This window comes from Panicum virgatum, chromosome 2K (assembly GCF_016808335.1).
Source record: "Panicum virgatum strain AP13 chromosome 2K, P.virgatum_v5, whole genome shotgun sequence".
Taxonomy (NCBI): domain Eukaryota; kingdom Viridiplantae; phylum Streptophyta; class Magnoliopsida; order Poales; family Poaceae; genus Panicum; species Panicum virgatum.
In genome coordinates this window covers 4,125,822-4,196,840 of record NC_053137.1, presented here as the reverse complement: position 1 = coordinate 4,196,840, position 71,019 = coordinate 4,125,822, and the positions used below count along the sequence as shown (strand labels likewise).

The 71,019-nt window shown below is 45.5% G+C and overlaps 6 protein-coding genes across 9 annotated transcripts in view; 2 read left to right on the top strand and 4 right to left on the bottom strand.

Moving 5' to 3' along the window:
- The window catches only part of LOC120661911 (probable inositol transporter 2), a 2,810-nt gene extending 2,766 nt beyond the window's left edge, over window positions 1-44 (bottom strand). The window contains exon 1 of the mRNA XM_039940924.1: window positions 1-44. This exon is cut by the window's left edge and continues 513 nt beyond it. The gene's annotated coding sequence lies outside the window, so the exon portion shown is untranslated.
- A 9,949-nt stretch (window positions 45-9,993) lies between these two features.
- Window positions 9,994-11,265, bottom strand: LOC120694964 (leucine-rich repeat receptor-like serine/threonine-protein kinase At1g17230). Its single transcript, XM_039978301.1, has one exon. The coding sequence runs from the start codon at window positions 11,263-11,265 to the stop codon at window positions 9,994-9,996; it is 1,272 nt and encodes a 423-aa protein (XP_039834235.1).
- A 6,725-nt stretch (window positions 11,266-17,990) lies between these two features.
- On the bottom strand, window positions 17,991-18,870 carry LOC120695854 (glutaredoxin-C9-like). The gene has a single exon (XM_039979073.1). It carries the CDS (start codon window positions 18,705-18,707, stop codon window positions 18,297-18,299), a length of 411 nt encoding a protein of 136 aa, XP_039835007.1. The 5' UTR covers window positions 18,708-18,870; the 3' UTR covers window positions 17,991-18,296.
- Window positions 18,871-19,623: 753 nt separating this feature from the next.
- On the bottom strand, window positions 19,624-20,178 carry LOC120694963 (glycine-rich protein DOT1-like). The gene has a single exon (XM_039978300.1). The coding sequence runs from the start codon at window positions 20,176-20,178 to the stop codon at window positions 19,624-19,626; it is 555 nt and encodes a 184-aa protein (XP_039834234.1).
- Window positions 20,179-51,504: 31,326 nt separating this feature from the next.
- On the top strand, window positions 51,505-66,522 carry LOC120694961. The gene is made up of 23 exons (XM_039978299.1): window positions 51,505-52,015; window positions 53,276-53,338; window positions 53,636-53,707; window positions 53,794-53,901; window positions 53,988-54,068; window positions 54,211-54,264; window positions 54,356-54,481; window positions 54,568-54,657; window positions 54,754-54,873; window positions 54,959-55,075; window positions 55,183-55,299; window positions 55,399-55,455; window positions 55,548-55,718; window positions 55,834-55,907; window positions 56,131-56,456; window positions 59,897-60,014; window positions 60,107-60,313; window positions 61,017-61,236; window positions 62,057-62,180; window positions 63,298-63,641; window positions 63,749-65,480; window positions 65,778-66,019; window positions 66,161-66,522. The coding sequence occupies exons 1-23, from the start codon at window positions 51,845-51,847 to the stop codon at window positions 66,218-66,220; spliced, it is 4,794 nt and encodes a 1,597-aa protein (XP_039834233.1). The 5' UTR covers window positions 51,505-51,844; the 3' UTR covers window positions 66,221-66,522.
- On the top strand, window positions 55,718-59,109 carry LOC120661891. Of its 4 annotated transcripts, none has more exons than XM_039940912.1 (4): window positions 55,718-56,546; window positions 57,073-57,273; window positions 57,792-57,851; window positions 58,604-59,109. In XM_039940912.1, exons 1-4 carry the CDS (start codon window positions 56,295-56,297, stop codon window positions 58,628-58,630), a joined length of 540 nt encoding a protein of 179 aa, XP_039796846.1. In that variant the 5' UTR covers window positions 55,718-56,294; the 3' UTR covers window positions 58,631-59,109. The 4 variants fall into 4 exon arrangements, with proteins under 4 accessions (XP_039796846.1, XP_039796830.1, XP_039796839.1 ...); XM_039940896.1 differs by having other exon boundaries at window positions 58,590-59,109; XM_039940905.1 differs by having other exon boundaries at window positions 58,468-59,109.
- Window positions 66,523-71,019: the final 4,497 nt, after the last annotated feature.

Genomic DNA, 71,019 nt, shown 5'->3' with positions numbered 1-71,019 from the left:
CGTCTTGCTTGCTGCCTGGCTGTGCTGGTGCCGAGGGTGTGCGCAGGACAAGTGGCACTGGCACAGGCACAGGCACTGCACAGCACAGCACAGCAGGTTTTTTTTTTGAAGGTCACCGGGAGGGGAGAGAATCCCCCACCTGAATTTCAATCATTAGCCCTGGAATGGCCCATCAAATGGTTTAAGAAATTTTACAGCATTTTGATCTTGTGGTTACATTGCGGATTCAAAGGTAGCACACCAGGACACGCCAACAGCAAGATCACGTTGCGGTAGGCGAAAACTCCATGTTCTTGCCTCCTCCTTTGCAGCTCTCAGTACCGCACCAACTGGGTCACTTTGCTGGCGGAAGATGACATTGTTTCTGCGCTTCCACAGCTGCCAGCAGCATAACAGGAGAAAGGTGTCGAAGTGCTTGCCTGGGATGTGCGCAGGTGGCTGCAGCTGGGGGAGCTTCATCGGCGTCATGTTGGTAGGCAGCTCAACGTGGATTGCTTCCCAGAAGGAGGCCGCAAAGGCACAGTGAAATATGATGTGTGCGGTCGTTTCCTCTGCGTGATTGCAGACTTCACAGACCGCATCTGTCACCACATGTTTCCGCTTCAGGTGTTCCCGGCTCTGGATCCGCTCCTGTACTAGGAGCCAGGAGAAGAATTGCACTCTGGGAGGAGCCCGGTTGTGCCAAATGAAGGTGGCGAGAGGACTCCTGGTGTTCTGAGTTGAGCGCATCATCTTGTAGAGCGCCGATGTGTGTAGTTTGCCACTGGAGTCTGCAAACGGACTCGATCGCTGGTCAGGTGTGTCTGCTAGCTCCCAGGCTGCCATGATGGAAGTAAGCTGCTCTAGTTCTCCCAGCGCGACATCGGATAGCCTTGCTGTGAGCACATGGTGTAGTCCGGACCTGAAGATCTCTGCTACCGTCTGATCATCTTTCTTGCAGTGGCTGAGCAGCGCCGGGAAACGATCAGCTAAGGGGTCCTCACCGTGCCAAACATCAAACCAGAAGGATGTGGTGCGCCCATCCCCGAGTTGCACAGTAGTGATGGCCCGGTAGACAGGCAAAAGTTCCCGAAGCGCCGTCCAGTGTTGCCCGGTGATCTCTCCCTGCATACTGGCAATGCAAGAGTGGCGGCGCACCCAAGATGCCCAGGATGAACCTGCATTTTGGTGTAGCCGGTGTAGTAACTTGAGCAACAGACAGGTGTTCTGCAGAGGCAGATCTCGTACACCAAGGCCTCCATTATCCCTGTCAGCGCAAACCTGTTCCCAAGCCACCAGACAGCTTGCTCCCTTTGCCGTCTCCTCTCCTGTCCAGAGGAAAGCTCGTCGCCGCTGGTCCAGTTGCGCCAATGTCCCTGATGGAACCGGTAGCGCACACATCAGGTAAACAAGCTGGGAGTCCAGGACAGAGTTGATCAACACCGTGCGCCCCATTGGGTTGAGCAGACTTGCTTGCCAGCCTGCTAGGTATCGGTCAGCTTTTGCAACAAATGGGGCGAAGGCCGTCAGCTTCAGCTTGGTGTTTGATAGTGGCAGTCCAAGGTACGTTTGGGGGAAGCCGTCTTCTCGGCAACCCAGTGTGGCAATGCATTCAAGCAGGGTGGCCACCGGTACGTGCATGGGCACTGCTGTGCTTTTGGAGTAGTTGATCTTTAGCCCGGTCGCTTCTGCAAACTGATCAAGTAGCAATCGGAGGCGTACCACATCAGCAACCTCGCCGCGGCAAACCACCAGCGTGTCGTCGGCATACTGAAGCACGGCACAGGTGCCATCTTCAAGAACAGGGTGACGGACTCCACCGTCAGACTTGATCAGAGTTTGTAACACATCTGCAACCAGGAGAAACAGGTACGGTGACATTGGGTCACCCTGACGAAGTCCACGCTTGCACTCGATCCATGGGCCAGGGCACCCATTAACCAGCACAGCAGATTTGGACGAAGCTAGCAGGTCGAACACCCAGCGGCACCATAGCTGACTAAACCCCCGCGCTGACAGAATGTCCATCAACGCCTCCCAGTTGACGGTGTCGAATGCTTTGGCAAAGTCCAATTTCAGCACAATCGTTGGGACTTTCCTTTTGTAGCACACCTGCACTAGCTCCATTGCATAGACAAAGTTTTCTGAGATGGACCGCCCCTTGAGGAAGCCTGTTTGGTCAAGGTCAATCATGGCTGAGATCTCCGCCTGCAGCCTGGTAGTTAGTGACTTCGCTGCGATTTTGACGCTACAGTTTTGCAAGCAAATTGGTCTGAAAGCATCGATTGTTGCTGCACCTAGCTTTTTTGGTAGTAACACCATGTACAACCGGTTGATACGTTCCAGCTGTGCAGTGCCTTGGTGAAATGCTGACAGGAACTGCATTACTTGTGGCTTGACAGTATTCTAGGCGGCCCTATAGAAACTGGGCCCAAAGCCATCAGGTCCTGGGGCACTCCCTCCATTCATCCCCTGCACTGCACGCCAAGCTTCTTCTTCAGTGAACTCAGCAGTCAGTGCCGGGGAAGCTCTCACGCGCCCCCTGTAGAGTTCAGTGACATCAAAGTGCCAAATGGGGTCCGTAGCAGTGCCAAGCATGTTCTTGTAGTATGCTGTCAACGCATCCACTTTCTGCTTGTGTGAGGTGATCATTAGGCCGTCCACCTTGATGCCGCGGATGGCGTTGCGGCGGAGGCGTTGGGTTGCATGAGCATGGAAGAAGGCCGTGTTGGAGTCGCCTTCACGGACTGCACGGCGCTTGCCACGCTGACGCCAGACCGCTGCCCGCTCCTTGATGGCCAGGCAAAGCCGTTCCTGGCACATCAGACGCACCTGCCTTTCAACCAGAGAGAGCACACGATCTTCTTCCAAGGTGTCAAAAAGAAGAACAAGGAACTTGCAATTTGGGATTAGAGCTGGAGGCGCCCTGGTACGCCGCGCCCATACCTTGGCCGCAGCACGCGTTGACTTGAGGCAGCCAGCGAGGAAACCGGCCGCGTCGCCGTTAGCCGGGGCATCAAGCCAGGCCGGGAGAACGCTCGGGAGGAAATGCTTGTTGTGAAGCCAGGCGTTTTCAAAGCGGAACAGTGAAGCTTTGGGGATTTCGGTGGACATGTGAACAACAATGGGGGTGTGATCGGAAGTCTGCCGGACCAGGGAGGAAAGCGATGTTTGCGGGAAGGCAGCGCACTGTGCATTGTTAACGAACATGCGATCAAGACGAGCTAGAGTGGGAGACGCACGCATGTTGGACCACGTGAACATGCAGTCCAAGAGTGGGAGCTCATTGACGCCCAACTCGTCAATAGCTTGGTTGAAAGCAGCAATGCGAGCAGTGTTTACAGTCCCAGTGTTCTTCTCGGCTGCACAGCGGATGAGGTTAAAATCTCCGGCCAGAAGCCAGGGACCGTGAACTTGAGGCATTATCTCACGCAGACCGTCCAGGAAGATGTGTGTGTCCCGGTGGTCGGCGGGTGCAAAAACATTGGTGACGGTGAGGCGCAGGTCCGTCATCGTGGAGGCAAGCACAGTGGTCAGCACAGTGGCCAGGCAAGCACAGCAGGTTCGTAGCTGTTTCTGCACTGCGTTCTTGCGCAAGCAAATCTGGGGAAAAAAGTGTCAGCGGCGAATTAGTACGGAGTACTTTGGAATCCCTGTCTTGAGAAAATTGGGGTTATACGGTAAGTGGCCGTCTCTTTCATGGTGCCAAAAGTATCAAGCAGAGAGAGAGAGAGAGAGAGAGAGAACGTTTCAAACTCTGAAACCTGCACATTTGAAATTTTAGACATCTCAGTCTCTGTGGAACTGTGCAAGCAGACAAGCAGTAACAATTAGAATTCAAGGTTCCCCGAATACACTGGTCCAGTAGGAACATGTTAATTGTACACACAACAGTTTAGTTTATGTAGCATTCAGAAAGAAAAATACCGTATGGAAAACGATTTATCTTCTCTCACATAAGCTTGCTCACCTAAAACAATAAAGATTCACTTGCTCACTTAGTAAGACAATAAAGATTCATTCATTCTCCTTTTTTATGTCCAAGAGTATGAACAAAGATTTCTTTTCCTATTTTTAGGGAAGCCAAAGTTATATATCTTTTTCAGCCAGTTGAGTGTTCTTTGCCCATGGCTAACTCGTACTGTGGTCTGTGGACATGCCTAAAAAAAACTCGTACTGTGGACATGGAACCCAAAATGCGATCCAAACCTCTGAAAGCAGGGTCATGGAAAAGCCCAACAATGCACATCAAACTAGCTCTTGAGAAGCTAGGCGAACAGTGTAAAGCGTGCACCGTGTCCTGTGTCTAGCTAGTGTGACCACTTGTACTCGTTGCTCGACGACACGACACCGTGTGAACTTTAGGACACCTATTCCTTTTGTGCCGGCCTGGCCGCCTGCCAGCACAAAAGAAATGGTTTTTGCGACTCAGCTTAGTTTGATGATTATCAGCCAAATTTGTATTACCAACATTCTGCCTAAAATATAGATCTCTCTCTCTCTCTCTCTCTCTCTCTCTCTCTCTCTCTCTCTCTCTCTCTCTCTCTCTCTCTCTCTCTCTCTCTCTCTCTCTCTCTCTCTCTCTCTCCACATGGGGTTAAACTTACTTAACCCAATCCTTACCCGTCTCATACTCCCAGTATCTCTAGTACGCCTTATAACTAAGCAGGATCATCCCAACAGTTAGAAAATAACCTGAAGTTAAATGCCCCTAAAGTTTGTAGTCATGTTGTTTTAGGCTTTTAGCAATTGGGCACAAGCCTCCTGTTACCTCTTTCCGAGACTCAGGTTCTAGAGACCTCAACACACAGCAAGCTTAAAGTGTTAGGAATTAAGGTGAATAAATCAATGTTTTCCTACTCGTGTGGTTGTGGTCTGAGCGACTACCTTTTCGTCTGAGTGGACGGCAGGAGATACAAAAGACGGACGGAAAAGCTATGGATGGATGCCTGCCACTTCCTGCCTACCAATTTTCTCCCCATGGTGGACGCAAATTTCATGCAAAAAAAGGAGGTTTCCAAATCCATGCCGTTCACATCATCAGAGACAAGAAGACCTTTCAAGACAAACAAGTTAGTCTTCCAAACAGCTAGCAGGAATGCACATGCTAATCGAGCGCATTACCGCAATGTGTTGTGCGTGAAAGAAGGGTCTGCTTTAACTATTCAGCTGCTCTACTTTTTTGCTTTTTGAAAAATGAATGGCCGGCATAATAACTTAGGTCTGAATAGTTTTAGTAGTGGCATATATTAACGATAAAAAATGCAAAAAAAAGTCAGTTTGCTGTCAGGAGTTTAATTTGGGTAAATGCAGTGGCGGAACCAGGATTGAGTCGAACCCCGGGCCGAGTTTTAAGTATAGACGTCCACAAACTCACAGTTCAAAAAATACATGAAAATATAAACGGAAAGATAGATAACATACAAAAAGCGTCATCACGAAGTAATATATTTATTCTTCTTCAGCAATTAATCCAAGTCATTCTTTAGCAATTGATCCAAATCCAGAGGTAGAAGCTACTGCAAAATGAAAAAAATTTGGGCCGAACCCCGGGCCATGGCACGGGTGGCCCCGGGTGTGCATCCGCCCCTGGGTAAATGCATGCCTGAATGAAATTTCAAACAAGAATGTGCTAGAACCTTGTCCGGGAGATCTCATCATTTCAAGCATATCATGGGCAAATTCCCCCCTGACATTTGAAGACTACTTTCTGTGGGAATAAAGGCACATGCCGTTGAATTTGTCTTGGGGCACAATCGCTACAAAATCCGGCATATAAAATCCCAAATGATTAGCCCAATAATGCCATGGTTCTCCTCCATATCTAAGCATATGTTCCAAAGTTCAATGGACCCAAGAAGTTGGTATTCTTCCTTGGAATTTGATGGGAAACCATTGCATGGCACCCCCGTCCGTTTAGCACGGGAAGAAATTCTCAAGCACCATGTCGCATGCAGAGTTAACAAATACAACAAAACCACTAGAGAACACCAGATGAATCGATGCGCCATCTTTTTTCGTTAGAACCTGCTAGCTTTTGCTTTATGGCTTCCGGGTCACGTACTCACATGTGTGCCGTCCCTGTAAAATACGTAGAGAATTTTTCTTATATGTTTCTCCTCGCTTAGATCTTGTTACGCCTTTTTTCTTAAAAAAAAATTTCCATACTACTCTAGGCTGCAAAGTGGATGAAGCTACTACTGTTCATGGAGTCCGATCTCGAGAGCGACAAGGCAAGGCTAGCTCACTTGCTAGTGCCCTGCATCTGCATCAAGTAAGCGATGGGACTGAGAACGAGCACTAGTTCGGTTGGTAGCGCTGCTGGTGTGCAGCCTGCCCACCAGTGTTGGAACTCTGGGTTCGACGCTGGTATTTTTCATCGGGGTTCTTTCCCATTTAAACTAGGAAAAAGTCAAAATTACTCTCTTCAACTATAGACAAAGTCTGGATAACCCCTTAAACTATTGTTTTGTTCATTTTAGCTCCCAAACTATACCATTTGGCCCAAATTACCTCCTAATATAATTTATCTTTTTCATTTCTCCATGTATAGGTGGAATTTTAAGTTGAAATTTCACAACATAATAGTACACACCATAACACATGGTAGAAAAATAAATCATAATTTTTTATCATTATTTTGATAGATTAGGATATTTAATAAGAAATTAATCATCAGTGTTCAAAATTATATGAAAACTATTGGGGAAAAATATAAAACTTTTTCTAAATATTCATTGTGATGTCCACTTCTACCTTACAAAATTTGAAATTAAAATCCAACTTGTGTATGGAGAAACAAAAAAAAAGATAAATTGTGTTATGGAGTAAAATAAATTAAATGACATAGTTTAGAGGGTGAATTGAACTAAGTTATAGTTTAGGGGGTTATCAAGATTTTGGCTATAGTTGAGGGGAGTAAATTGAACTTTTTCCTTTAAACTATGCAGCCTCACTGCTCTTATTTGGGCTATTTAGTGTATACGTAATGATTTAATTTTTGAGAAAAAATAGGTTACCTCTTTTATGCAGATTATTTTCAGATGAGCATATTGGCTGCGATTTTGGTCCCTACTGTAGCCTGAGGAATCAAGGGAGACTGCCCGTTTGGCAAGCAAAGCGTTAGAGGTCATCGCTTTGGATATCTTCGCCAAAAATGGATGAAGAATCAATAAGAGAATTTGCTTTTAATTACTTCCCTACTGCAGCTTGAGGAATCAAGGGAGACTGTCCGTTTGGCAAGCAAAACGTTAGAGGTCATCGCTTTTGGATATCTTCGCCAAAAATGGATGGAGAAGCAATAAGAGAATTTGCTTTTAATTACTTCCTTTAGTTGGTGTACACTTTTATTTATTATTTGTGATCATCTTTGAAGCTAAGATCGATGTAAGAATTGGATGTGTGTGGTTGCAGAGGTCGAAAACTTTCCTTTTTCTAAGAAAAAACTATGCAGTCTCTCACGCATGGAGCCACAAAGGGAATGCGACGCGCCCGTCGCCTACGGAGTCATCCGATGATCTCAAGATGGATATGCAGTTTGTTGGTCTAAGTGTGATTGTTGGTTTGTTTGTACATGTGCGGTGTGAGTGAGGTGTGGTGTGCGACACGCCCGTCGCCTACGGAGTCATCCCGTGATCTCAAGATGGACGCAATTTGTTGGTCCGAGTGTAGTTGTAGGTTTGTTTGTACATGTGGAGTGTGAGTGAGCTGTGCGTGTGCGTGTAGGGTGTGCATGCGTGCATGTATGAACAGATACTTTTTTTAAAAAAATAGGACAGGAGCACTGTCGTGTCATGTAAGACTTTGGCATTTTCCTCTTCTTGTACGAACAGATACTAAAGCTGTACCAGATACTAAAGCTGTACCAGATGAGAGGCTTAAAAACAAAGAGTAAGCCATGGGACTTGTGGCCCATGCATGGTTGAAGCAAACAATACCATAGGATGGGGAAGAAGAAGGGCCTTGGCCTTTCATGGAAGACTGCTCCGTCGTCCATTAGCGGCATGTTTGGCAGCCAGCTACGGCTTGCCACGCCACGTCTGCGTTCGTCGCCAAAAAACGGAGCTCCCGTCTCCATTTCTTTTCTGAAAAAGGGAATAAAACCTGGCCGGTGTGTATATTACTACAGAGCATACACGAGGGGTCCCCTGTCCCGGTCGCGAGAAAAAAAAGGGGGTCCCTTGTCCAATTTCTCCTGATCATACTATCCTTAGTTAGCACGGCGCCTTTCTCCAAGAGCCATGTAAAAATCTTAGTTTTGTATGGAACTTTTGCTTTCCAAATATAACATAACTCATTAACACCCCCTTCCATTGTTAAGTGGTCATAAACTGATTTCGTGGTAAAAGACTTCCTGCTGTTCCACTTCCAAGTTACATGCTCGTCATGATCTTCAAAATTGAGAAGGCTTCATCCATCACCGCCGACCACGTTTCGAACTATATATTTTTTTTTGAGATTACACAGTACAACTCAGACACTCACAACACACGTACACTCACACCCCTATGAACACACGTACGCAAATCCTACCCCTGTGAGCGTCTTCGAAGACTGAGCCGGCAAATCCTCGAGATTAACGAAGTCACCACAGTATATGAGGTAGCCATCTATTGAAGTTCAGACGTCCAATTCTCCTCAGCGTCTCAAGAATTGTCATCATCTTATCATTGCACCATTCATACATGACGTGATAAATCATGCAAAATGGTTCATCCATTAACCATACATCTTCCCAAAACAATGGGGTTTTTTACCATTTTGAACTTGAATTTTTCTTCCTCTCAAGTACACCTGTCTGATTTTGTCGGGTCTCGCTTACGGTGACACAGGTTGTGGCTGTCATCACACAGCAGGGCCAGCTTTGGATCAATGCCGGAGCTCGGAAACTTGGTTGCTTAGTACTCCCTCCATACCCAAAATACCTGACGTCCTGGCCGTGGTATTCGTTTTCGCAAAACTTGACGTTGTGGCCGCGCTACCCCGTCCGTGGACGTGTTTGCCCCTGGAGTCTGTTCGGCTCCCTTCCTTAATTTCTTCGTTAATCACGCCAGCAGCAAAAAAAACTTTGTTTGCCCCTGGAGTCTGTTCGGCTCCCTTCCTTAATTTCTTCGTTAATCACGCCAGCAGCAAAAAAACTTTGCAGCCGCCAAGATTTGAACTCGGCTCGCCACTCTCATTCCTCTGCTAACGCTCACTAGCCAGTTGGGCTTGGTTTACTTTCTCATAGAGAGAGCAACCACAATCATATTTATTAGGGGCAGATATGGAAAACTAACCCCTAATTAATGATTTCTTGGTTACCACAATTATGTCCTAAACGTCAAGAATTGTGGGTATGGAGGGAGTACGGGAGTAGTTAGCAGCTTCGACGGGCCGATGGCCACTGTCCTTTCTCGGTTGTTGTTCTTTCTGTAATCAGTGGGGGGTCACAGTAGCGCACTTGCGTGTTGTATGAAACCTTTTCTATCTTAATCGAAAGATAGCAACTCTTGCGTATTCGATAAAAAAAGATTTTCAGCAGGTCAGCTCAAATGAGGGAATCATCTAGCCTGTGCTTCACAGTGCTGATAGGGTTACCCTTCAAGTATTATTTTTACTCATATCCTGCCATAATTCCTCTTCATGTTCCAATTTCTACTGGGTGATTTAAGCCTGATTATTATCCATTTCTTGCAGGGACGACATGAGCGAGGCTAAGAGATCCACGGTGGAGACGCCGCGCGGGTTCCTTCTCACCATGGGTTTTTTCACCATCGGCATACATCTCCTAAACTGAAGTGCCGGATGTCTGATTGGAAGAGTTGGAAGGAAAGATGTAGTGTCAACTGATGGGGATATTTACAAACAGTAGAATATAATGTCGTATTTCTTTCACAATATATGTAACACTGCGTTGCTTGCACTGATGCTATCTAGGCTTTCAATTCTGGCACACCTTTCTACAATGGATGATACACTTAAACATTTCCTGCAGCCTTATTGTGCATGTGCAATGTTTGTATTGTCATGACTTCAGGGGACGATGTTGCCCGTCAGCTGGTTGTCGGACAAGTCGAGCACTGAGAATTTACTGTTGGCTCCCAAAAATGGAGGGATGATGCCATGGAGATGGTTATCGGAGAGTAGCAAATTCACCAAGCTGCTGAGGTTCTGAAACGCCATCGGAATTGTGCCGGTGAGGTTGTTGATGGACAAGTCAATCTTTCTTATGCTGCTCAACTGGCCGAGCTCCGGCGGGATGCTACCTTGCAGGCGGTTCTCGAAGAGGTAGAGAAGCCGGAGCGTGGGTATCCGGCCAAGCTCGCCGGGGATGATGCCGGCGAGCTTGTTCTCCGAGAGGTCAATATCCTGTACACTCTGCAGGTTTCCCAGCTCCGGTGGGATGGTGCCGTCGAGCTGGTTCTTGTAAATGTACAGCTTTAAGAGCGACGGCAGCGCGGCGAGTTCCCTGGGCACGCCTCCGGTGAAGGCGTTGTCGTTGAGGGCGAGCTTCTGGAGGTTGGTGCAGCTCCCGAGCTCCGGCGGGACCTCGCCGGAGAGGGCGTTCTTCGAGAGGAACAATGTGGTGAGGTTCTTGAGGCGGGCGAGCTCCCGGGGCAGCTCCCCGGTGAAGTTGTTCTGCATGAGCCCGAGCGCCTCGAGGTTGGCGCACTCGGTGAGCTCGACGGGGATGGGGCCGGAGATGTCGTTGAACCCGGCGCGGATGACGCGGAGCCGGCGCAGCGCGCGGATGGATGTGGGGATCTTCCCGGTGAGATTGTTGCTGTAGATTTCGAGCTCCTCGAGCGCGGTGAGGTTGCCGATGGCGGCGGGGATCTCGCTTGCGAGGAGGTTCTCGCTGAGGAAGAGGCGGCGGAGGGCCCGCAGCGTGCAGAGCTCCGGCGGGACGGCGCCGTGAAGCGCGTTGGTGCTGAGGTCGAGGACCTCGAGCGCGGCGCAGGCGGCGAGGCCGGGCGGGACGGCGCCCGCGAGCGCGTTCTTGGAGACGTTGAGGACGGCGAGGCGCGGGAGCGCGCAGACGGCGCCGGAGAGCCCCCCGTGGAGGTTGAGGCCGTGGAGCGTGACGCCGGTGACCTCGCCGGCGGCGGAGCAGGCGATGCCGGCCCACCCGCAGGGGTCCGCACCCGCGCCGCCCCAGCCGGAAAGCCGCCCGTCCACGTCCAGCATCGCGCGCTTGAACTCCAGCAGCGCCGCCGCCGCCTCGGTCCCCGCCTCAGCCGATCCAAGGACGGCGAGGAACAAGACCGCCGCCGGGAGCAAGAACCGCGCCACGGGCGACGCCATTGCCGGACACAGATTCACTGACTTACCTTAGTCAAGTCAAACTGAGCCTTACCTCTTGCAGCACTGAAGCATCACAAAGCAGCAGAAATTTATTACTGTGATCGCAGCGACGCACCGGATCCGCGTCCGCCATTGCCTTAGTCAAGTCAAGTCTAGAACGCGGCGAGGACCGGACGGAGGTTCTGCAGTTTCGTATGAAGTGAGCGAGGTTATTTAAATTCTCGACAGTTGACCCTAGAGTTTCATACGAGAGGAAAGTTAAGAGTACAGCGAGCTGCTGGTTATTTGAATTTTTGGTAAGTTTCTCTTAGTCCGTTCATATAATAGGTGAGCTCTTCACTGTTAATGCATATTCTGCTTATCTCATTCACAAATATTCTTAGTTCTTGTGTATAAGTGAGCCACAGCCCTTCTCTTTCCACTTCTCTCTCCTCTACCTTACAGTTCCACTATAATATTTGCTCCAAAGTGTATCTTATATAGATAGTCCCGTACAATATCTTTTTACGGGGTAACATGTAAAGTATATTAGCGGTCTTTAAACTTATCAGGCTATATTATTTCGGTCCTGCAACTCGTAAAATGCAAGTTGGCTCCCTAAACTTAGCTTCGGGTGTCATTCCGATTCCCCAAATTGCATATTTGGCTCCCTCAAATTTATAGCTTCGGGTCTGTGTTCAATTAGAATGGCCTTTGCTTTATGTTTGCCAATCCATCCATGAAAAATACCAATCTTTTGCTTGGGCGCCGAATGTAATGCACCCCGCTCACCCCCCTCTTGAATTCCAGTCTTTCCGATCGACCACTAGGCCAACGCGCATGTTACACACTATAAAATTTGTTAATCAAGCGCCGGACCAAAACTACATGTGGGCCCACGTTATGAGCCGGACCCTAGAAATAAAATCTCGTGTTCATACTAGAAAATTTTATCGAAATTGACTGAAATTGTTGGAGATGACTCAGTACGACTGGCAGCTACTTTGTGCAAAGCAGTGTGACTAGAACTGCCTGTGGGCCCCACATGAAGAGTCAGACCCTGGAATTAAAACCTCGCATTCACACTATAAAATTTTATCGAAATTGACTGAAATTTGTTGAAGATGACTCAATACGACTGGCAACTACTTTGTGCAAAGCAGCGTGACTAGAACTACACGTGGGCTCCACATAAAGAGCCGGACCCTGAAATTAAAACCTCATGATCAGACTATAAAATTTTATCGAAATTAACTGAAATTTTTGGAGATGAGCAAATATGACTGGCAGATACTCTATACAAAATAGTGTGGCTAGACATATGTGACCCCCACATCAAGTGTATAACCACTAAATTCCTCTACATAGTAGAACTCATGGATTTTTGTGGGTTACCCGCTTGTAATGGGGCGGGTTGGTTAGAGTTGAGAAATTAATTAATTGGATTGGGTGGGTTTAGATAACTAAATATATTAATTTTATGTGGAGTTGGATATGGTGCGGTTTCCAACCCATTAGCAGGCCGTAGACAAGGAACCCAAAATGCGATCCAAATCTCTGAAAGCAGGGTCATGGGAAAGCCCAACGATGCACATGGAAAGATTGGGTGCTTCGTAGAAACTAGGCGAACAGTGTCAAGCGTGCACCGTGTGGTGGGGCTTTCCTGTGTCTAGCTAGTGTGCCCACTTGTACTCGTTGCTCGACGACACGACACGATGTGAACTTTAGGGCACGTATTCCTTTCTAGTTTTCGAGATTGTGCCGGCCTGCCAGCTCAAAAGAAATGGTTTTTGCGATCAGCTTAGTTTGATGATTATCAGCCAAATATGTATACCACCAATATATTCTGCCTAAAATAGATGGTTAGAATAGATAGATCTTGTGCCCAGGATCGATCTCTCTCTCTACCACATGGGATTCAACTTACTTAACCCTATCCTTACCCATCTCAGACTCTTAGTATCTCTAGTACGCCTTATAACTAAGCAGGATCGTTCCAACAGTGACCAAATAACCTAAAGTTAAAGCTTCTAAGCACACTTTTGCAAATTCTCCCTCCCACTTCCTCTGCGCATTTCCTTGGATGTTGATCATGTAATCCAAATTAGAAGTTTGTATGGTTAAATTGGTTTGCGCGTGATACTTTACCAAAGTTTTGTAGTATGTTGTGTTAGCAATTGGGCACAAGCCTCTCCTGTTACCTCTTTCCGAGAGACAGGTTCTAGAGCTCTCAACACACAGGCAAACCTAAAGTGTTATTAAGGAGAATAAATTAATGTTTTCCTACTCGTGTGGTTGTGGTCTGAGAGAGACTTACTGCCTTTTCGTCTGAGTGGACGGCAGAAGATACCAAAGACGGACGGAAAAGCTATGGATCATGGATGCATGCCTGCCATTTCCTGCCTACCAATTTCTCCCCATGGTGGACGCAAATTTCGTGCAAAAAAGAGCTTTCCAAATCCATGCCGTTCACATCATCAGAGACAAGCAGACCTTTCAAGACAAACAAGTTGTAGTCTTCGAAACAGCTAGCAGGAATGCACATGCTAATCAAGCGCATTACCGCAATGTGTTGTGCGTGAAAGAAGGGTCTCTGCTTTAACGACTCAGCTGCTCTACTTTTTTGCTATTAGAAAAAAAAATGAATGGCAGGTATAAGTTAGGTCTGAATAGTTTTAATAGTGGTATATATTAACGATAAAAAATGCAAAAAATAAGTCAGTTTGCTGTCAAGAGTTTAATTTGGGTAGCTGCATGCCTGAATGAAGTTTGACACACGAATGTGCTAGAACCTTGTGATATCTCATCATTTCCAAGCATATCATGGGCAAATTTCCCCGACATTTGAAGACTACTATCTGTGGGAATAAAGGCATACTGCCGTTTGAATTTGTCTTGGGGCATAATCGATACAAAATCCAGCATATATAAAATCCCAAATGATTAGCCCAATAATGTCATGGTTCTCCTCCATATCTAAGCATATATATGTTCCAAAGTTCAATGGACCATGTCGCATGCAGAGTTAACAGATACAGCTAAACCACTAGAGAACACCAGATGAATCGATGCGCCGTCTTTTTCGTTAGAACCTGCTAGCTTTGCTTTATGGCTTCCGGTCACGTACTCACATGAGTGCCGTCCCTGGAAAATACGTAGAGAAATTTTCTTATATGTTTCTCCTCGCTTCGATCTTTTCATGCCTTTTTTTCTTAAAAAAAACCGCGCAAAAACTTGTCTATTTTTTTGGGGGGGGCGGGGGCAGCATAGCACTAGGCTACAAAGTGGATGAAGCTACTACTGTTCATGGAGTCCGATCTCGAGGGCGACAAGGCAAGGCTAGCTCACTTGCTAGCGCCCTGCATCTGCATCAAGTAAGCGATGGGACTTGGGGCCCATGATGCATGGCTGAAGCTGAACTAAACAATAGTACTACTCCATAGGATGGCGAAGAAGAAGGCCCGTGGCATTTTATGGAAAACTGCTCCGTCGTCCATTAGTTGGGCGTGTTTGGCAGCCAGCCACGGCTTGCCACGCCACGCCTGCGTTCGGCGCCAAAAATCAGCACCACAACTGTGCGCGAGAAAAACAGCAGGTGGCAGTGGAAAAAACTGCGCGCCAAAGCTTATTCACCAATCAATTGCAGGCCAGTTTTTTTTTTCTTTTTGCCGCCAAACTTGTGGAGTGGCCAAGTGTTGCCCGGCCGGAACCAAGCACGCTGAAAGAACAGACATCTAAGTAGTAAGTGGCAGGTGCTCCCGTCTCCTTTTCTTTTCTGAAAAAAGGGAAATAAAACCTCTTTGGGCGCCGACACCGAATGTATCGCACCACCCTCTTGAATTCCCCAGTCTTTCCAATCGATCACTAGGCCGCACCAGCTGTTCTGTTATTGGCCCAAAAATACATGCAGAAGGATGACACGAGAGAGGAGCATCAGTGACACATGTGCCCCATCTCTTGCGTGATGCCACGAATCATGAGCACCTCTCCTGGATGGACCTTGCAGCTTGCAGGTCGCAAGGAGCCAAGCAGCGAAGCACGGCTCCGTTCCTTGAGGCCTGGGGTTAGTTTACATTATCCACGAACCACTCTGTTTGACCTGGTGACACTAGCGGTCTGATTTGGTGACACCAGCACGCTGAAAACGTCTGAGCAGGGAAGCGGACAGGCGTCCGGTCCAAGCCGTCACGATCCCTCTCCTCTGTCCAGCGCGGAGCTGGTTAAGGTTAACCCTTTTCTTAAGACGCTTGGTCACATCGCCTTGCTGGCTACTCAGCGCTCAAGGCGGCTGACGTGTAGCCTGGAAAACGTCAAGAAAAGCAAACGCTTGGATCTTGCCTGAGCTAGCTGAACAAGCAGCTGTATTTTTGTATACTAGTATGTCACGACTCCGGCAAAGCCGCCACTGTACAAGGAGTGGGTAGTGTGTGTAAAGGCCAGCATCGTTGTACTGGAGCGGCATGAACTGAATAACAGAATCCTCCTTCCGCCTGAATCAATCCCGCTCCTCCCCTGTTCCCCATGCTAATTCTCCACTAAATCCCTGGTTCTTGCTTGAGAAATCCGAGCGGGACCATTACATAGACATAGTACTAATCACCAACAGGTGACTGACAGCTCTTTGGAACAGTTGCAGCATGCAGGTTTCAGGATTTGGCGGCCTCTCGAGTCTCGAACCGTTACAGAGACTACAGAGGTTAAAGGGAGGAGGTTTGCGCAGATCGGGTATGGGCTGCCACGACGATGGAAAAGGACCAGCGAGCGGCCCAGAGACAGCCAGGTCCACCCAACAACCCAATTACTAATACTGGCTTGACCTTCCCGGACTCCCGGTAGTGTGGAGATGGATCAGATCCAAATTACATTAGGGGGTAAATTGAAAACTTCAGATCGAAACCAGGGGGCTTTTGCTAATATTCCGAGCCGGCCACATCTCCTCCGGCGAACTCCGCCGGCCGCGCGGCCACGTTTTCCCCCTCTTCTGCAACCATGTATCCAGATGGATCCAGTGCTGAATCGTGACCGTCAAGTGAGCTCTGCTCTGCTGCAATCCGTTCCATCTTCGGTTGTTTCCAGCCAGTTCCGATTGCGTCGTTTTGACTTGTGGTGCTGGGAAAGAACCCGCTGCGTTTCAAATGCCATGATTGCTTGGTCGACTGACCGGCCAACGATCAGCTCTACCTTAGGGTTCGGCCTGATGCATCAGAAGATTTGCCAGTGTCATTCTGTCCGGGTTTTCAGCAATATCTGTTGAGAAATTCAGAGCTTGATGCCTTGATTGTTACTGAATAATCTACCTGCTTGCAGGTTAACTATGATGGATGCCTGAACTTGATCTAGTTGCTGATGAAAACGGGCCGTTTTGTATGCACGTACTATACACGTAGCGCGTCGGGAGGCAATGGGAATGGCATTGGGGCAGCAGCAGTGCGTGATGGATGACTAGTACACTTGGTGTGTGCAACGAAGGAAGGCGCGCGGTGGGTGAGTTGGGACTGGGGCCGGCACTGCCGCTGGCCGTGTGGCCGGGGCAGCGGGCAGGGATACGATGCGATACCGTATCGACGCTGCAGGACAGGAGGCAGGGGCAGTCTTTGGGTGCGGCGCATCCATCTCTGACTGGCTGCCGCTAGCAGTGTGTAGTAGCGGATCAGAGATCACTTGTTGGATGCTGGGGGCGGCGCTTTCGCGACGGCGGCAGGTTGCCGGGCCTGTTCCCGGAAACCGTCAGTGGCTACGCGCATGCGTGATGCATTCGCGCAGATGCAGGCGTCGCCCGCCCGGTCTCTCCCCCTTTCTTCCTTTCTTTCGCATGCGCTGCCTCGCGCCTCTCGCTCTTCTGATCACACCCACCACTACGCTACGCATGCTGCTGCTGCCCAGGATAAAGCAGCCGCGCCTACACGTCACTTTGACCGGACCGGCCGCATCCATTCCATGCATGCTCGCATCAACATGTGTACTGCCTGCCTCGTCACACAAACTGTACGTACGTACGTACGTAGCCATCGCCGTGCTACACACTGTATACGTACGGGCCGCTGCAACAGCTGCACGCGAGCTCGAGAGACGGAGCGATCGCGCTTCGAGATCGATCACATTCGCGGCGGCATCGATCTGGTGGGAGAAAAGCCCGCCGGCCGGCCGGCCGCCCGCCGCGAAAAGCTTAAAAGGAGCCCAAGGCGTGCCCGCGGTTTTAACTCCAAGGCTGCTGCGGCTGCTCTGGTCTCTGACCTCTGATCGCTCGTCTGCTCCGGCCGGCGGCAGGGGGATCGATGCTGCGTGCACCCGCCACGCCACACCGTACGACGCCGCCGCACCGCGAATCCCTCATCACGTCTTCCACCTTCAGAAAAATTTTGTATGCATGGTTTGTTTGCTTTTTTTCTTTTCGACCCCGGCCAATCAACCTCCGATCGACCCATGCGTCATGCGAGTTGTATGGTTTGTTGGTTTTTTTTTTCGTGGACATGTATAGATAGGTGTACGTAGTACGTATACATCTGAATTGAAGATCATCTACCGTTCCCCTTCCACAAAGACAGGTACGTACGGATACGGTTGGAATTCAGAGGGGACAGTACGCTCAACATCATCAAGGGTCACCAAATAAAAACACGGAGCACCATCATGTACGGTTGCAACAATGCATCATCGCAGCCTGCACCGGGAGTGAACCGAACGAAAACGGGTAAAATCGATCGAGGCACTCTTGTTTGTTTTCCCAAGCTAGTAGTACTCGCACATTAGAACAACACAACACCCAGCATTGAATTGATTGATCACCAGAGATTAGGAAGTACTAGTACTAGAAAACTCCAGGTAAATGAGGTAGTAGTAGTGGCACGTACGGCAACTGAAGACGCACGCCGCGCCGGCCGGTTAATGGTATCTACAACGTAACCCCCTCCCCACTAACAAGTAGCAACAGGTAACACCGATCACGATCGAACAACAAGAAACCGTCGTCACTTTGATCGATCAGAGGCACGCCGCCGCCGGCGACGCTCGGCACGCCGGCCAGCAGCCCCCGCGCGCGCCGCCTCGGCTCTTCAGAGCCAGAGCGCGCCGGCCTGCTTGAGGAGCGGGACGAGGGTGCCGTTGATGTGGCAGGCCATGACCTTGTCGACGCCGCCCAGGAGGCGCCCGCCGACGAACACCACCGGCACCGGCGGCTGACCGGGCGGGAGCAGCTGCGCCAGCGCCGCCTGGATCTCCCTCCCGCCGCCCCCGAGCTGGTCCAGCTCGTACACCGTGGGGCCGACGCCCAGCCCCAGGAGCAGGCGCTTGACGACGTGGCACATGCAGCAGCCGCTGGCGCTGAACACCACCACCGCGTTCCCGCTCGCCATCCGCGCCACCCGCTCGTACACCGCCATGGCGGCGTCCGACGGCGCGGGGGAGGACGCCGCCGCCTCGGCCACGCCGCCGCTGCCGGACTCCGCCACCTCCATCCGCAGCATCTTCTTCGTTGGCCTCTCTACCGCCGGGCTTTAATTTGCTGGTGGTCGGTCTCTCGAGAGAGTGTGGGTTGCTTCGATCGGTTTGTTTGCGACGGCAGTCTGCGAGGCGGTTGGAGGAGGAGAGGGGGTGGCGTGCGCTTTTATAGGCCGGGGGAGTGGTGGGGGCGGCCAGGGCTGGTCTGCGGGATGAAGACGATCGATGAAAGAGAGACGCTTGCACAGCGAATTGAAAGGGGGAGAGAGATGCTTGTTGGTGTTGGCGGTGTGGTCGCACGGGATACGACTAGTACTAGTTGCAAGCTACTCCTAAGAATGGAATGGAGAGGAGAGAGAGAGGGGGTAGCCGCGACATGGATCGCTTTTGGCAGGGTGCTGTGTCGAGTAGTCGAGACCCGGCCGCGGGCGGGGGCGGGGCCGGGGCGACCTCTGATCACTCCTCTCCTCCCGCAACCAACAAGGCCGGCAACTCTCTGACCACCAGAGGAGTACTACCACCACCACCCGCCCCTTCCACTCCTCCACGACGGAGAGAGAGAGAGAGAAGGCCACGAACACAAGTGGTAAAGCGATGCGAGGAGGTTAATAAAGTAACTGTTGCAAGGGCAGCAGAGTAGCTTTTTTGCGTGGGCGGGGAGCGGATCAGCGAGGAAATTGCCAGAGGGAGGGAGGGAGGGGCGGAGGGCAGGCATCACCGTCGTCTGGCGTTGGCGCTTGCAGTTGTTGGCATTATGGCCTTGTTTGGATGGAGAGGTAAAAGGAGTAAAAAGGGTAAAAGGATGTATTTTTTACCTCAAACATCCAAACAAGGGGGTAAAAACTGTTGGCATAAATGTTTTATCTCACAATTTCCCGTTACCCCATCTTGGGTGTCAAATTGGGGTAAATTTTGTCTTGGGCCCACCAAAAAGTAGATCCATTATTGCTCTGTCCGCCCACCTCCCGCGCCGCCCGTCCCGCATCCGCCCCCCTCCCGCGCCGCCCGTCCCGCATCCGCCCCCCTCCCGCGCCGCCGCCCCCCTCCCGCGCTGCCCGTCCCGCATCCGCCCCCCCTCCCGCGCCGCCCGTCTCCCCAGATCCACCGCCACCGCCCTCCTCCCGCACCACCGCCCGTCTCCACAGATCCACCGCCACCGTCCCCCTCCCGCACCGCATCGGCCGTCCGCTCCTGCAGCCCATCGCCGTCCACGCGGACCCCGATCTCGGTCCGCCCGAGGTCCGGATCCACGGCCGCCGGCCCCGACCGCGACGTGCTCCTCCGCACCGGCGACCGTCTCCGCGCCTTCGCCGGCTCCCTCAACCTCCTATTCCGCAGCTCGCCGCCGACCCAGCCACGGAGCTGGAGCTGCACCCGGACGAGACGCTGGCCGTCAACTGCGTGCTCTTCTTGCACAAGCTCGGCAGCGACGGCGAGGTCGCGGGCTCGCGGCGTTCTTGAACTCTTGTGTCTGCGGCTCTGCTCATCGTCGCGCATCGGTGTAGTGGTCGCCGGCCCCCTCTGCAAAATTCCTAGCTCCTCAGTCAGGCCGGGACGATGGAGGGCGACGGCACAGGCGACGATGGGTTGGACCCGCTGTTCCCTTCGGCGGGTGCCTCCTACGCCGGCTTCAACTTGTTCTCGCAACAGGGATCCACCGGCGGATCCTACGCTGCTGTTGGCGCCATCCCCTTGGCAGCCTAACTACCTGACCATTAAATGCTATTTCTAGCCATATTTACCCCTAATCCAAACACCTTTATGGGGTAAAACTGTTGGGGGAAAATGGTTGGAATCAAACATTTGCCTTGGGGCAAATTTACCCCTCCACATCCAAACACGGCCTATATTAGCATCCGCAACCCCGGCGGTGGCTGGCTATCTGCTAGCTGTTCACCCGAGATCAAGCAACGGCCGTTGCATGACCTGGCCTCAATCGTCTCAGTTTTACGAGCCTAGCTTGTGGTGTTGTTTGGCAGCACAAACAAATGCGTGCGCCCGCATCTTGGTGGTGGTCTAGGCGTGTCAATGATCGATAATGCTTACGGCGGTCGTGACATCATCATCATCATCTCATGATTCTCACTCATCTCGGAACCACGCCGGAGGGGATCGGGTATGCCGCCGCCGCCGGACGGCCGGTGCGCAGGCGAACCAACCAGGCAGCCGGAGCCCAGCCAGCTACGGGAGGAGCATCTCCATGCCAGGGTGGGGCCGGAGTGCCGGACTGACCGATGACGCAGACAGGCAGCTAGCGCGCGGCCGACAGCCAGCCGACAGCGCCACGTCCCGCGCCTTCGTCAGCCGCCGCCCGGCCGTTTGACCCACCGGGGCCCCGCCTCTGGATCCCCGCTCCTCTGCTGGACGACGGCTGGAGTAACGCCGTCACCTCCTGGCTCCTGCCGCTGGCCCTCTACGTCGAGTGTGTGTTCAACGTAGGTGATTCCCGGCACGTCACCCACGGGCGTGCCCAAGCCCAACCGTTGCCGCCCTCGCGTCCGTCGCCCGAGCTAGGCGTCAGCCACTCCCGTGCATCCGTCACGCAACCAATGCAAATAAACGGACCGGGCGGGATGACACCAGCCATGCCATGCGATCCGATCGATCTTGTGATCCATCGAGCTCCTTCCGGCAAATGCAAATCTATGTCTCTGCTGCTGCGCAAGGATACCTTACCGGACCACATGACTACTACGTACATGAGAGCATGTTTTTTGTGTACCAACTGCACCAGTACCACGGTGGGAGAATAGTGAACCGGGAGGGAAATCTGTCTAGCTACGCACTACAACTTGGGGGGTGAGTCCAACACCACAAGATCCCCATTCAAATAAATTCAAAATTTTAGATTGTTTTAGCACGTCTAGATTTGCCAAAAGGACCTGCAATTCGGATCAGAGCAGCAGTAAAATTAAAACGACCTCCAACGGCCAGCCACACTGATCTGAATTATGAAGGAGCATCGATTCAGCATGAGGCGGTACGGTGGTGCTGCCTGGGCGACGGTACGGGTGAGGCTGATGGAGCCTGCTGCCGCAGGTCAGGTCCGGCCGCGGCGTAACGGCCGGCGGCCAGATGCATGCCGCGTTGGTTGGCGAGCGACGGGAGACGCATGCGCGCGGTCAAAGCGGAGAGAAGTGGGCGGCACGCATATGCGGCTGGCGAGATGAGCAGCGGCTGCCTGCCTGCAATGCATATGCGTGCCCCCCAGCCCTTTTTCTCGTGTCTGCGTGCACGCTGCTGCACCTCCCGGCAATACCAGGCCAGGTTCTCGATCTCTCCGCGCCTCGTCTATCCACCGGCTTGTGCGCAATGGGCGAACCACGTTTCTCCCGGGAGTGTCTATCCATCACTTGAGTGAAATATCTCCTATTCTCACTCAATTTTTTGGACCACTAGATTAAAATCCAAGGGCTCTCCTTCATCTTCTACCTCCAGCTTCTTCCCCTTCCACGCCACCCGCCACCCAGCCCCGCCGCCACCCCCGGCGCGGGGCGCAGTCCTAGCGCGCCCGCACCGGCCGCCGCGCAGGCCCCTCCCGCCGCTGTGCCGGTCCCTCCCGCCGCCGCCCGCAGCCACCTTCTGTCGCCGTCGCCCCCGCCCCGGCCCCGCCCAACTGCCGTCCTCCGCCGCCCGGGCCGGCGGCGCCGCCCTCGCCGCCCCCGCGCCCACCACCACCGCCGGCCCTCCTTCTAAGACTGGTGGTGAGCAGCGCCCCCAGCAACCCGGAACCCTAACCCGAACCCTAACCTCGCCGGAGTTGCTCGCCGGAGTTGGAGAAGAAGGTGTAGATGAGGAAGAAAAAAATTTGAGTGAGGAAAGCCTCCAAATCACTCGAGTGAGATTTAGCTTTCCATTTTTTTTTCTTTGGCAGATCCTACTGAGATGCATGCAATCTCCAAGTTCATTCTGGCTCCCTGCGTTTCAAATTATGGACCGTTTTGTTTTTTTTAAACACATAACAGTTATTATATATGGGTCTAGATATATGCTATGCTCAGATAAAATTATGCATCTCTAAAAAATATAAAATGATCTACAATTTGGGACGGACGGAGTAGTAGAGAGTATTTTTGTACGGAGAAACTTATGCGCTTAATACAATTTAGAGAGCAAAGATTGTAGCAGGATTAAGCGGCAGATCGTAGGTTACGAGCTTATACTATATTATGACGTTTGCACGAAGGTTTATGTGAAAAGGCAAGCAACAGACCATCCGGATATCAAGCTTCTAAGTAGACGATTGATGTGATGGTTTGGTACATGTGAGTACATTGTAAGATTGAAGGGGAATGAAAAAGAAGTTTGAAGTTTAGTCTTTTATGTTTCTTTTTTTTGTTTTATAGCTTTTTTCTTGTACTTGTGAAATTCTTCGTCTGAGGTCTAGAGTCTAAGATCTCTTGTAACCCTTTTCTTATATTAAGCCGTAGGGCGTAGCAGCATCTCTTGCTTGTTGCTTGGTAGTTGTCAGGCTGTCAGCTGCATAGCCCTCCTCCTGGGCCAGTGCTCCACCCGCATGCTGGTACTTCAACTCTGCACCCGCGGACCGGCTACCTTTTAGGCAGCAGGCGCTGTCAAGAGTCCAACCGGCTTTCGCTGAGGAGTGAAGACGAGACGACGTCGGAGGCCGGAGCACGCGCGCGCGCGAGCTGACCCGACATCCGGTCACCGGCCGGGTCGTCGCGGAAGCCTCGGGCGCCGATCGGCGCAGAGCGCAACCCCCAAACGGCCAAACCTTTTTGACGGACGGCTTCCGCTAGCTAGCAGCTTGTGTGCGCTTGCTAGCTCAAAGCTCCTTTCCCCGCGAGCCATGCATTATTAAAGCCGCGCGCGGCGCGCTGGAGAGAGCGAGAGCTAGCTAGCCCTGCTGCTGCACGCATCCTCGCGCGCAGCTGGAGCTGCATGCTGAACCCGCAGCTACTCCTATGATCCTATCTGATGACGCGTCCGTTCGTTTGGAGAACCCCAATGCATGCAGCCAGTCAGTGTTGGACCAGTGTCACCCCCGCATGCACAGCTGGCTCTCACAAAGGGAGGTCTTTCACCGTTGATGAGAGTGCACACACAAGCAGTGTTCGTTTAAAAAACTTTACTATAGTACAATAGTATGTTTCTTCTAAATAAACAGCGAGCCGGCGGTTAAAACTGGAAATAATGCGTGGCTCATATGTTTACCTAATTCGCATCTCCTATGACAACAGCAGTAATACTAGTGTGAATTTCGTTTCACAAAAATAATATCATTAGATTCGTACTCCATCCGTCACAGAATATAAGCATTTGTACCTATGTAGTATACATTATAGATGTTATGAACCTGAACATCTAGAAACATATAACTAGAAATGCTTATATTATGGTATAGAGGGAACAAGTATTATTTAAAGATGTTTCCTTATCACGGTTATTTCATTTTTTTTGTTGATACATACTCTTTATGTTTTCTTGGTCCATCAAACAGAGTTGTAATGTTGAGTTAATGATTCAAGACCATTGAGTTAATGTTTTCTTGGCCTTGTTTGGTTAGGGGGTGCCCCTTTGACCACTAATTAGAGGTATTAAATAAAGTCTAATTACAAAACAACCTCCTCAATTATGATACTGTAGCATGTGCTGTAACTAATAAGGACTTTGACAGCATGATTAGAGGATGATTAGGAGTGTTTACTGTAGCATCACTGTAGCCAATCATAGTGAAACTTGGCTCATTAGATTCGTCTCGAAAAGTTACACCCATCCGTGAAAAGATTTTGCAAATAAACTTCGTTTAGTACTCCATGCATGCATTCGTCTTTTTGTGCAAAAAATTACAGGAGCTAACCAAACATGGCCAAGAAGTCCTCAACGGACACGTACTATAAAATACATATGGTATATTCATATGCTAGTTATTAATAAGTGTACTACGTTGTAATCACAAACTTGTTCTGGGCACCATGCCAAGTAAGACCCCACCTTACACGTACATGCATGCATACTGGTTATGATGCTGACGCGCATGGGGCGGTCTAGCTCCGACATCTATGATCTATCCGGGCCCCACAATCACCTGATCAGAGTTCCATCGATCTCCACTTTCTAGTGGGGTTCGTGTCTGTCGGCTCGTTGCACTGCATTGCATTGCATGCATCCCAAAGGCTGCTCGCTGGCTTCGACGACCATGCGTGCATGCATTGCCACCGACGGCCAGGATCGCATCAATGGATTGATAGATGTCATCAGCAGCACCAGCACCAGGTACTCGACGGCCAGCCTGCGCGTCGCGTTGCACTTGCCCTACTGCGAGATGCAAAAAGGTGGATTAGCCACGTCCGTGCGCCGCTAATGGCGACCGCATGCAGCCGCGCTTGCATGCGTCTGGTTGCAGCCGGTCGGTGCTGGAAAGTCGCTTTTGCCTCGCTTACTCGCCGCATGCATGCGATGCATGTCCTGGTCCACGCCGTCGGTACGTGCGTGCATGCATGCAAGCACGATGCCGTGTCTCGTGGTTACGGATAAGGAGGAGGCGATGCCATCCAAGAGATCGAGAGCAATCTTGTACTATACAAGCTGCTAGTGCAAAGTGGACGGATCGATCATCCTGATCTGCAGCATCATTTCTATTTACAAATCGCAACGTGTTTCTTTTTAAACGATCGAGCAGACAAAGAAGAGAGAGATACAAGCTGCTAGTGCAAAGAGTACCTACTATAGTGCTTATTACGTGATACATATCGAATTTAAACCATATACACCCGCCTATTTTTTAGATCGTTTTAATCTCTTAATATTCAGATTATTTTCTACGTACCTGGATATAATGCATGTCTAGTTGTATTACAAAATCTATGGACCTAGCTACAGTGGCGAATCTAGGATCTAAATTTAGAGAGGGGGCGGGGGGCTCATTTTCCTCTTCTTCCTCTCTTCTCTCTTTTTCTTCTTCTTCCTCCTCCTTTTCTTCTTCCTCTTCATCATCATGGTTGAAAATTGTTGGGGGGGGGGGGGGGGGGGGGGGGCTCTCCATGGGACTAGGGGCTGGCTGGAGCACCCCCCAACACCCCTGGCTCCGCCACTGCCTACCTAGAATGTGAAAAACGGTCGAATTACATTTTAAAATGAAGGGAGCATTAGACATGTTTACTCATCTATTTTATGTGCTCTGAAAAGACTACAGTTAGCCAAACACTAAAAGTAATAATTAAAGCCAAACCGGAACCAGCTGCAAACTGATTCCTTCCAAACTGAAACAAGCCGCTTTTAGTCGTTTACGGATCACGCTCAAGTCTGATTAAAGTTGGTTAGCATGCGGATCAAAAAGTGCTACTTAATGACCAAAAAGCACGCACAGTACGTGAACATACATGCATGCATGCATGCATGCAATGCAGGTAGGCACTGATATACCGATCGACGATGCGGCAGCGAGGTCGAGGAGGCCGGCCCGGCCGGCCGGGGAGCACGACGGCACGATGCATGGTGGCATCACTAGTGTTCCCCACACGGGGTGTACGCGATCAGATGCATGCTTGATCGATGCTTCCTCCTCCTCCGTCCGGCCTCCGGGCTAGCTCTGGATCGGACACCGTGACTCCTTTCGATCGAGTCGCCCAATGCAAGGCAACCACAGGGACAGGGTGGTGTCGCGTGATCTCGCGGCACCATGATGGCCTTTCACCGTGCCCCAAATGTCTAGAACATGCAATGCATGGTAAAAGCGGCTGGAGCCGGATCATCATCATCAGGTGCGTGCGCGAGACCTGCTGCTGTGTGTTGGATCGGATCACTACTGAGGCGTGATGCGTCCTTGGCTGTGTTTAGACGAGGGGAAAAGGGGGAGAAAAAGTCACATCAGCCACTGTAGCACATTGTAGTACTTTTCGTTTGTTTGTGGTAAATATTGTCCTACCATGACCTAACTAGGCTCAAAAGATTCGTCTCGTAACGTACATCAAAACTATGCAATTAGTTTTTTTATTTAACTATATTTAGTACTCCATGCATGGGTTATTTGCTATATTTAATGTTTCGATGTGATAGGAGATGTGATGGATGTGATGGAAAGTTTGGAAATTTTGTGGGAACTAAACACACCCCTTGTGTCTTTTGGGGGGCCAAATATTGTGCCGGTAAAGTTGTTTTTTGTTGGGTCATGTGACGGTCATGCATGCCTCCTGCATGTCGGGCTTCAAACGACCCCTAAATGCTAGCTAGCTAGGCAGCATGCAACGAGAGATCGCGCATCAGCTAGAGCTAATAATCTACCACACCTGTCTCTTGCTTTGCTAATAAGTCTCAATGGGGATTTCATGGAGGGTTTCATGACATTTAATGTCATCAATTTTGCTGATGTAGCAAGGAGAGAGAAGCATGGAGTTTCATGGGATGTGAGGAGCCATGAAACTCTTCTGGCACGATTACCTAATTTACAATCTAGGTATCTGTACTCATAAAACTCCCACTGAGACTGTCCTAACCGCCGTGCTACTTTGTCAGCAAAGCTACTTAACTAAAAAAGCAATGATATAATAAAACCGAAGATTTTTGCCATGAAATTGGTTCAATTGGTACTATCAGCCAGTATACCAACACAGGATCAAATCGTAAATATCTTACTAGTTTATTGTTTTTTGGGTAAATAATCTTACTAGTTTATTGTTGCTAACTTCTTAAAGCAGTCAACGAGTTAGTGAAGTTGGGAACAGTAGTGAACCTTTGTTCTACTGTAGGTGCCAGAAGGCGTAGTGCATGGCCGTACGTGCGTGTAGTTAACTGAAGAAGCATCTGGGTGTGCATACACTGCCTGTGCGTGGAGCTGGAGCGGCCTGGAGGTGCTGTCCTGCACGCTTGTACGTACGTGTCCGGGTATTGGCCTGCATCTGCATGCAGCGGCAGCGCAGGCTTTTTAGCAGCACCCTGAGCCAGATTTGGTTAAAGCCTACACTACATGCAAGCACGCACGCATGCATGCAGCCTCGTCAGGTTACGTGCCTGCGCGCTACCCTACTACTCTACCACACCCATGGCCACGAGATCACCTCACTTCAGAATTACTGTGATCCTTGCATTATACTGCTGCCATTCAAACGTCGTAAATCTAAGAGTCAAACCTAAAGTGATAGTAGATTTAATGGTATTTATTTTATTTTACTTAATTAATTGAGTATGTAAGTATTATTAGTTATTTTTTAAAAAGCTAATAAATTTATATATTCATATATTTAAGAAGGAAGGTAGTATATTCAACTAATTCAGTATTTTCTGAGTGTATAGAATCTCCAATGAATTTAGGTGCATAGAACCTCCAAGGCGAAACCTGTCTCTTGCTTTGCTAATAATTAATCTACTAACCGACGTACCACTTTGTTAGCAAAGCTACTTAACTAAAAAAATCAATGATCTAATAAAACCGAAGATTTTTGCCATGAAATTGGTTCAAGTACTACTATCAGCCAGTATGCCAACATTATTCACAGGATCAAATCGTAAACATCTTACTAGTTTATTGTTTTTTTGGGGTAAATAATCTTACTAGTTTATTGTTGCTAACTTAAATAAAACCTAAATAAACTACACCTAGACAATGAATTTAGGTGCATAGAACCTCCAAGGCGAAACCTGTCTCTTGCTTTGCTAATAATTAATCTACTAACAGTCGTACCACTTTGTTGATCCGGTGGCTCATATTGAAGTTTGTATAGTTTTTATGGTGAGATTGGTTTGCACATGATATATTCCAAATATCTTTGTTGCATTACGTTTGCCCCTTCGCATGGACATTTAGTTGTTCCCCTAGATCGTGCTTGTCCTCGCAAAACAGAGACAACTACGCAGTATAATGCCAACTGGGCTGGGCCGTGGCGATATGTCTCCCCGCTTCTTCTCTTGGGTTCATTCTCCAACTTGGGCCAGATAGTCTAGGTCCCCATCCTTCTTATGAGATGCACGGCCTGATAATAAATCTTGTGGCATCCTTTAGAAAAATTAAATTTGGCCGTTTTGTCCCTAAAAAAATTGGTGGCTGCTCCAAAAAAGAAAAACAAATTTGGACTGCAAATTGATTGGTGTAAACCAACACATAACTGATGAAATTTATCCCTGCCCCCTCTCCATTTTTTTTATTTTATCAGTTAGGCAGATGTTTTATCAGGGCCATAGGCGGATCTAGGGGTAGGCTGGTTCACACCCGGCCCAGCCTAAGATTTGCCCAAAGAGTTTCACCCTTTCCATTTTTCACATTTGATATTATTTATTACTACTAGAAAAAAATAGCTATTAATTATTTTCTATATATAGCAATTGATATTTGAATCGAGAAGATGAAAAGTGAGAAGATAAAATCTTTATTAGATTAGATTGACTTATTTACTAAAATATTAAAAAATTTCTTCTATTGGACCACCCTAACCTGAAATTCCAGATTCGCCACAATCTTCTATTGTAAAATTTCAGCAAAACCATAATGTGCTGTTAAGCACACAATGGCAGTTAATATCCATGTCATGCCGTTTCTTCTTGGCTTCAGCATAGTTCCATCGAGCCAAAGCTGACCTGATGATGCATACCCAGCACCTGAACTCATCCAGTTTAACAATACTTTGACACATTCTGTTGGTACAGGTAGCCAGTTACTGTACTACTTCAGGTCAGAAGGCATGCTGCTCGGAGCTTAAAACTGCATGCATGGACATATCACACATATTGAACTGTGACAAGGTACCAACAAGTACTACCAACAGGTCTTATTCATTTCGTTTTTGCAATGCAGAAAGCATGATCAATTATTGCAGCACAAATGTGATGAAGAGATTAAAAGAGAGAGAGGTGCAGGCTAGATGTGCCGAGAGATTTTTGGCTTTCTTGGCTACTGCATTCTGGTGAGACGAGCACATCAAGAGGGCACATCGGTGGAGCGTGAGTGCCCGAGCTTTACCTCGTCTTTACAGTAATAATGGAATGAGGGCATTCAGCGTAATGCCGTCAGATCCCAATCGTCAAAAGGTTCGTTTCAGAGTTGTCGATGTCGCTCGATAGGCTAAGTGAAAGCAGCCGTAGTAAAGTTTCTTATTAATGACATCATTAATCTTGTGATAAAATTCCCTACATTTTGTCAGTTGTGAGGAACCGCCTAAGTTAAACCCATTTAATCGGGTCATCATCCATTGATCTACCCAATTAAAGGAGAATAACCCCGATAGTCCTTGAGATGCGTCCTGAACGTGCCCAGGATGACACACCTCACTAAGCACAACTTGAGAACACCATCACATACAAGCATATCTATACATAGAAGTCTCTTACATAAATAGATTCAAGTTGTCACATTACAAGTTCAGAGTTTTGCAGCGAAATTATTTAAATATGTCTCTACGGACACAACCCAGAAGAGAACACTATATGGAGATAGTGCTCTACTTCAACCACCGGCCTTCAGCTCTCATCCACCCCACCGTCCACGGGGTAGAAGTACTCAAAGACGGGCTCCTGCTGAGGTTCACTTGCATCAACTTAACAGCAGCACCGTGAGTACAAAAGGTACTCCGCAGGGCTTATCCAACAAGGGTCTAAAACCCGACTCTCAAGGAGGATGCATTTGGCTAGTAGCAAAAAAATTAGCAAGGTAATTAATTTTGCATAAAAGCATTTGGTAAAGTTATAATAAGCAAAAGACTTCTATCCTATTAGCAATACACCAATCAAATTGCATAAAATAAAGATGATCATCATGTGAGCAAGTCCAATCTTGCATGAACTTCAGTCGGTAACTCTACACCCAAAGTCAAAGTACAAGAGTTTGCTCCTTAACCATGGAGCCCGGCTATTGCAATAGATGAAAAACCCTGCAGGGGGTACAACTTTTCCCACATGAGGTGCAAGCCCAACGCCCATACCTTTGGCCTAGGATAAGGGTTGAATCATGCCCTCAACCTTTCGCATAACCACACTCGACTATGAACGAACGATCGGAATGGTTAGATGCACCGCACGACGGCCGATCACACCTCAACCAACCCCGCACCGAATCCGGTCAAGGCAAGGTGTGACTTATGGTAATTGGCTTACCATCCCCATAATTTGGTATGTGGTCTGTACGCATAAGTGCTCAAGTATCAAAGCGATGGGGTCACAGACCTTAATCAACCTAAGCAATCGCTAAGCCAAGTGAGCTCTATTTTACTTGACCCTACCATTCATGCTCAAATCCACATCATATTACAAGTGGTTCAACTTTTAAGAATTAAGCAAGCAACCTATTGCTCGCGGGTGGTGGTGACCTTGCCACCTCCCGACTTCTACCGGAACTAAGCATGAATAAGCAATTAAATCAGGACGCCTACACAAGCATACTCACCTAAAAGGATTTAATCTAAATCAAGGAAGGTAATGCATAAGATAGGAGCTAAGCAAACATTTATACCATAGATTTATGCACAAACAAGACTCAAATATTTTAATTGATCCAAAATAGGGTAAAAAGATGCTTAGGTGCCTGCCTTGATTCACCAAAGAAGTGTCGTCGACGATGGACTCCGGTTTGGTCTCAACTTCCACTTGAGCTGGCGCTTCGGTCTCTACATGAGTGCAATGGTACTTGATAAATAAATATGCCATGAATGAGTTGCAAAAGACATGAGATGACATATTAATTGTTCAAATAATTAATTTAATTATCTTGGGGGTAAAACATAATTTTAGTTGACTCTTGACATCATAATGAAGCTAACAAAATTTATTTCACATTATTCTGAGCTATATGCAATTTTATATGAATTATACAAGATAAAACATGCAAATGCAGTAAAACAGAAAAGCTGATTGGGCTGGTATTGCTACAGTACCGCGGACAGTCCTCCCTTGAGGCCCGAACGGTCCGCCGGTGAAATTCGGGACGGGTTCCAGAAAAGGTTTGGTTCTGTGTGATTGTCCAAAAATGTACTGCGGACCGTCCGGTACTGTACCGCGGACCGTCCGCCGTACAAAGACAGTTTTGGCTCCAGAAACGCACCGTTTCTGTGTTGGATTTGGAAATGAACTGCGTACCGTCCGCCGTTCAAAAGCGAAACAAAATCAAAAAATGACCCGGTTCTATTTGTGTGCCGAAAAGTGTACTGCGGACCGTCCGGGAGCGAATGGCGGACCGTCCGCCGTACAACGGACTGGAAAACAACTTTCTGCGAGGTTTCTGGTGGTTTTGATGTGCAAGTGGCGGACCGTCCGCAAGAACTCAGAGACGCACCGGCGAGGCCGCCGGCGACAAGTCCGGCCACAGCTTTGGTCGGTGTTTGTTCCTAAAGACTTCTAGGAGTGTCTAGGACTCATTCCAAGGGATGGATTTGATGGGAACTGATATTTGGAAGCTCTAGACCAACAATGGTGAAGAAATCCAAAATAAAACCCTAGATCTCAAACCCTAGAGAAGAGAGGATGATTCGGGAAGGAAGAGAGCTCACCGGAGATGGCTACGACTCCGGTGAGGTGCCACAAGTTGGAGTAGAGCGACTTTGGGGAAACTTGAGCTCGGGCTTGACCTTGTCCTTGAAGTAGAGGAAGAACTTGGAGAAACTTGGGGAAAACTTCGATCTCGGGGAAGAAGATGATGGCTAGGCGGTGGAGTTCGGCGACGGGGACCTCCGGCGAAGCTCCGGCGAGGGTGGAGGCTCCAAATGGGGAAGGAGCTATGGGGGCTCCCCCATGGCGCCTAGGAGAGGAGAGAGGTCGGGTTGGGAAAGAAATGGATAAGGAGAGAGAAGAGAGGAGTCTCTATTCAAGTTAAGAATGAGTTGGGCGAGTAGGGGCGGACCGTGCGCCCATAACTCGTGGACAGTCCGCGAGCGGGCTATTACATCAGTGTACCTTAGTATTGTTTTTTTTGGGGGGGGGGGGGGGGGGCAGATAACCACTGGACTATGCCGGTCTGGTGGATTTGTGGTAGTACAATACAAAAGCTGAATACAGTCTTTGTAGGAGTGCAAATTTCTGACAAAATATTACAGTGCAGCCAAAACTTGAGGTAAATTCCTTTGCAAACCAATTTAAACAAAACAAGCAGACGAAATGGAGAACAACACATGCATAGCTCTGAAGCTTCTTCTCCACAAGCATGCAAGTAAAGTAACCTTGACATTCACCTTGAATCAGAAGCCCTGGACCGAACCTATCTCGATCCGCATCTCTCTCGCCGCGTTTTGCCTGCTGAAAGTAACCCGCCACCAGCAAATGATTCAAAGATTTAAGCTCACACCTCCGCCCTGCACATCGATTGTGTGCCAGGCAAGAATGAGACCCCGGAGACTTGACCTGTGAGGCTCTGACGCAATGACAGGAACGAAGCCTGCAGGTGCAGATAAGCCCCGGCTGATGAATCTCACCGAATGCCACTTGAAAATCCCCCAGTGGATTTGGTGAGACGTATACGTCTCGATTTTTGTAGGTGAAAAAGCATCAGCCTCATCTGCAGATCAACTTTGGCGAGAGACCTGACGAGACGACTCCCTTTTTATAGCATCCGGAAGTGAGGCTTCTCTCTCGAGCTAGCTAAGCTCAAGAAGCAAGCAAGGTGTCCAGGCCATCGATCGGCCGGTCCGTTGCAATAATGGAAGGCCTGATACCGTTGGTGTACAGGGCCATCGTGGTGGAGTACAGGAAGGCGAGGGAGGTCGCCATTGGGAGCCTCCTGCGCGGCGGCGCTCTTCTGCGACGCTGCTGGCAGCTGGCGCGCCGCGTCTCTCTCCCCGGCCGCGTCGCCGCCGGCGAGGGCCAGCCTGGTGTCGCCCCTCCTCCGCTCGGCGTCGCGGCGCCATAACTGCGCAGGTTAGTCGTGCACCATCTGGATGGAGGAGCGGACGGCCGGCTCTCGTGTATACTGTACCAGTCTATGGAATACATGTACGCATACATATATACCAGGTGTGTTGATAGTTAAGCCCTTGGAAGAAAAGGGTGTGTTTTGAATAATCCAATAAGGGCATGGGGTGATCCAAAGGAGCACCTCATCAACTGAGAAGCAGGCAAAGCTGCTGCATGCCCAGGCCACCAGCTGGTTGTTGCTAGCTTGTAGGGTGTTGTATATATACTGCTGCTGGTGCTGCTCAAGTAGCGAGCGGCCATGTGTATTTATGTGCTGTGTAGTGCCTGTGCTGGAAGTTGCAGCACTAGATATCTAGAGATAAGAATGGTGGTGGGATCTTGTTGAGTCTGAATGTGTCCATACATACATAGCAATAAGAAGGCTGCGAAGAAGCCTGATGAAGAAAGCTCAACTGTTGGGCGAGAGAACACGAATTTATCATGCACATTCAGTGTACTATGCTCTGATTGATGCATTGTTTGTTATACTTTTGACAAAATAATTCATCGAATGATTCCTTTTTTTCCCCTTGAGTTTGTAAAGAAACAAAGCGGTAAGGTTGCGCCGAGCAGACACCGGTGATTTGGGCGCATAACTCCATCCATCTTAGTTCAAATCCTGGTGCACGTATGTTAAAAGGTAAATAAATGTGTATAGATCGTTAGTTCGATGAGAAAGCGGGGATAATTACCTACATTATAAGAAAAATTAAGCTACATGGTCCTTGGTGCCTTTGGCTAGTAGAAGAGGAGGAACCGGCCCAGGGCATTGTAGGCTAACGTTTGGTCCGGCGGGGTCAATTAGATGAGAAAGAACGTGGGCGTGGGCCACGTACGTGCATGCATGCGGGCACCCATCGAGGCCCATGAAACCAAGTGGGCTTTTTGGAGTGCAGGAACACGGTCCTTACTGGCCAGGCCCATCGTACATGGAGAAAACCCGAGAGACAGCCCGATGTGGATAGCTCCTCATCACCAGGGGCGGCCCACTCCCATCTGTTGTTCTCGCGGGCAACTGCCCAAACCTCAAGGAACGTTTAACTCAAAAAACCTGAAGGAAACAAATAAAAAGAAAAAATAGTAAGAAGTCTCCGTGCAACTATACCGTTTAGTTCGGGTAGGTTTAGATTTCTAATGAATCCTTTTGTAAACTGATTTGGGAAGGCATACGATTTCTCCAGCCTATGTATCACATTTATTTTTCAATCTCCAAAACTCTAGTTTTTTCAAACTTTAGTTATGTCCTTCCTGCCTTTTTTATGATGTTTGAAAGCGTTCTAAGTGGACTGAGAACAACCCTAATTCCATTAGCTTTGATGAAATCCCTCCCAAGCTCGTGGTTTTAGGTTTTTACGATGCCCCTGGACCAACCCGTCTGACCGATTTGGAGAATCGACCTACGCAAGTGCACCGTTGGCGAGGATCCTTTGTGATCTAGCATTTCCGTGTGTTGATCAGATTAAAGTCACCAGCTAGAGCACAATGCATCGTGAATTTGACGCGGAACGATCTGGTGAGCTGATGGGGGCCGGGGAGGATCCGACGGACGTCCGAGTCTCCGTCGTCGTCGCTGCTCGTAGTCCCGGTGCGCCGCAGAGTAACATGCGCTAGCTCCATCACACACACGAGACGGGGACGTGTAACCAAGTGTGCGTGCGTGCGTTGGTGAAACTAGCTAGTACAGCCGTAGCTATGATGAGGCAGGCACGGGCGGCAAGACGACGAGCGAGCAGGCGCCAGTTTTGGGCGGACAAACACACAAATATCACAATACTCTCCCCCGTCCGTATTATTATCATCCGAATAGAGCGCGTGGGGCCTGGTTCGTTCGTTGGGGATCTCGCCTGCTTCGACTCATCCGCAGTGCCATACTTGCTCGGTCGGTCGGTACAGAGATATAGCCTGCAATGTCACTGTCCAAGTATCCGGATCATCATCACAAACCTTCAATTTTGGCAGTTGCTGAATATCTGAATCTCGAGGGATACGATCGATCGGAGCTCGCTCGTCTAATGGTATCATGCGCAATGGCAATGCCTAGCTCCATCTCACACTAACTAACCACGTACCGCAACTGCCGGCGCAAGCAAAGTAACCTACTAGCCTCTTTATTACTACCTCCGTTCCAAATTGTAGCTCGTTTTTTTGACCCTAATAAGTTTGACCACTCGTCCTATTCAAAAAAAAAAGTTGTGCAAACATTGCTAAATTTAAGTCATTTTTGAAGATCTCGGATTGATAAAGCAACCCACAATAAAAGAAATGATACTTTGCATAAATTTTTAATAAGACGAGTGGTCAAACTTGGAGGGTCAAAAAAGTCAAACGACCTGTAATTTGAAACAGAGAGAGTAATTAGCTAGCATTATCCATCCATTTATCCACTACACATGGACACACTCAATCATCGTCATAGTAGTAATAATTTATCTGGTGATCCATCTTGGGGAGAAGATGCATGGATTAGAAAACCACCAATCATGCAGTGTCCAAGTGTCAACCCCACCACGTACGTACAACGCACACAAAGAAACATCATCTGGGGAAGGTCTGTACCGGGATCATAATGCACTTAAAAACTGCCGGAATATAGTATCGTTTTAAACCGCCAATCATGCATGATCCTGCTTTTCTTTTCTACGACTAGCTTTCACTTCAGTTTTTAGGTGACTCACCGCATATATAGGCTAGGCCCCTAGCTTCGAGACAAAAAAATAATAATCTTGATTTCAGAACATATATATAATTGACGGCTTTAAAACTCGTTGTTCAAGGTTGCCTTCTTGAACCTTCATCTTAAATTTCTGTGAATATTTGTACGAGCAGCCGAAAATATTTGACACACGCTCAAACTACACCTTTGGTAATAACAGACCCAGCAACAATTTTCTTATTTTATTTATCTATCACACTTATTAACTGAATATTTAAGCCAATGTGCTTAGTCGAAACAAACTTGTATAGTAAAAGTTGAAGCTCTCAATCTTTTTTTTTTTTGAAACAAGGGGTAGTAGTACTAGTACCATCATCGTGAATGTGCCTAGTGTCATCGTCGGCAAACTTAACGAAAGACGACACCTGTAAATGTGCCTAGACATACCTAGTCCATCGCAGCTATTTGCTTACGCGGATGTGACGATGTGGTAACTTCTATTGGAAGGGTCACAAAAAGTTAGGTTTTCACAAACTAATAATTATAAAAAAAAGATTAATTATTTTGTCAGTCTCTCTCATTATCAAGATTATTTTGATAGAAACAATTCATTTCAAAGAAGGCCGTGAGTAGCACGTGATGCAGGACATGGTCATCGATAGACAACCAGAACAAGATTCAAGATGACTGCATAATTAAGACTGCATAATATGTCATCGACTAACATTATACACAGGTGAATGGAGCGTAGCTTAGTTGGTTAAATTTGGTGAAAAGAGATATTATTTTTTGAACGATTTGTTAAGTGTCTTGCAAATTGACAAATTGTTGAAAAACTTACCTAAATGGTTTTGTTGAACCTTTGGAAGTTTGGAGTTAGTAGATGTGGATATTCTTTTAATTTCTTTGGTAGGTGGACCCTGTAAGATAGAGTTGGGCCTACATGTCAGGTGTTATCGTAAAAACTGATATTCACTTTTGTTGGTGATATGCATCGACGACATAGTCACTTTCATTGCTGAAGATGTGGCTTCCACTGAACACAATTTTGTGCCTTTTACACCAACCAAAAACTCCTTGTGGGTTGTCGAATCCAGTCTGAGGATAGAAGATGCACCTTGGATATTTGCATCATCGTCATGTCAATCATTAATTCACACATTGTGAGCTGTTGGTTTGACAGCATTATTTCGGAAGGGAAAGGTCTCTCTGCAAGAACACGACAATGAGCCAAAAGGGAAGTAGAATGTATTCTAGGATGTTTCAGTCATTTCAACTTATATGGTGAGATTTTATTTTTCTGTCACCTCAATCATTACTGTAGTTAGTGGTTTCTAGCTACAATTTCAACTTGCTATGATTCTGGCAATGAACGGTTATTTGTGTTATTGTCCATGCCACTGAGCACTGCTTGCTGATGCGAGGACATTCACAATAATGCTAGCTCTGTGTTGATTGTACCACCCTACGGCACATTAGACTGAAAATTTAATTAAAGGGGTGAAGGTGAATTTAGGTTTAAACCAACAACAACAACTACTACTTATATAAATTGTTTGGGGTCAAATATTGTGTTAGCCATCGGTGACAGGCCAGTGACATAAGCATAACCCAACACAACTAGAACTCTCTAGAAGGTGGTATAGATTTGTATGCATCAGCATTGCAGAATACTCTGCAAAGCTCCAGCACTGTAGGCGGCTTTAGAAACTGGGTGTCTAACTTTAGGGGTCAAGCCTTTACTGTCATGTATTTCCTCCATTCCAAATTATAATTCATTTGACTTTTTAATTCTAAGTTTGACCACTCATCTTATTCAAAAAATTTATGCAAACGTAGTCAAATTTAAATCATTCTTGAAAAATTTTTATTAATAAAGCAAGCCACAATAAAAAAAGTGATATTTTGCTTAATATTTTGAATAAGACGAATGGTCAAATTTGGGATTAAAACGTCAAACAAATGGAGGGTAGCTATCTGTTTTTAATTTCGTGGAGGATAGTTGTTTAGTACAATGATTGTTGCAAATTGATCTGACAAAGCTGGAACAGGGACGCCCTTGGAATCTTGAATAGTTACTCACCACAATTATTAATGGCTGATACCAAAATATTTGTATATTTGGTTTCCATGGCTCATTACCACCATCAACTCCATTTCTTTTCACTTGCCATTTAGAACATGCATGACACTGGCCCTAACACACACATGTATGATCAAATTACTTTTTTCATGACAATATATATCTTAGTAAATTTGTTAGAAATCTTAGTGGAATGAAAACATTTTTCATAACAGTAGTGTAAATTATCTCTATTATCTTCTTTCCGTACGTTCCAAGATGGTGCATGCTTTCAGAGAATGTGGCGTGTAGACTTCAGTAATTCCAGTCACTGTCGTTGCTCTCGTTGTGTATCACGTTTTGTTGGAAGGAAACGGCGGCGCTGCAGTTTTGTGCACACTGGTAGCACTGGCACTGACTGTAGCTCGATCTATACGACTATACCTGTATACCGGCCATTCGGTCGACGTCGCAATCGGAGCTGACTCTCAACTCTGGATGAAGCTCACTGCCATCAGAACCTTATCCTGTCTTAGCCTAAATACAAATTAGACAGTACGCACTGGGGATGAGCTCAACTGATTGTCGAGAGATCACTAGACAGCAAGCAGACACTTGTCAGCAGCACACGGTGATTGTGGTCGATCTCTGAGCATTCTAGCCGACAGGCGACGACAGATAGATCAATCATACAATCTCCCAGCAACAGATCGATCTATGAGCCCCAACAGTGGCATGCGGCCGGCTAACTTTTTGTGCAGAATATATACAACGTTCTGCTACAGCCTCTCACTTTTGTCCCTACTGTTTAAGCAAAACAGAAGCAGTATATATGCTCATCGAGAACCAAGCAATGGCAGAGAAAAGGAACCCATATGCCACTTGAAGCTAGACCAGCTGAATATATTCTGGATTGGCTGGTTCACATCGATCGATGTACCCATGCATGTAAGATCAGATATTCAGATGGCCAATTTGCTTGATGATAATAGTAACACAGTGAACTCCAACATAATTTGTCAGTTTACACAGTATCTACTATATCTACCTAGATCGATCATTCTTTCCTCCAATAATATAATGGTGTGCATATAGATTATAGACTCCTAATCCATATAGTGTTACCTGGTCTGTAGTGCTTTGGAACAATGATGGATCAGGGGTCGATTCATCTTAGTATTAAGACAAAAAAAAAATCTCAGGGCAGCTCTCCCTGAGGTGGCAATCTCAAACCAGCACTTGTCGGCCTATGCATGCAAAATTTGCTAAGGTCACACACTCGCGAGGACGTACGGGGAACTCGTAAAAGTTTTTCTTCTCCAACTGTCCAAGTGCAAATGAAGTAAAAGTCGAAGATCAACCATTGTAGTCCAAAGTTCTTCTTCTCGAGCAAACCTTTTTTATTCTTCTTTTTCTTCCATGAAAAGTCCAAAGTTAGTCCAATGCATAGAAATAGCGTAGTTGCTCATAAACAAGGTATAGAAAAACCTAGAGACAAACGAGTACTTTGAAATGGGACACATCAACAAAATGAACGCATATGAACCACAAAAATTCCAACAAGCGTATAAATGCTGATGTTTGTCGTGTATTGATAGTCACGATAAATCCAAATATGGATTGTGATGTCACCGACATGTCCTACTAGTTCTACTCGGTCATCTTTATATGTAATCACCAAAGATAGTGAGGAAATTAGCATGTCATAACTTAGAAGATATAATGTTAATTGATGAGAATTAATGCGTCAAAACAAACACACATCACGCTATACCATAAATAAATATCAAGTACATATATAGACTAATCGCTTGAATTGACATATGTACTTATCAAGGTAAGATTTCACAACTCCTCAAAATAATGAGCAACCACTTGCTTGCTGGCCATGATAATGTTAAATAGTATCAAAATAAAAATGGATGAAGCACCGAGAAATAAATAAATTGAGTGCACATTATGCTACCACCAAAATCATGTGAAGAAATTTAGTAAGAAAAATCAATAGAAAAGCCTATGCTAGTCTAGCGGTATGTATACATGTAGGCAACAAGACATCTATGGTGACTTCGATGATTTAAAGATCTACTAGCCTAGATTCTCAGAGCAGTTCATAAGAAATGTGCACATGTGTATGTGAGAGTTTTCATTTGTACTATGTTTCGCCATAAAAATATATATACTATGCACTATACAATCAGAAAAATAGAAAAAATTTAAAAACACTCTTCAAGAATTAATGTTGGCACAAAAAATATAATGGGTTAAGGGTATTTATAATATTACAATCAATCAATTTATGTGTGGTCATGTCTTTTCACCACTTTATTACTATTATTTCTTTGTGAGACTAGAAAATAAAGTGACAAAAAGATCTGACCATGCACAAACTGGTTCACATAAACTTGATATTTTCTGTCATAATATTGATATTTTTGTTGTAGCAGTATACCAATATCCTAAAAAGAATTAAGGGTCTGTTTGGATCAAGGGACTAATTTTTAGTAGCTAAAAATTATTTCTAGATAATCCAAACAGGGGAACTAAACATGGGCTAAAAACTAGCCAACTTCCCAACTAAACTTTAGTCCATTAGTCCTCCAAACCCAGCTAATGATGGCTAATTTCTGGCAGTGGATAGCAAAATACCAAAATACCCTCACCAAATCCTATTCTCTCGCAGCGCGTGCTTAGTATACAGGTCTAAATGACTTTTTGCAGTACAACCGTTCAAGTTTAGCCCAGATATCGAAACAAGACAGAGCTAATTTTAGCTAACTAAAATTTAGATGTGTAAACTTTAGTTTTAGCCCATCAAACAGACTCACTAATGAGGAAAGGCCAGTGTTATTATGCATCCATTTGCCATGATGCTCCAACTTAATTCCTTCACCATAATATCAGATGACGCGTCAAACTGGAAATGCAGTCAAAAGGAATTTCAATTTTAACCAACCACTTCTAATTTAATTAGGTAAATGGTTTGGTGTCAAAGAGTGACAGCCCAGTGACATGTAGCAACAGAAGTTGCAGTAGCACTGTCTGCATCAACGTTGTAGAATACTCTGCGTTGGTCTAGCAAACGTAGGCTTAGAAACTGATGCCGCGCGCCATCTGTTTCCTCTGGGGGACAATTTTTTAGTACAATGATTGCTGCAAACTGAGGAGACTACCGATGCAAGTTGGAAGAAGATGGTGGCTAGCCTGATGTTGAATATTTTTCGCGCAATAAGTTTGGTTGCATCGGTCACACGCCACGTACAAGAGCAGATGAAAAGTACCTACAGATTTGTCTCGCATGCTTTCACTATGAATAGATACACTAGATTAAGCTGTATGCTATGTTCTAAATACCCGATGAGACGACGACAATCATAAGTTCCTTAGCAGCGGTAATTAACTTAATTCCTGTCATTGTTGTAGTACCATGTTTATCTTGGAGGAAGCTAAGTACTAGCAAGGTGGCAGGCAGCGATCGACCAGCCTTGCAATTGTTTTAAGCACTAAGCACTGTGTGATTGTGTCTCTTGGGGGCCTCAAGGGGTGTGGCCATTTTCAAACGCAATCCATTCGGAGCAGGCGTTCACATTTTAATTAAAAGAAATATCCATTGAAGAAAAATGCAAGTAAATGCTTGTGTCTCAAGGTTTTTATGGTTATGGTGTGCATGTTTTTCTTAATTATTAGGGCCATGCATGTACACGGAATTAGTTTATTGTACATGATGGATCATGATGATTATAGCAATGTTCATAACTAATCTAGTTAGTTGGATTACACACGCTGCACATATATATCTGTTCTGTCCTGCACCGATGATTGCGTGTACGGGCAAGTATATATACGTACTAGCTGCAATAATTCACTGAAAACTAAAAAATCCAATTGATGGGACTTTCATAAGTGGATAGATCCATATAATTTAAGTATGGGCGGACGTTGGACTAAATTAACACATTCTCATATTTAGCTGATGATCAATAATGTTATAACACAAAAATATACGGAACTTTCAGCAAAGGAAAAAAGGAATATATATGGGAAAAAAATCAAGGGCACCTTATATATAAGCACTCATTATTGTGCTAATGGTCAATAAGATAATGTGGCTGGTCATCAGCTTCTACAGTGGAGACTGGAAAAATAAAGAATGCCATCACGTAGGGGGCTGGTTGGGCTGCAGACTGCAGTTCTTGATAGATAATTATATATTTATTTTAATTTCTCTATCTGTTTATCTCTCTCAAGATCATATCGATCAGCTATGGTCGTGTCATCAATAAACAAGTCAGCTGCAACGGTTGCGTATGTGTAGACTGTTAGTTGGAGTAGACTGAATTCTGAAACAGTTTGCGTATGTGTATGCATATGCGCACACTTGATCCTCACGAGCATTAAGCAGTTCTTGTTGCAGTGTACGCATCTTGTCTCAGAAAGTTTTGGACTTGGATGGAGATGCATAAATATATAGGAATATGGGATTGGTTCTGGGATATTCTCATTACACGGTCAAATGGTAGCTAGCTGCTGCGCGTGCAGAATCTGTCCAATCCAAGATACTCCCTCCATTCTAAATTATAAATCATTCCAAGAATCTTGGAGAGTCAAATCATCTCAAAATTTGACCAAAATTATAGAGAGAAATATAAAGATTTATGACATCAAATAGGTGCACTATAAAAATATAGCTAACAAATAATCTAATAATACTTAATTAGTATCGTAAATGTTATTATCTTGTCATACAAATTTGGTCAAACTTGAAAAACTTTGACTCTCCAAGATTCTTGGAATGACACTTATAATTTTGAATGGAGGGAGTAGCAGATAGCAACCTCGATCCAATCCAAGCTAGCATCTAGCAAGCCCATACTACTGGTCTCTATGAACTCACCCATAAGTACTCTTTTTTTTTTGGTTTCTCCTTTTCCTTTTTAAGATATTTATCATCGTACAACGCACATGGCTAGTGATATCAAGATGAACCAAAAGCGACAAGCAAGGTGATCGATGACTAGAGCTATCCAGCCGGAGACACCTTCACTTAGGCCTTGTTTATCCAAAGTTCAAAATTCCAAAAGATTTTTGCGGCACCTGCATGGTGTATTAAATGTAGTCGAAAAAAATCGTATTATACAAATGGACTGTAAATCGCGAGACGAATCTAATGAACCTAATCATGCTATGATTAGGCACTAATTGCTACAGTAAAGCTACAGTAAGCATATACTGATGATGACTTAATTAGACTCATTAGATTTGTCTCGTATGTGCAAAAAGTTTTATAAATAGACTTCATTTAGTACTCCTAAATACCAAGATTCCCTTTCAAAATTTTTACGGGTAGAGATCTAAACACGGCCTTACTCTTATTATTATTGCCAGTAAAAAATAATTGCACAGAAGTAGGAACAGATAATTAGTTGCAAATGATACAGTTGTTGCGGATTCATGAAAATACACGCGCCTAGGTTTAGTGAACCCCGGCACCTAGGCATGCAAGTGGTTATCCATTGGTGTTTTGGGTTTCTCATTTTTAGTTTATTTTCTCTCCCAAAATAATTACGTAGCATGCCATTTTAGTTTATTTTATCAAATTTTGGGTCGACCCAATGACCAAAAAATGTGGGACTTGCATCCCTACCGGCACCCATGGAGACAAAAGTGCAGTCTTATTTGCAGGTCGTGCATATATCTTATGCCGTAGATTATGCAATCATTCATTCATCCCATCTAAATAAATATTTCTGTAGAATAGAACAAAGGAACAAGTCCTGCATATATCTTAGGTCACTACTAAGATGCTAGCTAGCAGCCACTTGTCAGCAAAGTAGTGGTTATGTGTGACCAATAGATTCACCTCGACCAAACCTATGAATGCTGAACAGTAATGTGCATGTGCCTAGTTATACAAGTAGCCAGTACTAACATTTTTGTGCTTGTGCATATGAACTGTTGGATCTCTCACTTGCATGTGCACGCATCACATGCATAGACCAAGATTGTTATTACTCTTTTTTTTAACCTTATTAACCCTTGGTTGAGAAAACTATTTAGATTGGTCATAATCGACATAATATTTGTGAAAATGTTGTAATAAACTAATAATGATGAGCCACCATCATGGCCACCAATATTTTTTTTTCTTTTCAAAAGGATAAAACACACTAGTAATATTATTGTTAGGTAGTCAGGCTCTACATGGAGGAGCCATAGGGCTCGTTAATTACTTAATTAATTGGATCGTGCTCTTTGCAGCAGCAGCAGTAGTTTTGACTTCTCTGCCTCGATCGGTCGTACAGTACGGTCGTCGTCGCCGGCGACGACGATCGACAACGTCTGGAGCGGCCGGTGCATGCCCTGTCCATATCCAACGGTAGTCTATTCTCCACGTTAGGTCTCAGAAGATTCAGACGCCAATCAAGCCGGGGATCCTCTCGAATATTCTCAGGGTGCGGTGAATATTCTCCATTTCGCAGTCATTGGCTCAGTATTATTCATCATCGATATCATCCGCAGCTCAAATTGTCCCCATATTTGTACACAAAAGAGTCTTACCTTCTTGTAAATTTTAATTTAATTTAAAGTACGTTCTAGATGAACAGAGAGCTAGCCAGTGACGAGATGAGCCGCCACGACTAGTTTTTTTTTTCTAATGGCCTTTTTTAAGGATGATGATGATGATGTATGCAGGCATGTGCAAAAGTGTACGTAACGTACATAAGTGCAATGTTTCGAAACAACAAAGAAGAAATAAAACAAGTGCTACTCTCTTATATTATTCATGGCAACTAAAAATTTCCATTGAATTGACCAAATGTGTGGAAGGAATCAGCTTAATTATTAGGTCACTAATAGATTGATAGATAGTTTAGCTAGCTAACCACATATCGCTGCAGTGATTGGTCTATTAACTAAATAACTAATCGTCAGTTTCAGCTCCCAGCAAGCTATATATGAGAGAGTACGTCCATGAACAAGGACTAGCTTTTCTTTTATAATTACCGGTTAAGCATGTGCACAAGTACACATTAAGCGCGAGGTTTCCAAACAACGGAGAGCAAATAAAACAAGGTAGTATTCCCTTAATCCTTATACAATTAATGCTGATAAAATTAAAAATACGTTTGCATTGACCAAATGTAAGGAAGGAATCAGCTTAGGTCAATAGATTGATAGATTAGCAGCCACTTGTTGCCACGGTGATTGGTCTTTGAGCAGAAATTAACTAACAACGGATCCTTCGCCAAAACAAAAAGAGAGAGCAACTAATTAACCGATAGTTTGATCAGCTCCCAGCAAGCTTACGAAACTAACAGTGACACGTGCCAGTAGCCTCGTCGTGCAGGCAAAACGATCTCTCCCAGCCACACACTTGTCCCTATAAATATAATATAGCACGCCAGTTACACAACCAAGAATTTCCGTCCATTTTTAGGTACGGTGAAAACCGAGAACATGTCCATTTCTATCTCGAGATGAAAAACCAAGAACAAGTCACGGATAGGGACAGATGATGAATTGAGAGAGAGAGAGAGAGAGAGAGAGAGAGACTGGGTAGCTGCTCCTATAGGTCGAACGGCACGCCTACGCGGCTACGCATATGCATGCACGTTCGAAAACTTCGATCAGATACCAAATTTCTCCTTCATACTTTTGCGCAAATAATTTATGGAAGTTTAGTACAATTCGAGTAATAATAGTAGCATTGAAAAATATTAATTATTCCAAGCCAAATTGGCAGTGGTTAGCTAGCTAGATTCTTTACACGAATAATTTACTAAAGTTCATTCCCCCAAAAAAAATTGCTAAAGTTTAGTACACTACATACAAGGAAAAAACTAACATACGACAGGTCGCGCGTCAGCATGAGTGCGCGACCACGCGCCCTGGCCTATATTGCGTCCTCCACGGCCCAGCAATTTACTTGTGTGTGTTTGATCTGCCTTGTGCTTACAGCCCAGCGACCCCACGTGCCCCTACGTGTTGTTGTGTGCTGACAGATTTGCATGCCCACACTGAAGAGAAAATGGACTCTTTTTGTATGAAGATATTCTAAAAAATATTTTATCTACTTCATATTACCTCCATTTTGAGAACCGATTGCACCAATATGTTATACGCGACGAGATGAACAAAACTAGATCTCACTTGCATATGTTTTAACGGTATTTTACGCTAGTAGCAACTTATATAATGACTTACTTTCTTTTTTGTAGCAACTTATATGTATATCATATTACTGTAGTAACAACTTATGGGTATAGCAACTATTGTTTTGTATGAAATTATGTATATGAGTGTATGATTGATTTTATTTGCAATAACTTGTATCTTATATGTGGGAGCAACTCGTGTATAATAGATGTTGTTTTTGTGGCAACTTTTGTTTTGCATGTGTGAAAAAATTATTTCTGTAGCAATTTGTATATAAACTTATGTGTACGACAACTTACTCTTTTTACTACTCATACGTATGACTTGTTATGTTTGTGACAATTTGTGCATATGACCGATTCTATTTTTAATGACAACTTATGTTCATAACAAATTATGATTTTGTGCCAACTTTGTTTCTGTAACAACTTATAAATATTTTTATAACTATTATATTATATTATATGTGTGGTAATTTATATCTTATATGTGTGGCAACTCACAATATTTACTCTTATTTACTACTTATATGTATGATATTTTATGTTTGTGACAACTTATGCTTATTAGTATACGATAGAGTTTATTTATGGCAACTTATGTTTATAATAGATTAACTTTTTGTGGCAATTTATATTTATAATATTTTATAAATATTTTTATGAAAGCTCTTATTTTATATGTGTGACAACTTATATATTATATGTGTAGCAACTTATTTGTCTAAAATCTTCTATTTTATGGCAATTTATGTGTATAACATATAGCAACTTTCTACTAGTTCAAAATATCTTCAAAATATATGCAAGTGGGATCTAGTTTTGATCGTCACATCACATAGAACACAACAGTGCAATCGGTATTCAAAATGGAGCTCGTACAAAGAAGATAAGGTATTTTTTTAGAAAGCTATCTTATACTAAAAGGTTTACTGAAAATGACATCCCCTAAATCTCGAGTGGAAAGTTAGACAAGAATTTGGTAGAATAGTACTGCGAGTACTACATGTTGAAGGCAAAATCGGAAGGAGAAGATGTTGCGCGCTGCGTCCCCCGCGCGACGGGTCGCGCGTTAACGTCGTCCTACATACAAGCACTGATCCCTGTGGCTTATTAGGAACAGGAGATCCATTGTATTTGTACCCAGATGAGAGTGATTCCTCTTGAAATTTGGAGCCCAGCTTTGGAGCAGATCCAAAACCCCCAATCAGTCGGCATCTCGAACATGCACCATGCACGTGCCTGCGAAAAGCTCTGCATCCTGATTACTTGTCCACAGGAGCCCGTGGCTACGGTCACCCTGCAGGGAACAACTCTGGAATCTGGATAGGAGGGCTACGCTACTTTAATTTTCGAGTCATTCAATTGGCAAGGAATACCTTCGCTGTTTTTCAGTACATATGCGAGGATAATATATAGCCAAATCTATCTAAACTAGGCATATAGCCCGCGCATTTGCGCGGCTAGTATTGAAAATTCAAAAATTTACATGTCGTTGTATCCTTACTTAAATATTATACTATTTTTTTACCATACATCATCCTATTCATTATCATAAATTATGTCTTATTGTTGATTAAAACAATTCAACTATATATGATCTACCTATAATAACAATTTGATTTGTTGAGCTTTAATAATATTATGCAGGTAACTATTCTTATTTTCATTTTATTTTGATTGATTGTTGTTAGCTTTAGTTTTTGTTAATAGTATATATTTGTAACTGATACATAGCTAAATGATATTTTATATTGATTGTTGTTAGCTTTAATTTTTATTAATAGTATATATTTGTAACTGATACATAGCTAAATGATATTTTATATTTAATTTTTCATAATGGCATTGGTGGGTGATTTTTAATTAGGCACAGAGGTATTTTAGGCTAATTTTTTATCGTAATGGCAGTGGTGGGTAATTTTTATTTTTATATTTTTCTTTGATTAATGTGGGAATTTCTAGGCCTTGAGAGCAAACGTGGAGGCTCTGTTTGTTAGCCAAATAATAAGATAAGAGCATCTCCAAGAGTCTTTCTAAATTTCACTCTCTAAATTATCATTTAAAGAGTATTTTGCATAAAAATTGCTCTCTATATGTTTCCACACTCCAACAGTTTTTCTATATCTTGAGTACACTCTAGAAAGCTATTTCTGTTATCTATCTTTGCCTAGCTAGAAATGAGGAATGTAGGGTGGTTACATTTGGATAACCAGTTAGAGAAGCTGTTGGAGAATATTTTTTTTATCAAAATCTCTATTTTTAGCAATGAGGAAAGATATAGAGAGTCTCTTAGAGTTGCTCTAATAGATAGTATTGTATTTGTATTGGCGGGATGGGTTTCTTTTCTCACTTTTTTGCGGAAAGAAAGTTTATTTATTGATGACAGAGGTTTCCTTCTAGCGTGTAAGCATACCTATACATCTTTTTTTCATGAAAATCACAAAATAAAGCAATCGTTGTATTATTGCATATTATAGACCAATGTCATAAAAATAAATTTCACAACAATCTAAAAACTGGCACAACTCTTTTTTTGTTGGCAATCACTCAGCATGGAAAAAATAACATGGTTGAGGGCACACATAAGCCATTCACACGTAGTACTTGTCATACTCAGGTGGCACCGAGTATATAGGTTGTGACAAAATGCAACAACCGATCAACGTCACTCGTCGCCACCCCAAAAACAAGCCTGCACCACATAAAACCAAGTGCTCATCATGTTTGCCATCAAGAATGAGTCATTGGGATAGTACAAGAAAAACATATAAAAGACCCTAGCCTTTGTCAAGGGCTTTATGGATTTTCATGAACATTTAGTTTTCAAAAAGAAGTTCGGGGTGTTGGGGGGGGGGGTGCACGGAAGATTCCACACATCACACAAAATTACCCATCTATACCAACGGAAAATCATTTGCATCACCATAGCTCTCTAAATGTTCCACAAGTATATTTTGCTTTTTTTTACAAACAAGAGATCAACCAAGGTGAGCAAAAATGCGGAGAGTAAACGAGAAGCTAAAAAGGCACACTTCTATGATGCCTTCAACAATTTTGTCCTCCAACTCCACACGATAGCATCACAACTACAGTAGGCTCCCCTACATGATTACACACTCGGAGAGGAGTTTTGAAATGATAATAGAGTTGGAATTATCTTAAGAAATACTCCCATCGCGATCTTATTATTAGAGTTATTTTTAAAATAGTATAGTGGATATTACACTCAAAATGTTGAAAAATACATAGGAGATATGTTGTGTTGGTATTGTACTCGTGCAAATCCAACACCACAATTGAGTTAATATCTTGAATGTGCATGTGCTTGTGAAAGCTAGATTTGTGCAACCCACGTGCAATTCACTATGGTTACCATGGAACACCTTTTGCAGTGGTATTGGTCCAAAACAAAAAGAAAATGCATGTAGTGGGCCATGTCCAGTAGATCACCTAGTTGTCCAACAATAATGGCCAATTAATAGTTAAACTTATTTGTATAGCACTTCATATATCGTCATACAGAGTGGCTGACTTACAAGTTATACTCCACTGGTGGGATTTCACTTTGATTTCCAAATAGTTCAAAACTTGTTAAAATATTTCCATACATCCTTCTACCTTCAGCTATGAGAAGTCAAAAATAATAATATAATAAATTGTATCCTTACTTACAAATTGAGGCAATAGAATCTAGGGCCACCTTGTATATATGAAAAAAAGGGATCATTTGACAAAAAGAGCGGCGTAACGGTGTGTAGGTGGTTTGTGTCCAATTTAAAACTCAAAAATAAATTCAAATAAAGACGGAACACAAGTTAAGCAAGACCCATTTGCATACACATCAATGCAAATTAGCACAAGCTAAAATGAAAAAGACCTCACGCCAAGGGCCAAAGAATTAAGCAAAAATACATAACACCATGACAAATTTAGAGCAAGCAATGCCAATATATGTGGACAAGCAGCATGGATTGATGTGTGTATTTTCCATGAGATTTCACAATAATCTAAAATAATGACGTGTTGCTTTTTTTGGTCGGCAGTCATCTGCCAAAGAAACAAACACGTATAAGGCACCGACGAGCATGCACACAAAATATTTGTTGTCACTCACTTTATAAGCTAGCATCGACTGCACACAATAAGATGAGGCAAAAAAAAAAAAACTAATTGACGTCACCAGTCACGCGGGAAACAAACCACCATCATATAAAACCGAGTGCACATGATTGTAGCACCAACATTGAGCAAAGCGGGATACAAGAAAAAACAAGCTAGAAGAGCCTACCCTAGTCCAGCACCATAGTCATGCATGTCACCAACATATATTTCATTGTCTAACGGATGTGGGAGGCCCATCATCTAACATAATACGTCCCAACAATCAAGCACTCCTCATCAATCATCATAGAAATCCACTCCTCACTATGGTCTTCTCTTGTAAAAACAAAAATAATTGTGCATCTATCTTTTCACCTTTTCTCTATTTTAACCCAAGGAGGATCAACCAAGGTGAAGTGTTTCTTCAAAAAAAAACCTCGTCACCAAGTGAAAACGTGGAGAGGAAAATGAGCAACCACCCGGGGTGCATTGCCGGGTGCCCCCAGCGGTTTCGTCCTCCCGGGCCCACACAGTCAGCATCAGTGGATCACGACTGCGCTTTGCTCCAAACGAACACACTACACGCGCGGAGGATCAGTCCTAAACAAAAGTTACCCTCAGCGACTGTTTCTTCTCCGCAAAACCGAATTATTTACTGGTATCAAAGTATTGTAAGCATAAAGCTTAAGGTTATAAATGGTGCATGAAAATTGCCTCAACAAACACTACTTGTACTTCAGTCCTAAAAAAACTATTAACCACAGTTTTTTTTCAATAAAAAAATTAATATCGTAGATTACTAGTATTAGCTTTAACCGAGAGGTGATTTAATTTAATCGAGAGGATGCGGTAAGCAGAGAAGTGCAGAAGGCTCCCGGAAGGCGCCACGCCGCCCACCCCGCGTCGCTCCGGTCGTCACGCGACGCGACCGCGCGCAGCGCTCCGCTCCGAGCTCTCCTCCTGGTTCTCTCCATCTCCATCCTCCCACACCCCTCCGCTCCCGCCTATAGATACCCCCCTCCCGTCTCCTCCCCACCTCCCCCTTCCTACCCACCACCACCACCGCCATTAGCCTCCTGATTCCCACGCCACCTAGTCCCGAGCCCCGTCCCATGCCCGCTTTGGAGGCGCGAGTGAGTGAGCAGAGCGAGGCCTGATGCGGCAGCGGCAGCAGGGGGAGGAGCACCAGGAGCTGTTCGTGCAGTGGAGGCCCTGCGACAAGAAGAGGTCCTAGGCCTCGAGCCGAGTCCGTCCTCGGATCCACTCATCCACTCGGGGCGCGCGTGAAGGCGCCGTCTTTCCGGCTCGCCGGCGGCGGCGGCGCGCGGCGGTGAGGACGGCCGGCCGAGGGGAGATCGGAAGATGAGCGTGTCCGTGGGGAAGACCCGGGTGGGGAGGTACGAGCTGGGCCGGACGCTCGGGGAGGGCACCTTCGCCAAGGTCAAGTTCGCCAGGAACGTCGAGACCGGCGAGAATGTCGCCATCAAGATCCTCGACAAGGAGAAGGTGCTCAAGCACAAGATGATCGCCCAGGTATGGATGGATGTGTGCACGCGCGCCATCGATTAGTTTTTGTTCCTCCCCTGTTTCGTCTTCCTGTTCCATTAGTTTTCCTCTGAAGACTGGAGCCGAAGACGAGATTTTTCTCTCGATCTCGATGCGTGTCTGATCATGCCCGCTTTCCGAGACGGTCTTCAATTCTTGCCGCGTCCGTTCTTGTGTCTTGTCATCACGCGCCGTTCCCCTTCAGTTCTTGCAGATTTTGGTGCTGTTTAGATCACAACTCGTAAACCTCGTAAATGTTAAAAAAACGTCACATCGAATATTTAGATACATGCATAAAGTACTAAATGAAGTCTATTTACAATATTTTTTTGCATGGATGAGCTGTAAATCGCGAGACGAATCTAATGAACCTACTTAATCCATGATTTGCAACAGTAATGCTACAGTAACCATCCGCTAATTATGGACTAATCATGGGTTAATTAGCATCATTAGATTCGTCTCGCGATTTACAATCCATATGTGTAAAAAGTTGTGTAAATATACTTCATTTAGTATTTCAAATTAGCAAGATTTCATCGCAAAAAAAAATTTCGTTCCATCTAAACATGCCCTTTATGGATATTTTGTACGAAAAGGGCCCGAAGTCAAAAAAAAAAACACGGCCGGGGTGAAACGGCCCCACCATATTTCATTAAGAGGAAGCGACCACGGTTTCTCCGACCGCGAAAAAACCTCATGAACCCTAACTCATGCCCAAAAAACCATGTCTTGCGGCGAGCACAAGCAAAAGAGATTTTTTTACCCCTGCACTGCTTGCCGAAAAATCCGTCCAAATCCGTCCCCAGCGGGGATCGAACCCGGCCGGCAAGCAGGGGCGCTACTGAGCGCCGCTAGCCAAGTCAGGCCGGCAAGCAGGGGCGCTACTGAGCGCCGCTAGCCAAGTCAGCCGGCAGGCCGTTCGCAAAAGGGTTGGAAGTCATGGGAAAGTGAAATTTACGTTCCTTTCCTTTATAGACCTTTCCTTCGCTGCTAAGCAGCTCTGTCAAAAATTTGTCTTCTTTCACAGATTTTCTCGAATTACCGCCATATGAAATCGAAATCGTTGAAAGATAAATGAAATCCAGCAGTAGCAGGCAGGTGAGCACGGGCGTCTCGGTCGCGTCTCGTGCGCGTTCGTTGGGACGCGTGCGTCGTTATTCGTTTGTTGGTTGGGATGGTCAAATTTGCCCTCTGACCTCGAGGCCTGGTTTCTGATTTTGATGCCCGTGATGTTTGCAATTGCAGATAAAGCGAGAGATCTCGACCATGAAGCTCATCAGGCACCCAAACGTCATCCGGATGTATGAGGTAGACCTTTTTTCCAAGCATTAATCCTATACGGAAAATCGTTCGATAAATGGATTTGAGGTTTCTGTAACCTTAAGCTAGGAGAACAGAGTAGAAATGGCTCAAGCCTGAATTTCCTGTGCTTCTTCCCACTAAAATCAATTTTTTTATTCTTCGCAAAAAAGATATGATGATGTTGGACTATACTGTGCTTTGTATGTACTGATTTTATTTGTCTTTATTGTTTTTCGATGGGTTTTACCTTTTGTCCCGCCTTTCGTGTCCCTGTCCACTAACTATGCGTGTCCTCTCGTGAAGGTGATGGCTAGCAAGACAAAGATTTACATAGTGATGGAGCTTGTCACCGGGGGTGAACTTTTCGACAAGATTGTGAGTGCCGGTCTTTTCTCAACATCTGAAATATACACTTTCCCCTGTGAGCATGTGATCAACTTAACTCGAATTCTGTGAATTAGGCTTCGCGTGGAAGGCTGAAAGAGGATGATGCGAGGAAGTATTTCCAGCAGGTGATCAATGCTGTCGATTACTGCCACAGCAGAGGCGTCTACCACCGTGATCTCAAGGTGGGTGCCTTTTACAGTTTATATAGATAACTGTTGCAGGTTCAGCAGAAAACTGTGTTTGATAGCGATTTACCTTTCTGTTTCAGCCTGAAAACCTTCTGCTTGATGCTAGTGGCACACTCAAGGTGTCTGATTTTGGATTGAGTGCGCTATCTCAACAAGTCCGAGTAAGTAAATTGGCTTTTCCTGATCATAAAGTGGACACAAACAATATTAGCATGAAGTAGTTAGTGTTTCCATGTTGATTTCATTTTTGCACTCTCACCTGATGATTGCAATATTTTTCAATATCCTTTTGTTAACTTGCAGGAGGATGGTCTGCTTCACACAACCTGTGGAACTCCTAATTATGTTGCTCCCGAGGTACTTCGCTACATCCATGATTTAAATTATGTGCTCAACTTCATTTGATTAAATATTTTGTACTCATGTTTCAATGCTCTTGAATGTACAGGTTATAAACAACAAAGGGTATGATGGAGCCAAGGCTGATCTATGGTCATGTGGGGTGATTCTCTTTGTCCTCATGGCAGGGTACCTCCCATTTGAAGATTCGAACCTTATGTCGCTTTACAAGAAGGTTGGCCACTCTCTACCATGGCAAGATGCCCTTAATTTTCCTTTTGCTCAATTGGTGCTTGAAACTTAGTCTGACCATTCATGCAGATCTTCAAGGCAGATTTCAGTTGCCCGTCTTGGTTCTCCACAAGTGCGAAGAAGCTCATCAAGAAGATATTAGATCCTAATCCTAACACTGTATGTTTATTATTCATTGTCACAATTTCATCATCCATTCAGTTCAAAATTATTCTGCATGATAGGTAACTGGTACCATTTTTATGGCTTGTGCAGAGGATAACAATTGCAGAGCTTATTAACAATGAGTGGTTCAAGAAGGGGTATCAACCTCCCAGATTTGAGACAGTGGATGTTAATTTAGATGATGTCAACTCCATTTTTGACGAATCTGGCGTAAGTTTAAGAATTATACAATTCATATTGCGCCTCGCAATGCAGTGTATGGGCATGGTAAATAAAATTGCTTCCATTAATGCAGGACCCAGCACAACTTGTTGTTGAGAGGCGAGAAGAGAGACCATCAGTGATGAATGCTTTTGAGCTGATCTCTACATCTCAAGGCCTCAATCTCGGCACACTCTTTGAGAAGCAAACGGTATGTTCATAATCTTAGGTGGCTCTGAACTTAAATTCAGAATAAAAACGTATAGTACGACAACCAGGTTACTTTTAGCTAATCAAACATCCATCAATGATCAATAGGGCTCTGTTAAGAAAGAAACAAGATTTGCATCAAGGCTTCCTGCAAATGAGATACTGTCGAAAATTGAAGCAGCAGCAGGACCCATGGGCTTCAATGTGCAGAAGCGCAACTACAAGGTAGTGGAAGTTATGAATTAAGATGGAGCACCCCGTTTGCATAGTTCCATTCGATCTGAGCATTATTCTGATGATAATTCACTTGAACCAAATCATCAGCTGAAGCTTCAAGGAGAGAACCCCGGAAGGAAAGGTCAGCTGGCCATTGCAACAGAGGTACTGCTTCCTGATTGCAATTTGGTCTGCTGTACTACTGTCCTTGGCTGGTGCTTAGACTGAAACACACACAACTACTTGTGATTCTGCAGGTTTTCGAGGTGACGCCTTCGCTGTACATGGTGGAGCTGCGCAAGTCCAACGGCGACACCCTGGAATTCCACAAGTTCTACCGCAACATCTCAAACGGGCTCAAGGACGTGATGTGGAAGCCGGATGGCAGCATCGTGGAAGGCAACGAGGCGCGGCACCGGAGGACACCGTGATGGATCTGCAACCAAGTTTTTTAGAAGTAGCGCTGCAGATAAAACTAGTCAGGGAACTGGTGGAACGAAGAAGCTTGTGACTGCTCTCTGTTTTAAGGTGCTTTCCGTGTAGAGGCGCTTTCATCAGACCAAAAGTATGGATAATGTGAATGAAGGAATGTGCAGAGTTTCCATAGGACTATCAAAGTAACGTTACTGAATGCATTGTTTACGGTCGAAATGGCTAGATCAGAGGCGGAAAACGGCGATCCTGAATCATCTCATAATAGTCACTGACGGAACAAAAAAGATTCACTTGGACGGTGCCTCATGCATGATCTTAAGAATTCTGAGCGCGGAACCCTAAACTCCCACTACTGCTGAATTCTGAGCGCGGCGATGGACTTCTACTCCGACAAATCGGACCCAGACATCGACGAGGACCCGCGGGAGACCTCGACGTGCTGCGCCGCTCCTGCATCCTATCTGTGGCCGACCCAGACGCCGTAGTCGCGCAGTTCTCCTGTGCCTGCCTCACTGGGCCCTCCACCCCCGCCCTCGCCGCGGCGACGACCCCGACGGCGGTGGGTGGCAATGGCCTCTCCTCGGACAACGATGAGCAGGAGGGCGAGGACCTGGCCCTTGTTCGCATCATCCGCAAGAACCTCCACCGAGTCAACAAGGCCTCGCCGGCCTCCTCGCTGCCGCCGGGCGACGCCCCGGGGGGCGGCGACACCTCCTCGCCACGCTCGATCTGCACGTGGCCGCCGTCTGACACGGAAGAGGATGAGGACGATCTCAAGACGCTCCTCGCCATCTAGCGCCGCTTCTCGCACTACCACTCCGGTGAGCCCCCTGCGATCCGCTTCGATCTTGTCTGCTTTTGGAATCGGAAATTGATACTCGCAGGGTCGCGTAGAAAATTGGCTTGTGGGCCTCTATGTGGTGCCAAATCATTTAGCAGTAAATTTCATGCTGGACGGACACCTGAAACTGAGAACATGAGTACATGACACAATTTTGATGACAACAGACAACAATTTGGTTATTGGAAACATGAATAGTTGTCCTCGCATTCTAGAGTTTATAGTCCTGCTCCAGTTTCTCGTTTTTGTGGAGGAATTTAAAAGACCAGTAATAAGTAAATATCAGCACATTGGAATGATGGACTGAAAAAATGGTGATCCCGTCCGCTACTATTCAGTTTTGCGTTCCAAATTCATTTTTTGTCCTCCAAGCTTTGGATGCTACTGGTTTGCTTGCTTCTGGACCCGTTCTTGAAGCAGGAGGTCATGGCTTTCTTCTCGACTGTTCTTAACCCTGCTATTGGTTAGATGCCTTACTTTCTTGCTGTGTTCATCGTGGATCGCAGGTCATTGTGTATGTTCGTCCCTGCACCAAGGAGGATGCCCACCATCTGTTCGTTGAAATGCTCAAGCTGTGGACATGCTGCAGCATCACGTCCTCTTGGCACACCCCACGATGCCATCGCAAACACATGGAGAGAGCGCAGGGTAGATTGAAGAACAGATGCATGCCAGATGGGTCGACATTGGTGCCCTTTGTGTCGATGGTTTGTTGCCCTTTGCCTACCTCAACAATTCTACTGCCTTTTGCCTGCTACTGAATATATCCATGAGGCTCCTGATCAAATTCATGGTTTGCTTGAACTACATTGTGATGTGATGACAATAAATTTAAGTGAACTAACTAATCATCCTGAAAGCAAAAAAAAAAAAAAACGCACAAATGCAGTCTCAGAAATTGCTTGCACTTTATAGAATGCGGTTGGTGATTCTAATATGTCATGTTTGGTTTGCACTATAAAGTTTAGATAGATGGAGGATGCTTTAATGCTTTATGCTTATCCCATTCAAAATGGTGGATACATGGTCCGAACAATTTCAAGTTTTTACATTTTAGAATAGAACTCTTATGAAGATTTGATTTGCTTGCATAATTTGCTTTGTGCTTTATAACAGACAATTCGCAGGATATCTGTGGTTGATTGGAATTGGAAGTTCCATTTTGTCACCTAGGAAAAGATAGGGCATAAAAACAAATGGTGCTATGATAAATTTTTTCACCCAGGGTATTTGTGCTTTTCGGGAACCATCATCATCTTGTGGTTGGACATTGAGGGATTGCCAGGTCAGTTAAACCAAATCCAAAGTACTGTTTTTTTTCTAGCGCGCAACACATATGAGCTTCCTCTATGGCCATTTTCTCCATCGTCCGTCACAGCACTGACATGCTTCAGGTTCTCTTCCCTGCAGGTATTCCATCTTGCCCTCCATGTGAACCCTTCTGATTCCGTTGATCAAATCTTGCTCATAAAAATCAAAATTTTCTCCATTGATTTGTGACTACATGGAATCTGATTTGGATGCACAAAAATGTGCCCTACTTCATTACGATTTTTATTTGTCACTGAAAATGGAGATGCATTTATTTAGTCCATATTCGGTCATAATGGAAGAAATGGTGATAAATTGAAATGGATCTTCAGTGTCATATCACAAGTTACTGGCCATACTTATGTGTCTAGATTGCACATCAAGTTCATTACATCAATCCATTCAGTTTTCTGTCTGATTGATGTCACTTCCTTCACTAGATATCAAAAGAAGGAAGATGCCACAATGATCAGTACTATTATGATAGCTATCAATCATCCATACTTTTTTTTTTTGCATGGTGTAATTTAGTAACCGATCATCCATGACTGGACTGTAGTTTAGTAAGCCAAACAAGCAGCTTTTTGCAGGTTGTACAAGGGAATGAAGAAAAAGGAGGAGATTTGGCAGTAAAATCAGTTTCTCGATCTCACTAGCGAGGTCGTGTGTGTTTTGTGAATGCTCTGCTATCGAGTTCTAATGGTGATTGCAGTGTGGTGCTTGCAGATTTTCAGGGACAACGAGGGGCAGTAACTTGCAAGCGATTCGCATGAACAGCTGCTGATCTACATCCCCTTCATGCATGTGTGTTGGGGCTAGATTGGTGCCCAATTGACAGGTTTAGTTGAGTGGGTATGCTTTCGGTATGCAACTCAAGGGCACAGACATATTGTCATATTGACGATAAGGGAAAGGAGATTTGCGAGGAAGCTGCTTAAGGGCCATGTTACCTTTATCCATGTCCATTCTGCTCCACGATTGGACATCTTGCTTATGCTTTTCCTCTAACCACCTATTGGCCTATTGAACAATCATGAAGATAACATATCAAAGTTATGTAGCCACGACGTGGCCTTGCCACAGCAAGAGATTGTGTGAATAAGATGGTTGCCAAACTTTTTGGGCATTCGGCTGACACTCTTACTGATTGTTAACTGATTGATGGCTTGTAGCCAATTGTACATGTACACATCGCGGGCGTAAATGAAATTAAAATCAGGATTGCTTGTGCCTTTCCAGGTGTCTGGTTGTGTTTATCCCTTAGATATGAGCCTGATCATATTATTTGTGTTGCTCATCATATTATTTATGTTGCTCGTACTTTGGGTATTACTGTAAAATTTTATGGCCGCCCGTAGCAACGCACGGGCACGAACCTAGTAGTAGTAATTCACATGGACTTTGCTGCTCCTCCAAACTAGCTGTTGCCCTCCCTATGGTCAGTGGAGCTGGCCTGCATGCTCACAGTAGGGCCATGCGAGATTCTTTTTTTCCCTTCTTTTTTTATTTTTTTACTTTTGTTTTTCCTTCTAAGGCCGGACGTTTACCGGAAGATCTATATACGGCAAACATTTTGCTATTTTGTCAATCTACAGTTCGTGTCGACGCGGCGGAACTTGTTCTTGCATGGGACATTGGTAATAAAAAAACTCGATCTATGGGGGAAGAAACCCCTAGCATTGAATAAGAGAAGACATCTTACATAGACCCGGAAAACCCCTGCCGCACCCTTACACGAGTGCGTTGTTGACCGTGTGAGTGCGGGCCGGGACCTTCCTTTCGTGCTTTGGCAATGCAGCATTGGTAATAAAGAGGGCGATGTTTTCTTTGCACTTATGATACAAAGTTTTGGCCTTGGCAGCACATATGAATCTTTTTCTCTTTATAAGAGAAGAGGGATGGCAATTGGCAAGGTGTGTTGTTATGCTTTTCAAGTGTGTAAAAATATATTTATTGAGGGGTGTGTGTAAAAATATATGTTAACCAAATTTGGTCACTGGGTCCTGGTGGCCCTTGAAGTGTTTGGTGGGTCAATAGCTGAGACCACCCAGCCCAGGCAGGAGGAGGAGCCGAAAGCCCAAGGGAGGTCCATTACGGCCCAGTCAGCTTCTGCCGAACTCAACGGCGCGAGCCCACGGTAAGCAGCCGGCCGGCCGCCGTCGCTTGGACCGGACGGACTAGTGGAGGTGGAGCGGATCCCCGGCTTGGCATCGCCATCGCATTACAGTGATCCTTCGCACACGCCGCGCTCGCCCTGCCAGCTGACCTGCTCTGCTCCGCCCGACCCGACCCGACGCGGCCTCCTCCCCCGACGACCCTCCCCCAGAGCGAGCGACCGGAAGCCGCGATGCGCGAGGAGGTGCGGAGCTCGTCGGCGGCGCCGCCCGACCCGCCGCCCGCGCGCTCGGCCTCGCCGCCGCCCACTCCCGTCGCCAGGTAACGCTCAGCCTTCCTCTCGCGGCCCCGCTCGCTGCCGCTGGGCCGGATCGGGTTCCGGCGGCGGCGCGGCGCTCCGCGCCTGGCGGATTTCGAGGTTCCGCGCCGGATTCGCTGCCCTAGTGGTTGCTGCGAGGCGCGCAGGTCGGAGGGTGGGGGCGTTGGTTAAACCCTAGGCACTGCAATCTGAGAAAATTTCCTCTTTTTTTGGTGGGGCCTCGTGCGGAATTTGGGAGTTGGCTTCCTTCTTGCTGGTTATTCTAGCATCAAGTGTGCGGCTTCTGTAGCATTTATCTTTATACTCATGGTGCGGTTTCACGCCGGCCTTTTTGTCGAAATAAGTGATTTTGGGGGTTCTTGTTCATCCTGTTCCGTCTTAGTACCTTAGGTGGATGCTGGAATTTGCTACTTAACATGATGAGCTTATGTAACTGTTAGCTCTCCAGTTTTTATGGTTTTACTTCAGCGATAGAAAACGTCAGCTGAATCGACCCAATTTTTATTTATTTATTTATTTACCTTCATTCAAGTGAACCCAATTCCTGAGCCAATGGGATCAAGTACCGCTAAGACGTATAACCCATGTCAAACTAAGATGTAATCTTTTCTGTGTTGATATATGCTTAACCTGTACCATAATACTATGTATCATTCTGTTTCCGTCCTGCCTGTACTAAAGTTCCTTTCCCCCCTTTCTTTGCAGTTCCGCTGGTGCTTCATCACCTCCTGCACAAGGCAGTGACCAAGTCTCCAAGGCGGGGTCGTCTCATGTCGTTCCACCTGCTTCTCAACCCGCACTTAGTACTAATGCTGATGGAGCTGCTGCGGATTTCTTTCAATCATCATGTAGACCGTGGGAACGAGGCGACTTGCTTCGGCGCCTGGCCACATTTAAGCATTCAACATGGGCTTCTAAGCCAAAGGTCATTTATTTGTTCACTGGGCTCTTCCTAGCTAGTTGTATTGTAAATTTTAAACTAACCAGTCATCAACTGATGATTTCTGATGTGGTGTTTTCTTGCACTTTCCTATGTACATTTGCTTAGAATCCCCCTCCCCCTAAATGCTGGCCTGGAACAATTGAATAATCAGAACTGTGACAAACTTGCTTATGGTAGTCAATCTCAGGCTAAGGCATATATTTCCTATCAGAATATATGCTACAATGTTAGTCCCTCCGGTTTTCCTTATATATATATATATATATATGATGTTTTAGAATTTTGAGCAATTGCACATGACAAATGTATGCCCCTGCTAAACTTATGTCTCTTTCTATGTTACTAAATTCTGTCGTGTACAAACTTGTAATTGTAACGCCTATAAATGAGGCAGGACCATTTTATAAAATATGGTTATTTCTCGTATTGAAATCCAATAATATCAAATGAAAAAGAACCTTTTCTCCTCCTAAAATGTGAACTACAAAAGAATGTAGAGAGTAATTTTTGTCTTGAATATGTCTGATTTCCTGACTTGGAAACATGCTATTTTTTCCACTATATTCCTTGATCTACATTGAGACATTATTGAACTTGAACATATCCTTTTTAAGCAGCTGGCAAGTTAAAGGTGTTTATGTCTACATGTTTGGTGTTCTATGCTCTCTTTGGAATGTCCAACTTAGATTGTATGACCCCCATGTTAATTGTTTGCCATTTTTGAGTTCTCAAAATTAAAAGAAGATAAAATAGACACAGCTGTTTATTTGAAAAAGGAACGCTATTGACTTAACTTTTATAGGCTGCTAGTTCACTGGCTTGTGCTCAAAGAGGCTGGGTGAACATTGACGTGGACAAGATTGAGTGTGAATCATGTGGTGCACATCTTATATTTACTGCATTGACATCCTGGTCCCCTGCTGAAGGTATGCTCTGAATCAACAAAGTTTCATGTATGTTTTTTGAAGTTAAGCTATCTGGTTTTCCTTAACATGTTAGGTGCAAAGGTTGTCATAACTAACTGTAGAGAATAATCAGAGCCAGTGAATGCTGCAAATAAGGGAACTAACTTGTTCAAAGTCACGGATTTCCTTTTATTACATAATCTGTTGCATATTGCAAGCTCCCTGCTTATTTTGTTGATTGCTAGATTTTCCCCCCTAAATAAACAATAAACTGTTTGCTGAATTTACTATTTATACTTCTACAAACTCAGTAGATGAAGAGAGTGTGTTTTGTGTTCTCTGTCTAAACTTCATACAACAAGAAATGGCATTAAGTTCCAAATTTGCTCTCAGTCTAAAGTTCTTACGACAAGAAATGGAATTAAGTTCAAAATTTGTTATCCTGTTTGTTGCAAGCTAAAGTGATTCAACTTGTTTGCAGTTTATGGTTCAATCTGTTTTATATGATAAAGCTGGAATCCCCAGCATTTATCTGCTCCTTCAATGTTGTCCTGTAGACTTTGTTTCCAACAAAAGATGGTTAAGCTTCCTTCAGTTAAAAAAAAAAACTGCAGAAGGGAGCATCGACTTGATTTGATTTGTTAAAAACAGATGCATGAATGCGCCTCAACAAATGCTGACTGGTCATCTGCTTGATTAGCTTGTTCTCTGAAGGGCCCTGAGATTTTGACGCTGCTTAATGCCTATTCGCATGGGCAAGGGATATTAGCTTTTCAAAATTATGTGACAGAGGATGCACATATATAAATATATTTGACAGCTAACCACATTGAGTTTATTGGACAATTGATATTGACTGAATTTTTTTTGCTTATGACATCTGATATTATTTAGCATTCTCAATCTGAACATCTATGCTACTTTATCTTTGGAAGGTAATAGGAGTTAGTTTAGGTTCTTAGTGCTGATGTACTATTTTAAGTTATTGATAGAGCCACAATATCTAAATTTCTGTCAGGTATTACTTCTGTTTTTTGCTACTTGTTAAGCTGGGCATGTATTGCTAGTATTTCCTCATAAAATGAAACATGTTTGTCCTGTGAGCTCTAACTTCCTTGACCTTTATGTTATGTTGTAGTTGCAAATGCTGGGGAAGCTTTTGCTGAGCAGCTTGATGCATCACACCAGAATGATTGTCCCTGGAGGGGGAATAGCTGTGCTGATAGCCTGGTCCAGTTCCACCTTACCCCATCAGCTCTTGTTGGTGGTTTTAAAGATCGATGTGATGGATTGTTGCAGTTTGCATCTCTTCCTGTTATTGCCTCGTCTGCAATTGAGAGTATGAAGCTCACTAGAAGCGTTCAAATTGATCGTATCTTATCCCAGTCCGTTACAATTTTGTCTGGGGAGCTGGGTTATAGAACAGACAGTACAACTGGAATTGATATCAGCCAACAAAATGAAAGCTGCTGCTACTCTCAAGTATTATCTCTTGTCATTGAGCCTTGTTGCTTTTTTTTTGTTGCTGTATTTATTTTCAGAACTCGTATCTTTATTTGATCTAGGCCACTCCCATCTGATTGATATAGGCACAGAAGCTTATTAGCGTTTGTGGATGGGAGCCTAGATGGCTTCCAAATGTTCAAGATTGGGAAGAAAATTCGACACGCTCTGACAGAAATGCAGGCTCAGCTGAACCAGATGGCCAATTTCATTCCCGATTTGCTGAGAATCGTCAAAGTTCATACTCTGCATCAGTTAAGAAAGAGAAGGGAAAAGGCAAAATGCGTGTCAAAGATTCTGGATGCAGCATGAGATCACCTCTGCTGGATTGCAGCTTATGTGGAGCTACAGTGAGAATTTGGGACTTCAAATCTGTGCCACGCCCTTCTCATTTTAGTCTGAATAACATCGACATGCCTGATACAGGAAGGAAGCCTGTGTTGATCCGTGGAATTAGTGCTACTAGTGGGATCAATGGATTGGTTGCTGAAGGAGGGGAGAAAGAAAATGTTGAAGGACGTGATGAGGCAGGTACTGATGAGTGTAAGTCTGTGTCAACTGCTCAAGTTGACTTAAATCTGACAATGGCTGGAGGTTTGCCATCTAGCCATTCTGCATTGCCCCCGATGCATGGGCATTTCAATTATGGAGGAATGGGAAGAGATCTCATCATTGGGCAGCCTACTGGAAGCGAACTTGGGGGCCATGCAGCCTCATTTGAATCTCGGGGCCCCAGTTCAAGGAAGCGTAACCTTGAGGAAGGTGGGAGTACAGCTGACAAGCCAATAAACAGGCTTCAGCCTGCTGACAGCATAGAGGGAACCGTTATTGACCGTGATGGTGATGAAGTTGATGATGCCGCACATGATTCTGGTGATCGGAGCAAAAGGCCTCGTGGTTTTAATCTTTTTGATATCAATCGCCCATCTTCTTCAGGAGCTGGTCCCAGCAGAAACTTAAGCTTTGACCTGGATATAGATGTTAATAGGTTTGATACATCTAATGCTGAGGGCCCATCTGCCCTTCATAACCCATTTCCAAAGGATTCTATGAGGGAATCTTCTGTTATTGCAATGGATACTGTTCACAGTGCAGAGGAAAATTCAATGGAGAGTGTTGAATACCATCCATGTGATGGTGATGATGTTAATAAGCCTTCTAGTGCACTCAGGAGTGGTGGAATGAGTGAGGCATTAGATCTCAATTATAGCAACCAAGCACAGCAAAGCAGTTTTGTACAGCCTGCTGCTGAAACTGAAAGTAATGCAAGGGAGATAGGTGGCAGTAGTATGAATGGAGGGGAAGAAGTCCTCAATGTAGAAACGACGCCTGCCTCTGCTAGAGATCAGTTTAGCCTGGGGGTTAGTGGAGGGAGTGTCGGGATGGGTGCAAGTCATGAAGCTGAAATTCATGGGACTGATATTTCTGAGCATAAAACTGGTAGCGTTGTTGGAGATGCTGATCCAGTTCCTGAGCTCGTTGAGACTATGGGCCACACTGGCGAGTCAACCCCTGGACCTATGTTGATGGACGAGTTTGCCCCTGAAGAAGTTACTCGAGAAGATCCTCGTGGTGATAGCCAAGATATGGCGTCTCGGTTAGCAGTTCGAGCTGACAGTGGTTCAAAAGTTTGTGGCTCAACTAAAGCTGATTCTGTTGAGAGTGGAGAGAAGATGAGTCATGCTGTAGGTCCGGAGAATAGTGCACATCCTTCTCTCTCTTGCAACGCAAGAGTTTTTTCTGGCATTGATGCATCGAAAGAGGAAGTGACTGGTATAATGCTGACTAATGATGATTATGATCCAGGAAATGGGCTAGGTACTTCTACATCTATCTTTTCACTAGCATACATTTGCTGTTATTTTTTGTGCTTACACGGTGCATATACCCTTCTGTTGATCTACATTCAGTCTTGCTCATGAAAAACTGTCTTTGCCATAGGCGATTATGTTCATTATACATAGTCTTAAGTTTCCTCAAACTGCTGAATTTTCGTAACTGCACTCTTCCATTCTTTGTGCATGTTTGTTTTTGCCACTCCAGGTCATTTTCATCAGCAAAACTATATTTTTATCTAGATATGCCATTCACCGTGTCCTTACATTTGATTGTCAGGAGCAACAAATGGAGAAAACGATTATGAAACAGATCTTCCAGATTTTGATCCAATAAAACAGCACAATAATTACTGTCCATGGGTAAATGGAAATGTTGCTGCTGCATGTTGCATTAATACTGGTTCGAGCACAGCGCTTTCTGGCTGGCAGCTCACAGTAGACGCCATCGAGACATTGCAGTCTGCAGGCCAAGCTCAGAATCAGACAATGCAGTCAGACTCTGCGGCTTCATTATATAAGGTACGGGCTGCTTCGGGCGGGTCTAATTATGCTATCATCTTGCTCATGCCTTGCTGGCTGGCTGCTCAGAACCACATGATGCCTTTCAGCAAATTTCTTAATCATCCAGCCCTCTTTAGCGCATTCCATTCTGTCTCTCAGGATGATCACGCCCCACCCAGGCGGAAGCTGCTGAAAAGGGCAAACCACAGCAGGAGCTGATCCTCAGATCTTCTCATTTGGCATACTCGAAATTTGCCAACAATTTCTCTCTGCTCGTATGGTTCTGATGGATGTCTACTTCAACGACACTGGTTCTGTGATTTGTGAAACTAGGTTGCAGTGGAGAGCTCAAAAAACAAACCATCATGTGGTCGTTTTTTTTTGAGTCAAACATACCTGTATTAACGATTAAGAACCGTACAAGATGCGTCCGAATACAGGGACCGACGAACAGGAAACAACGGACAGCTGTTTCGACTGAATTGCACAAAAGCCCTTAAGAAACAGAAAATTACAATTAAGCCCCTGGACTCTGTGCCTGTCGAAACCTCCAGAAAACGAAGCCACCGGCCACCGCCGGAAGCCTGTCGCCACCGTGCATGGATCAATCGAATCCCCATCGCCAAAGCTTTGAATAGAGCCGCATGAGATGCCTCCATGAACGAGATGATGCCACCACAGTTCATCCATCGGCTAGGGACGCGCCCCAAGCTTCGAAGATCCTGGATAAAGCTCGTCGGCCACCAGTGTACAGTCGAGCTTGCTCCACTCTCCCACCGTTCAAGAATACCCAAAGCAGCTGCTCCTTCCTTGAGACCAAAAGCTAGTAGACACACCTCCCAATTAGGCAGATGACCCGCCGGCAGACTACTACTAAACAGAACCTCCACACCGGGAGGACCACCTCCACGGACTCGCCGTTGATGCCGGAGAGGAGCACCAACGGGGCGAGAAAGAGTCCGAGAGGAACTATTCCTACACGCTGCCACCACCATCGCCTCGTCGACGCCGCATGGACACCAAAACCTAGATGAGCTAGGACCTAAGCTACGCTCCGGCGGCGGCAAATGCGCCACCTTTTTTCGCCCCTTTCAACTGTAGATGGGTGAGAGGATTCTGGATACAAGGGTGGCGTGGCTTGAGGTTGCTAGAGTGGTAGTGGGCTCGCGATCTCAATTATTCCCGATACAAGGGTTGAGCGGGTTTAGGCTTGACAAGGGTTTTCAAAACTTTATTATGCATGCTGCAGAAATCTAAGAAATTTCTTAACGCTCGAGATTCTGAAGAGTTCTAGCAAATCCAAATCATAGCTGTTCACAAACATAAAAGAAAACACACACTCAATCCTTCTCTCCAGCATGCCAACACTGTTCACGTCCTACACCCAATCCTTGCCAACATTGTTCACGTTCTACACTCAATCCTTGTCAACGTTGTTCATTTACTTGGCTTCCTCGGCGCCGGTGTTAGTGTCACCGCGAGCCTGGTCGTTGGCGCCGCCCTTGGCCTCCTCTGCCGCGGTGCCGTTGCCATCCTTCTCTTTGAGGCTGCTCTCAGACTTGTGCGCACCGGCACTGGTGTTGGTGCAGGTCTTATCATTGAGGATCTCCTTGACCTTCTCCACTGCAGTGCTACTGGCAGCCACTGTCAGCCTCCGCTGCCGCTGTCATTCTTCTGCTTGAGGCTGCTCTTGGACTTGTGCGTGCCGGTGCCGGTGCCGGTGCCGGTGCAGGCCTCATCATTGACATTGTGCTTGACCTTCTCCTCATCATTGAGATCGTCCTTGGTCTTCTCTGAGCCGGTGCCGCTGCCGCTGCCGAACTTGTTCTTGACGGCTTCCTGTCTACTGGTCTTGCGGTGAGGACTGTGACTATGATGTTGAGGACTATGCATAGTATTTGCCTGTCGGTCTCGAGGCGCCTCTCCTCCGGATGATAATCCCTAAAAAATAAACATTTCAACAATCAAATCCACGGTCTGCAGCTAGATATATAGCGTGTGCAAAACCAGTCAATCTTACATGATGCAACGTGTGCGAATTCTACTAGTTCTTGGCAAGCAGCCTGATGATTTGGAGATTCTGTCACGTCAACTTGCCCTTGAGCTCCTGATCGAACTTGCAGTTGCAGGCAACAACTACTTCCTTCTGCGCCTCCGTAGTGAGGGCCTCCTGGGTCGTCGCGGTGGTGGCCTTGCCTCCGTTCCCCGCCTCCTCGGCGGCGTGCCGATGGATTTGATTGACGACCCTAACTAACTCATTTAGCGGTTTTGTAAATATCATGTGTGAAGAAATTGACGATCCTAACTAACTCTATACGATAACTCAACTCTTTATTCACCATAACTTAAGACAACACAGAACTTTTGCACTCTTTATGTAGCTACCATACCATGATACTACTACACTACATGTCAACCTTGCCATCTCCTGCTTGAGATCTCTTATGCCATGGTATGACAAGAAGGGATGGAAGTACCCCTATTTATAGGACTCCATGGCTCATATGATTTCTCAGACTTATCTAACCATACAAAATATCTAACTCTAAATTTTTCTCAGACTTATCTAACCATACAAATATCTAATTTCTAGAGTATTTCATATTTTACCATGAAGCATGGTAACCATGATTTATGTATACTCTCTAATCTTCTAGAAGCTTATCACAATTATGCATTTCTATTTCAACACTATGTATAAATCTATGAGTAATTTTACCATGAAGTATGGTAACCATGGTTCATGTATACTCTATAATCTTCTAGAAGCTTCTCACAATTGGGCGAGAGTTGCCTCCGCTGGCGCCGATCGCGCCCACTCCGCCTGCGCCGATTGGCGACCTCGCCATCGCTCCGACGGCCGTGCCCGTGATGATCGCGACCTTGCCTTCAAGGAGAAAACAAAACTCCGGCAACTCCTGCGGGCGTGCGGAGCGCGGATGCGGCGCGTGATGTGCGGGCGTGGCGATGCGAGGCGGGCGTGGCGATGCGAGGCGGGCGTGGGCGAGAGTTGATCGGATAGCGTCAGGATCGCACGCGATGGACCGATCATCGCGAAACTGACGGGGGCGGGGGATGGGACGACGACGAAACGAAACGATCACACTAGGTTGGATGACGAACGTAGAGAAGAGATAGAGATAGAGACGACACTCTTATAGCATTTTCATTAAGACCGGCCAAAAGCGCACTGCAGCAGTTTGTAGTAATCCACTAATCCTCTGGTACTAGTAGCTAGAATGGTTGTCTGTTTCAAGATTTTCACTTTTCACGGAAAGAGGTCGTAAGAGTCAAAGTTTATTGATCCCCTCTAGGCCTCTACCCCTTGGTGGCAGCTCCGAGCTTGGACGGATTCCATGCCGTTCGTCATATATAGAAGCTAGCTGAAGACCTACACGAGCTCAAAACAGCAGGCAACAGCCGTGTCCAAAGTTCGTTAGCTGTCCCCTTCATCTCGCCCGTTTAATTAGTGCTAGCTCTCTATCTTCCACACACACACACACACATTGGCAGACAAATAAAACCAGGTAGTTATTTTAATTTGCGGGTATATATGATCAGTGCACAGTTTAAATGATCATCTTGCAATTACATAATCAGAATTAAGTAGTAGCAGAACTGGCGCCATCATCGCGAGAGAGATGGGGACTCGGGAAGGGATGAGGGATATCGATCGGATAGGAGGCCGTGCCATGTCCACGACACCACAATGCTGAAACAGCGACGGATGGACCGTCGGTATAAGCTGTTATACCTACGATAGTCCGTCGATATAAATTTATATTGACGGATAGATCTCGCCGGTGCTAGTCCTGTCGGTAAAAGTTTTTACAGACGGACTCTACTTATACCAACAGACTGTCCGTAACAAGTTATACTACGGACAGTTTGATGTTAAAAGTTTCTTTACCGACTGACCATCCAACGCGATAATTTTAATTGTAAAAGAACTAAAGCTCATTTAATCGCACTTTAATTAGTATACAATGAGAATATTGATTCATAACAAGGTCCCAATGTAATTCCAGGCAAACATTCGATTCAATAAGTGGTCCATACAACATATAGTCATACATTCGATTCAACTAGTGGTCCATACAACATATAGTCATATATTCAGCACACCATCCATACAAGCCAAGAGTCAAGATAACAACTGCTAACAGAGTTCTACACTACATATGGAAAAGGAATGACATTGAGAAATAAACAGTAAGTTGCAGTGAGGTATACTATATGCGGTAATAATTTCTGAACAGCTAACTGATTTCCAGCATCAAGAGTTACTTGATATCTGCAAAATAAATAGTAAGGTGTTAACAATAAGAAATAAAGAGCAAGAGAGCCCTGTGACGATGACAGATCCCCTCCGTACAAGGCAAAGGCAAAGGCAAAGGATAGGATTGTTGCTGTACGTTCAGAAAAATCAGGAGGGCAAGATAAAATTTGTGTCCTTTACCAAGCTATATGAGGAAAATCTGCAAACAAAATAGATAATTGGTGGAACCTGAAAAACTTGTAGACTTCATGTCAATATAGAACTAATAGAAAATGGCATGGTTAAACAGATACCGGTCATCAAAATCAAATCATAAACCATCTTTAGTCTATTGACACCATCAAATTCTGATATATCACAATGCAACTAAATCTGAGCATGAATTTATATCAATAATAGCATGTTCTAACGACATTATGCAGTACTCCCTCCGTTTCAAATTATAAGACATCCCAAGAATCTTGGAGAGTCAAATTAATCTCAAGTTTGACCAAGATTATAGAGAGAAATATAAAGATTTATGATATCAAATTGATGTACTATGAAAATATAACTAATAAAAAATCTAATGGTACTTAGTTTATATAATAAATATCATTATTCTATTATATAAATTTGGTCAAGCATAAAAAACTTTGACTCTCCAAGATTGTTGGAATGCCTTATAATTTGGAACGGAGGGAGTACATTACGCCGCAAGCCATGTGTAGCCTGTTCTTAAATTGCATAATCTAACACC

What these genes read in the sequence shown, in the direction of transcription:
- LOC120694964 (XM_039978301.1), bottom strand. Translation starts at nt 11,265, where the DNA reads ATGGCGTCGCCCGTGGCGCGGTTCTTGCTCCCGGCGGCGGTCTTGTTC.
- LOC120695854 (XM_039979073.1), bottom strand. Translation starts at nt 18,707, where the DNA reads ATGCTGCGGATGGAGGTGGCGGAGTCCGGCAGCGGCGGCGTGGCCGAG.
- LOC120694963 (XM_039978300.1), bottom strand. Translation starts at nt 20,178, where the DNA reads ATGCGCGACGATGAGCAGAGCCGCAGACACAAGAGTTCAAGAACGCCG.
- LOC120694961 (XM_039978299.1), top strand. Translation starts at nt 51,845, where the DNA reads ATGAGCGTGTCCGTGGGGAAGACCCGGGTGGGGAGGTACGAGCTGGGC. An exon ending in ACGTCATCCGGATGTATGAG is followed by an intron (nt 53,339 to 53,635) that starts GTAGACCTTTTT and finishes CCTCTCGTGAAG; the next exon opens with GTGATGGCTAGCAAGACAAA. An exon ending in TTATGTCGCTTTACAAGAAG is followed by an intron (nt 54,482 to 54,567) that starts GTTGGCCACTCT and finishes CCATTCATGCAG; the next exon opens with ATCTTCAAGGCAGATTTCAG.
- LOC120661891 (XM_039940888.1), top strand. Translation starts at nt 56,295, where the DNA reads ATGGCCTCTCCTCGGACAACGATGAGCAGGAGGGCGAGGACCTGGCCC. An exon ending in CTTCTCGCACTACCACTCCG is followed by an intron (nt 56,547 to 57,072) that starts GTGAGCCCCCTG and finishes CGTGGATCGCAG; the next exon opens with GTCATTGTGTATGTTCGTCC. An exon ending in GGACATTGAGGGATTGCCAG is followed by an intron (nt 57,852 to 57,976) that starts GTCAGTTAAACC and finishes TCTTCCCTGCAG; the next exon opens with GTATTCCATCTTGCCCTCCA.